This window comes from Lolium rigidum, chromosome 4, assembly GCF_022539505.1.
Source record: "Lolium rigidum isolate FL_2022 chromosome 4, APGP_CSIRO_Lrig_0.1, whole genome shotgun sequence".
NCBI lineage: Eukaryota > Viridiplantae > Streptophyta > Magnoliopsida > Poales > Poaceae > Lolium > Lolium rigidum.
Window position 1 is genome coordinate 168,433,802 of NC_061511.1, and position 71,246 is coordinate 168,505,047.

Sequence of the window (71,246 nt, forward strand, 5' to 3'; positions counted from 1 at the left end):
TGATGTCCCGAGGAGAAAGTTCTATTCCCCAAAGGGAGACACGGCCTGTAGCTTCTGGGTTATTGAGTATGTTGGATAAAGGCGCCTCATTGACCACTATTATCGGTTGCGCCGAAAAATAGTGGCGCAATTTTCTTGCGGTTGTGAATACTCCATATGCTAGCTTTTGGTACTGCGGGTACCTTTGTTTTGAAGGCGATAATACTTCGCTGATGAAATATACTGGCCTCTGCACTCCATGGAGTTTTCCTTCTTCTTCTCTTTCGACAACTAGCGCCGTGCTGACCACCTGAGGCGTAGCCGCAATATATAACAGGAGTGGTTCTTTCTCTTTTGGCGCCACTAGAATTGGTGGTGTCGAAATTTTCCGTTTGAGGTCCTCGAAGGCTCTATCTGCATCTTCGTTCCACTGGAACTTCTCTCCTTGTTTGATTAAGGCGTGGAATGGTAGCGCCTTTTCTCCCAGCCTGGCGATGAATCTGCTTAAAGCTGCGACTCGCCCAGTTAACTGCTGTATTTCCTTCAACTTTGTTGGCTTCCTCATTGTTACGATAGCTTGGATTTTTTCGGGATTTGCTTCAATCCCTCTCGCTGAAACTAGGAACCCGAGAAGTTCTCCTGCAGGGACGCCGAAAGAACATTTCGTCGGATTCAACTTGAGACAAAATTTGTCGAGGTTGTCGAAAGTTTCCTTCAAGTCCTCGATTAATGTTGCCCCCTTTTTTGATGTGATGACGACGTCGTCGATGTACACTTGTACATTTTTCCCAATCTGTGTTGCTAGGCACTTCTGCATCATCCGTTGATATGTTGCTCCCACGTTTTTCAACCCGAAGGGCATTGTTTTGTAACAAAATACGCCATACGGTGTGATGAACGCTGTTTTTGCTTCGTCGTCTTCTTTTAATATGATTTGGTTGTAACCAGAATATGCGTCCAAGAAGGAAAGACGTTCACATCCTGCCGTGGAGTCGATAATTTGATCGATCCTTGGGAGGGGAAAGTGATCCTTTCGACAATGTTTATTGAGGCACGTAAAGTCGACACACATGCGAAGGACTTTCGTGTTTTTCTTCGGCACCATCACTGGGTTAGCTACCCAAGTGGCCTCGGTAGATATCTCTTTGATGAAACCCGCTTCTCTAAGTCGATCAATTTTTGACAGCATAGCTTTGAGATTTGGTTCCAAAAAACGCCGCAAAGGTTGTTTGATTGGTCTCGCTATTGGATCCAAGTTTAGGTGGTGCTCGGCAAGTTCCCTGGGTACTCCTGGCATGTCGCTGGACACCATGCGAAGATTTTCCAGTGCTCACGGAGGAACTCGACGAGCGCGCTTTCCTATGTGAGGTCCATATTTGTTGCGATGGACGTCGTTTTCTTTGGATCTGTCGGGTGAATATGCACTTCCTTAGAATCTTTTGCGGTATTGAAAGTTGATTCCTTGTTGGGCCTCCCTACATCTGGTAGCACATCATAATCAGTCATGAGCCTTGACGCTGCGTACTCTGCCTGCATCCCGAAATTTTCTGATAGTCGATGAAAATCTTTGTCGCATTTATCGGCCAGCGCGAAGCTTCCTTTGACTGTGATTGGTCCCTTAGGTCCAGGCAACCTCCAAAGCAAGTACGTGTAATGTGGTACTGCCATAAATCTGGCGTACGCTGGTCGCCCCAACAAAGCGTGATACTACGACGGGAAATCCACAACTTCGAATTCCAACCTCTCTATCCTGTAGTTTTATCGGGTCCCAAACTGAACGTCGAGATTGATCCTTGATGTCTACGGGTGCTTCTATTCTTGTAGACAGTGTTGGGCCTCCAAGAGCAGAGGTTTGTAGAACAGCAGCAAGTTTCCCTTAAGTGGATCACCCAAGGTTTATCGTACTCAGGGAGGAAGAGGTCAAAGATATCCCTCTCATGCAACCCTGCAACCACAAAGCAAGAAGTCTCTTGTGTTCCCAACACACCAAATACACTTGTCAGATGTATAGGTGCACTAGTTCGGCGAAGAGATAGTGAAATACAAGTAGTATGGATGTATATGAGTGGTAATAGCAATCTGAATAAAATATGGCAGCGAGTAAACATGCAACAAAACAGTAAATAAGCGGTGTTTGCAGTATTGGAAACAAGGCCTAGGGATCATACTTTCACTAGTGGACACTCTCAACATTGATCGCATAATAAATAACTCTTTCTCATATGTGCTACATACACTCTTTTGTTGGATGACAAACACCAGTCGTTGTGTAGGGCTACAAGAGCACCTCAATGCCGGAGTTAACAAGCTCCACAACATTCGATGTTCATATTTAAATAACCTTAGAGCATAATAGATCATTGCAAAATAAACCAAGAACTAACATAGCGCACACACTCGTCCACATTACACTATGAAGGAGGAATAGATCACATCAATACTATCATAATGATAATTAACTCCACAATCTACAAGAGATCATGATCATAGCCTACGACAAGAACCACACGGTGCACACACTAGTCACCTTTACACCATGCAGGAGGAATAGACTACTTTAATAACATCACATGAGTAGCACACAACTAGTAGCGATACAAAGCTCATCATATGGATCTCAATCATGCAAAGCAACTCACGAGATCATTGTATTGGAGTACAGAGAGAGATTAACCACATAGCTACCGGTACAGCCCCGAGCCTCGATGGAGAACTACTCCCTCCTCATGGGAGACAGCAGCGTTGATGAAGATGGCGGTGGTGTCGATGGAGGAGCCTTCCGGGGGCACTTCCCCGTCCCGACAGCGTGCCGGAACAACGACTCCTGTCCCCCAGATCTCGGCTTCGCGATGGCGGCGGCTCTGGAAGGTTTTCTCTGGTTTCGTCCAACGTGATAGGGTTTTCGCGACGGAGGCTTTAAGTAGGCGGAAGGGCAGCCTCGGAGGGGGCCTGGTGGGCCCACACACTAGGGCGGCGCGGCCCCCCCTCTGGCCGCGCCAGGGTGTTGTGTGGGGCCCCTAGGGCTTCCCTCTGGCGGCTCTCGGGTGTTCTGGAAGCTTCGTCCAAAAATAGGATGTTGGGCATTGATTTCGTCCGATTCCGAGAATATTTCCTTACTAGGATTTCTGAAACCAAAAACAGCAGAAAACAGGAACTGGCCCTTCGGCATCTCGTCAATAGGTTAGTTCCGGAAAACGCATAAATATGACATATAATGTGTATAAAACATGTAGGTATCATCAATAAAGTAGCATGGAACATAAGAAATTATAGATACGTTTGAGACGTATCAAGCATCCCCAAGCTTAGTTCCTACTCGCCCTCGAGTAGGTAAACGATAACAATGATAATTTCTTAAGTGACATGCCATCATAACCTTGATCATACTATTGTAAGCATATGTAATGAATGCAGCGATCAAAACAATGGTAATGACATGAGTAAACAAATGAATCATAAAACAAAGACTTTTCATGAATACTACTTCAAGACAAGCATCAATAAGTCTTGCATAAGAGTTAACTCATAAAGCAATAAATCAAAGTAAAGGTATCGAAGCAACACAAAGGAAGATTAAGTTTCAGCGGTTGCTTTCAACTTATAACATGTATATCTCATGGATAGTGTCAATGTAAAGTAATATAACAAGTGCAATATGTAAGTATGTAGGAATCAATGCACAATTCACACAAGTGTTTGCTTCTTGAGGTGGAGAGAGATAGGTGAACTGACTCAACATAAAAGTAAAAGAAAGGTCCTTCAAAGAGGAAAGCATCGATTGCTATATTTGTGCTAGAGCTTTTATTTTGAAAACATGAAACAATTTTGTCAACGGTAGTAATAAAGCATATGAGTTATGTAAATTATATCTTACAAGTTGCAAGCCTCATGCATAGTGTACTAATAGTGCCCGCACCTTGTCCTAATTAGCTTGGACTATCGGGATCATCGCAATACACATGTTTTAACCAAGTGTCACAAAGGGGTACCTCCATGCCGCCTGTACAAAGGTCTAAGGAGAAAGCTCGCATTTTGGATTTCTCGCTTTTGATTATTCTCAACTTAGACATCCATACCGGGACAACATGGACAATAGATAATGGACTCCTCTTTAATGCATAAGCATGTGGCAACAATTAGTGTTCTCATATGAGATTGAGGATATATGTCCAAAACTCGAAACTTCCACCATGATTCATGGCTTTAGTTAGCGGCCCAATGTTCTTCTCTAACAATATGCATGCTCTAACCATTAAGGTGGTAGATCTCTCTTACTTCGGACAAGACGGACATGCATAGCAACTCACATGATATTCAACAAAGAGTTGATGGCGTCCCTGAAGCATGGTTATCGCACAACAAGCAACTTAATAAGAGATAAAGTGCATAAGTACATATTCAATACCACAATAGTTTTTAAGGCTATTTTGTCCCATGAGCTATATATTGCAAAGGCGAATGATGGAAATTTAAAGGTAGCACTCAAGCAATTTACTTTGGAATGGCGGAGAAATACCATGTAGTAGGTAGATATGGTGGACACAAATGGCATAGTGGTTGGCTCAAGGATTTTGGATGCATGAGAAGTATTCCCTCTCGATACAAGGTTTAGGCTAGCAAGGTTATTTTAAACAAACACAAGGATGAACCGGTGCAACAAAACTCACATAAAAGACATATTGTAAACATTATAAGACTCTACACCGTCTTCCTTGTTGTTCAAACTCTTTACTAGAAATTATCTAGACCTTAGAGAGACCAATTATGCAAACCAAATTTTAGCAAGCTCTATGTATTTCTTCATTAATGGGTGCAAAGTATATGATGCAAGAGCTTAAACATGAGCACAACAATTGCCAAGTATCAAATTATCCAAGACATTTTATCAATTACTACATGTAGCATTTCCCGTTTCCAACCATATAACAATTAACGAAGCAGTTTCAACCTTCGCCATGAACATTAAAAGCTAAGAACACATGTGTTCATACGAACCAGCGGAGCGTGTCTCTCTCCCACACAAGGATGAACTTATTCAAACAAAACAAAAATAAACAGACGCTCCAAGTAAAGTACATAAGATGTGACCGAATAAAAATATAGTTTCAAGATAAGAAACCTGATAAGTTGTCGATGAAGAAGGGGATGCCTTGGGCATCCCCAAGCTTAGATGCTTGAGTCTTCTTGAAATATGCAGGGATGAACCACGGGGGCATCTCCAAGCTTAGACTCTTCACTCTTCTTGATCATAGTATATCATCCTCCTCTCTTGACCCTTGAAAACTTCCTCCACACCAAACTTTAAGCAAACTCATTATAGGGTTAGTGCACTATCAAAAATTCACATGTTCATAGGTGACACAATCATTCTTAACACTTCTGAACATTGCAAAAAACTTCTGAAAGTTAATGGAACAAAGAAACTCATTCAACTTAACAAAAGCGGCAATGCGAAATAAAAGGCAGAATCTGTCAAAAACATAACAGTCCGTAAAGACGAACCTGGAAGGGGCACTTAACTTGCTCAAACGGAAAAACTCAAAACTAATGAAAGTTGCGTACATATCTGAGGATCACACACGTAAATTTGCAGATTTTTTTGATTTTTTTACAGAGACTTCTGCGCGAATTCGTGATAGACAGCAATGCTGTTTCTGCGCAGCAATCCAAATCTAGCATCAACTTTACCATACAGACTTAACTTGGCACAAAAACATGATAAGGAGAGGTTGCTACAGTAGTAAACAACTTCCAAGACTCAACAAAACAAAAATTGCTGTAGTAAAATAAACACATGGGTTATCTCCCAAGAAGTGCTTACTTTATAGCCATTAAGATGGGCTCAGCAGTTTCAATGATGCACTCTCAAGAAATAGTAGTTGAAGCAAAAGAGAGCATCAAGAGGCAAATTCCAAACAAATTTAAGTCTAACATGCTTCCTATGAAAAGGAATCTTGTAGATAAACAAGTTCATGAAGAGCAAAGTAACAAGCATAGGAAGATAAAACCAGTGTAACTTCAAAAATTTCAGCATATAGAGAGGTGTTTTAGTAACATGAAAATTTATACAACCATATTTTCCTCTCTCATAATAATTTTCAGATGCATCATGAACAAACTCAACAATATAAGTATCACATAAAGCATTCTTATTCACATGCATAAAAGTATCATTACTCTCCACATAAGCATAATCAATTTTATTAGTTGTAGTGGGAGCAAATTCAACAAAGTAGCTATCATTATTATTCTCATCATCAAATATAGGAGGCATATTGTAATCATAATTAAACTTATCCTCCATAGTAGGCGGTACTAAAAGACCAATATCATTATAATCATCATAAATAGGAGGCAAAGTATCATCAAAGTAAATTTTCTCCTCAATGCTTGGGGGACTAAAAATATCATGCTCATCAAAGCCAGCTTCCCCAAGCTTAGAATTTTCCATATCATTAGCAACAATGGTGTTCAAAGCGTTCATACTAATGTGTTCCATAGGTTTTTTAATTTTCGCATCAAACCATCCATGTCTTAAATCAGGAAATAGAATAAGAATCTCATTGTTGTCCATTATGCCTAACTAGTGTAAACAAGAAACAAAAAGATGCAATTGCAGGATCTAAAGGAAATAGCTTCGAGCACTTACACAATGGCGCCAGAAAAGTACTTTACCTGGGACCGAAGTATGAGAGCCTTTTACCTTTCCTCCCCGGCAACGGCGCCAGAAAATAGCTTGATGTCTACGGGTGCTTCTATTCTTGTAGACAGTGTTGGGCCTCCAAGAGCGGAGGTTTGTAGAACAGCAGCAAGTTTCCCTTAAGTGGATCACCCAAGGTTTATCGAACTCAGGGAGGAAGAGGTCAAAGATATCCCTCTCATGCAACCCTGCAACCACAAAGCAAGAAGTCTCTTGTGTCCCCAACACACCAAATACACTTGTCGGATGTATAGGTGCACTAGTTCGGCGAAGAGATAGTGAAATACAAGTAGTATGGATGTATATGAGTGATAATAGCAATCTGAATAAAATATGGCAGCGAGTAAACATGCAACAGAACAGTAAATAAGCGGTGTTTGCAGTATTGGAAACAAGGCATAGGGATCATACTTTCACTAGTGGACACTCTCAACATTGATCGCATAATAAATAACTCTTTCTCATATGTGCTACATACACTCTTTTGTTGGATGACAAACACCGCCGTTGTGTAGGGCTACAAGAGCACCTCAATGCCGGAGTTAACAAGCTCCACAACATTCGATGTTCATATTTAAATAACCTTAGAGCATAATAGATCATTGCAAAATAAACCAAGAACTAACATAGCGCACACACTCGTCCACATTACACTATGAAGGAGGAATAGATCACATCAATACTATCATAATGATAATTAACTCCACAATCTACAAGAGATCATGATCATAGCCTACGACAAGAACCACACGGTGCACACACTAGTCACCTTTACACCATGCAGGAGGAATAGACTACTTTAATAACATCACATGAGTAGCACACAACTAGTAGCGATACAAAGCTCATCATATGGATCTCAATCATGCAAAGCAACTCACGAGATCATTGTATTGGAGTACGGAGAGAGAGATTAACCACATAGCTACCGGTACAGCCCCGAGCCTCGATGGAGAACTACTCCCTCCTCATGGGAGACAAGCAGCGTTGATGAAGATGGCGGTGGTGTCGATGGAGGAGCCTTCCGGGGGCACTTCCCCGTCCCGGCGGCGTGCCGGAACAGAGACTCCTGTCCCCCAGATCTCGGCTTCGCGATGGCGGCGGCTCTGGAAGGTTTTCTCTGGTTTCGTCCAACGTGATAGGGTTTTCGCGACGGAGGCTTTAAGTAGGTGGAAGGGCAGCCTCGGAGGGGGCCTGGTGGGCCCACACACTAGGGCGGCGTGGCCCCCCTGGCCGCGCCAGGGTGTTGTGTGGGGCCCCCAGGGTTTCCCTCTGGCGGCTCTCGGGTGTTCTGGAAGCTTCGTCCAAAAATAGGATGCTGGGCATTGATTTCGTCCGATTCCGAGAATATTTCCTTACTAGGATTTCTGGAACCAAAAACAGCAGAAAATAGGAACTGGCCCTTCGGCATCTCGTCAATAGGTTAGTTCCGGAAAACGCATAAATATGACATATAATGTGTATAAAACATTTAGGTATCATCAATAAAGTAGCATGGAACATAAGAAATTATAGATACATTTGAGACGTATCAATCCTCCCCAGTGGGTAACTTGGCTTCTCTGGTGTGATGCCGTGGACACGTGTGTCGGTTGGTTTCAAATTTGCGAGGGAAATATTCATCTTCCTTAGTGTATCTGCGTACATAAGGTTTAGACTGTTGCCGCCATCTATGAATACTCGAGATACATCGAATCCCGCGATTATCGCTCGGTAAGATCGGTGATGACCGCCCTGGTCGAGGAACTTGCCGTGGATGATCAGCTATTGTGAAGCCAATATCTTGCCCCGACTCGGCTAAGGTACTCGATCGTTGGTGGTGGCATCTTCTCTGCCATAAACACCTGTCGCGAGATTACTTTCTGAGCTCTATTGGATGGCTTGCCTTTCTGAATCATCGAGACCGCTCCGTTAGAGTTAGGATCGACATAGGGCGGTGGAGCAGGTGCTGCCGCTATTCTGAGCTGATGTCGATTTTCATCTGTAACCGCGGGAGGAGGTGGCAAGTGAATCTCACTCCTAGGTCCTTGAGGGTTTCTGTGTGCTGCCTGAGCATTTGCATGTCCTGCCCATCTTAGCATTGCCTGGAAATTTCGGCAATCCTTTTGCAAGTGTCCCGACTGTCTTTTTCCATTGTTATCGAGAAAGAAATGCATCTGACACGGCCCGTTCATCATCTCTTCGGGGGACACAAAAGGTCTCTGGAACCTTGGCCCGCTATTTTGCCTATTGTCTCTATTGTCGCCTTGCTGTGCATTACTTCTCTGGTAGTCATCCCTACTGTTTCCTCCATTGTTTCCCCGAAAGCCAGCCGATATTTGGCCAGGTGCATCGTAACTTGAAAATTGACGGGGAAATCGGCGTCTATTTTGAAAATTTCAACTGCGATCTTCCTCTGGGGACATATGTCGTTTGTTATGTACCGCATCTTCACCATCTGCCCATCTGTTTGCTATCTCCATCAAAGCTGATACTGTTCTTGGGTTTGTCCTCCCTAAGTCCTCCACGAAATCCCCTCGTCGAACTCCTGCAACAAATGCATCTATCGCTCTTTCGTCAGATATATTTTCTGCCGAGTTTTTGATGATGTTCCACCTTTGGATGTACTTCCTCATTGATTCATCATGCTTTTGTCGACATGACCTCAACTCTTCTAGTGTCGCAGGTTTTTTGCAGGTTGACCGAAAATTCTTGATAAACACGTCCTCAAAACTTTCCCAGCTGTCGATGGAACCTGGGGGAAGCTTCTTTATCCATGATCCGGCGGCTCCGCTCAGATGTATCTGGATGCTTTGCATGGCTGTCGCTCTGGTCCCGCCTATCAATTTTACTGTCTCGAGGTAATCGACTAGCCAATCCTCGGGGTCTTGTAGTCCATCGAATTTCTTGAAACTGTCGGGTAGCTTGAATCCTGATGGAACTCGAGTTTTTCGGACCCGTCGTGTGAAACATGGAAGTCCACACATGTCATCTTCAGCAAGTTCTGGTGAATGCTGACGTTCCCTTCTTTCTTGTCGCGCTCTATCAACTCCGGCCTGAGTTGTTGTGTCCCTGGCTCCACTTGCTCTTGGTGGATCTTGCACTGCTGCGGTAGGTCTCGGACTATTTTGCATTGCAGTTTTTTCGGGAGGTGTAGCTGTGAACGCTGCTCCCATGGCTCCACATCCTGCCATGGCCATGTTGTATAACGCTTCTCTTGGATCTCCGGGAGGTGGCTTGGACGCTAAGATGAAAGCTTGTGTCGCCATGTATCCTGCTTCCAGTGTTTTTGGGATAATATTCCCCCTCGTGTCGATTGACATAAAGGACATGTCGAGGTTTTGGATTAGAGTCTCTCTTTCAGCTTCCGGTATATTTTGCAGCCGAGATCTTGCTCTCCTCCGAGCTTCTCTATGACTATATCCCGAAGTTCCTGATTGTCGACTTAATTCCGCTCGTCGCCTGCTTGATGCGGAAGCTGCCTCCCTTCTTCTGTTCAAAGCAGTTGTCTGTTTTTCCAACTCTCTTCCAGCTCGGGCGAGTCTATATTGATAAGCTTGCAGTTTCTTCGATCGTAGCAGTTGTCTCCATTGGTTCAGAGCCATCCAGAGCTTTCGCAGCTCTATCCCAGGCTGCTTGTGGAAGTTGAACTCTGGCACGCGGTGTGGGCCCGACATATTTAGTGCCCAAACCTCTTCTTAGATCTGAGGGATCGACATAGGGGTTTCCCAAATCGTCGAAAGCCTCTGATGTTTCCTCTTGATCGCGACTTGCTTCTCCAATGGCATAAACTTGGTGATATTTTGGAGTTTTCACTTTGCTTGGTTTGGTGACACCATCATAAAGATTGGTGAAGACCTTCCCAATAGAGATGGATTTGTCAATGAAGTCGAAGCTGTCGGTGTCGCTCGAATCATCGCTTATATAGGAGTCCGCCGATGACTCGAAGGACATGTCGCTGAAGATTTTGGTGAGCTTTTCGCTTGCCCTGCTGCCGATGAAACGTGGCGACGAAATCTCCTTGTCGCTTGACTCGATGGATGATACTGAGTTTGAGAAATCAGGACCAACCGCCGATAATTCCGATGAGATCGGAACTTCGAGACGATACGATCCTTCTTTCTCGACGCGGAAGTGGAATTTTCCGAACGTCATCTTCATGGGCTCCTCCAGATATGCATATGCATCCAAACGGGAGGGCGGGTGAGGAATAAAATCAACGAGACCAGTTTCGATCTGTTTACCTCTGTCCATGATGTTGCTTGCTACTGATGAAGTCGACGATCTTGAACGTGCCATCGAGATCAGCTCCTTGTCGCCTCTAGATCCCACAAACGGCCAATTGACAAGGTATTAACTTGTCAATGCCTACGGATTGTAGACTAGGGTTTAGTTGGATGTAGAGGGCAAGTAGATCTCGAAGGTTTCAGCCGAAAAGTACTCGACGAATATAAAACTAAGGTTGTGTTGACAGTAGATTCGATCCTTTCTGCGTCCCTCGACTCCCCCTTACATAGGAGGCGGAGCCGAGGGATTTGTATTGTACAAGTTACAGAGTCCGGGAAGGTTTCTAACTCCTCCCGCAAGATTACAAATAATGCTTCCTATTACAACTCTAGCTTTCCTTAACAATATCTTGGGCTTCCGAGTCTTCTTATTCTTCGGGTAGTGGGCCTTCAGTAAACCCCGGGTACTATCATCGGCAGGCCCATTGGGGATGCCTATGTCACCCTATGACGCTTGTTTAGAGGGAACCCATACTAAGACACATAAACTTCCAGCTAAGCCCTACCCATAATCAGGTATTGTGGGGGTACTAAAAATTGGAATGGTATCGCATACGACCACACCATCAGTTTTTATCAAGTTCATCATGTCCTTCAAGTCACATTTACCTTTAAAAACCTTTCAAATTCATTTCATTTCACATGTTCCCATCTAGAGTAGTCAAGTTTAGTGGTTAGCACTAGCAACTAGTCATGAGGGGTGCTAACTAGCTTGTAATGCTTTTTAGGCTAAGTTTGATACTCTTGTGGTACTCTATACTTAGACCAAAGTTAACTATAAAAGGAAGCTTAAATAATCAAAGTGAAAGCTTGTAAAAATAAAGCTTGGGATGGGATCATGAAGCATAAGAGAAGATGAGTGTGCCTGGCTCTAGTAGAGCTTTGCACTTTGCAAGAATATTAGCTTGCCTTGGTTGGTGTACTGGGTCAAAGTGGTCTTCCTCCTCCTGGTAGTAGACCTCCTCCTCCTCTTGGTACTCCTCGGTACTAGCGTCTAAAAATAAATACGACGTATCCAATCACCAAAAAAGCTCAAGTACTAGACTAAGCACACACATGAATCACACAAGCTATTCTAGCATCATCACATTGCCATCATGTTGGTTAAGATTGTTTTGTTCTTAGGAAAAATAATTTCCTCTCATTACAAATATTGATTAATGTTTCTATTTAATTCCTGGAGAAATAATTTCCTCTCATTGAATCTATTTAAGATTTAATTTCCTCAACTAATAAGGTATGAACCCTTGTTGATCAAGGTCAACCATTCATACCCATTATTTGAGAAATTGATTTAAATGAGGTAGAGCACCTCATGCAATTTAACAATACTAATTATGATTTAATATCACCAAGTAATTTCATGTGAGAGTATTTTAGACCAGGGTCACAACTTCATATGAAAGTACTTGGGACAAGATTTAACTGAAGCAAAACACTTCATATGATTTACATAATAGTTTTGGATAATATCTTTTGAATACACTAGCCATATAGTCCTTTATTTAAACTAGGCCATGATCACTCAAAGTAACCACACCATATTTTTGCAGAAACAATTAGTGTAAGTGAAATGTGAGCTATGAGAGGTTGAATCAACTTAATATCACTTTTGGTTGATTTTTAATAATTATTTGAAAGTGCAAAAGTCCATGCCTTATTCTTTTTGTCACATTATTTCTACAAAGAATTTCAATGTGAGACCAGTGTGATTGGATCAAGCATTTCATAGGCTTTGTAGCAATATAAAGTTGGTCCAAAATGGTGGGGTAGATTTTGTTTTATTTCAATGTTAGCAAAGCACCAGTATTTGAATTTGAACTAAAATGAATTAAACCAATTCAAATCTTTGGGCTCTGGCGGGAAAGTTAACGGGCCAGCGAGGGAGAGAGGGAAGTGGGCCGGCCCAGCTTTGCGCTTCATGCGCCACGGGCCGTCTGACGGTGGGATCCACCTGTCAGCGGGTTTTAAAACCCGAAGCGGTACGGGATGAGGTGGACCGTTGGATTAAGAGGCGATCGAGCGGTTCTGGGTCATCGTCGTCTCCGACGAGACCCTACCCTGGTCGCGGCGGTGGTGGGGGTCGACGGCCAACCTGGGCTCCGGCGAGGCTCGGTGAGGGTGCACGGCGGCGTTGTCGTGGACGAGGAAGCGAACGGTGGTCGCGGGGGAAGCTGGGGTGGCGCCAATCGTCGTCGTCGTGGAGGTACTGGCGCGGCAGTCGTTGATGCAATTGGAGCAGCTCCGACAACAATGTGGATGGGAGAGGGTTCGAGGAGGCTCAGAGGTGAGTAGGGAAGGCAATGGCGTGCTCAATTCGTCCAGGGGCGTGCCCCTTTTATAGTGGCGCGAGGTGACCGTGGGGTGCGGCAAGGTCGACGGCCGCGATGGCGTTCCAGGGCGCGAGAGGGCAAGATGACGTGCGCAACAGCGTCCTGGTCTCCAGGCGGTTCTGGGGAGCATGCTGGCGAAGCTAGGCGAGGTCTAACCGTGTCGGGCGCGTGCGAGGCCGTGGCGGAAGGGCGGCGATGATGTCCCCGGCGACAGCACGCGCGCGGGCAGGGGAGCTTGTCTGGCGGGCGGCTGTCGTCCAGTGGAGCTCGCTGGAGAAGGGAGAGGGCGAGAGGGGGCCCGGGTCGATGGCACGCGTCGTCGCTCTGTGGCGTCCAGGGCGTGCCGATGCGCACCCTGGCGCGTCCTGGACGTCGTGGGCGCGTCCCGTTCCCGGCGATGCCGTGTCGTTCACCGACCAGGGCTGAAGTAGGCCTGCTCAGTAGGGTGTGAGGGAGCAGGGGGACATGGTGGCAGGTGCTAAGGTTGAGAGAGAGGGAGAGAAGCATGTGTGCATGCAAGGTGGCCGGCATGGCATTGCCATGGCCATGTTTGGCCTCTACCTAGGGTTCCTATGCATTGGTGACGTTGAGAGGGGACCAGGGGACAGGTAGAGCACAAGTGGTGGCATAGGGTTGGTCCATACTATTTGGAATAGTGTTTTGGGGATTGATGCCTATTTGCAATTTCAAGTTTTTGCCAAATTTGTTCTATGAAATGTAGTTCCAAATCTTAAAATAGGTTGGTTGGATTGGTTGCAAATGACCAGAGACTCGCAATGGTGGTGGTGGAATTTCAAAAATAGAAAAATGCAAAATTTGCAAAGTGGGAGAATGTTGAAGTTGTTAAAAAGTCCCAACTTTGCTTGAGCGTAGTTTTTGATCCAAGATGAATTTGATATGGTGGTCTTTACCAAAGTTGTTCACCTTGATGTGTACTTGGATGAGGTGCAAATAATTGGAATTGTTTGGTTTGAAAAACTTCAAATCCAGGGCTCAAAGTAGTGACCAGACTGAAATTGGCAGATTTGACCATCATTGTATGTGATCAAAATTTGAGTTCAAATTTGATTTGATTTGAGTTTCTTTGATTCCAAAAGTTGTAATAAGTGTTTAGTAACATAATACAACTAATGGTGAAAGCCAAATTGGTCTAGGTCAAAGATTTGTAAAAATGGCATAAACCATATGTGAGGGTTTTGTGATTTTCTAACTTTGATTCTTTTCTTTTTCATTGCTTCACTTAGGCATAGGTAAGGTTTATTTAGTGTTAGATTTGTTGGAGATATTCCCAAGAGGAAATAATAAAAGTGTTTATTATATATCTTTATGTTTATGATAAATGTTTATATACCATGCTATAATTGTATTAACCGAAACATTGATACATGTGTGTTATGTAAACAACAAAGAGTCCCTAGTAAGCCTCTTAACTAGCTTGTTGATTAATAGATGATTAGTTTCATAATCATGAACATTGGATGTTATTAATAACAAGGTTATATCATTGTATGAATGATGTAATGGACACACCCAATTAAGCGTAGCATAAGATCACGTCATTAAGTTATTTGCTATAAGCTTTCGATACATAGTTACCTAGTCCTTATGACCATGAGATCATGTAAATCACTTATACCGGAAAGGTACTTTGATTACATCAAACGCCACTCGCGTAAATGGGTGGTTATAAAGGTGGGATTAAGTATCCGGAAAGTATGAGTTGAGGCATATGGATCAACAAGTGGGATTTGTCCATCCCGATGACGGATAGATATACTCGGGCCCTCTCGGTGGAATGTCGTCTAATGTCTTGCAAGCATATGAATAAGTTCATAAGAGACCACATACCACGGTACGAGTAAAGAGTACTTGTCGAGAGACGAGGTTGAACAAGGTATAGAGTGATACCGATGATCAAACCTCGGACAAGTAAAATATCGCGTGACAAAGGGAATTGGTATCGTATGTGAATGGTTCATTCGATCACTAAGTCATCGTTGAATATGTGGGAGCCATTATGGATCTCCGGATCCCGCTATTGGTTATTGGTCGGAGTGAGTACTCAACCATGTCCGCATAGTTCGCGAACCGTAGGGTGACACACTTAAAGTTGGATGTTGAAATGGTAGAACTTGAATATGGAATGGAGTTCGAATATTTGTTCGGAGTCTCGGATGGGATCTCGGACATCACGAGGAGTTCCGGAATGGTCCGGAGAATAAGATTCATATATAGGATGTCATTTTATGTGTTTGAAAATGATCCGGTGCATTTATGGAAGGTTCTAGAAAAGTCCGGAAGAAAGTCACTTTGGAAGGCGGAGTCCCGAAGGGACTCCACCACCATGGCCGGCCAACCCTAGGGGGTGGAGTCCCAGGTGGACTCCACCTAAGGTGGCCGGCCACCCCCTCCCAAGGGAAGGTGGGAATCCCACCTCTAGTGGGAGTCCTAGCTTGGGTAGGTTTCATGTGATATGGAAGGTTTTGTTTTGGGGTCTTATTCGAAAACTTGTAGACCAACTCTTGGGTGTTCCACCTATATAATGAGGGCCAAGGGGAGGGGGCCGGCCACCACAACAAGCCACAAGCTGGCCGCACCCCTTGAGGCCGGCCACCCCCTCTCCCCAAACCCTAGCCGCCCCACTCCTCCTTCTTCCCCGCACGCTTAGCGAAGCTCCGCCGGGATTCTCCACCGCCACCGACACCACGCCGTCGTGCTGTCGGATTCAAGAGGAGCTACTACTTCCACTGCCCGCTGGAACGGGGAGGTGGACGTCGTCTTCATCAACAACCGAACGTGTGACCGAGTACGGAGGTGCTGCCCGTTCGTGGCGCCGTGATCAAGATCTTCTACGCGCTTTTGCAAGCGGCAAGTGAACGTCTACCGCAGCAACAAGAGCCTCATCTTGTAGGCTTTGGAATCTCTTCAAGGGTGAGACTCGATAATCCCCTCGTTGCTACCGTCTTCTAGATTGCATCTTGGCTTGGATTGCGTGTTCGCGGTAGGAAATTTTTTGTTTTCTATGCAACGTTATCCTACAAGATTGAGTTGGGTAAAGGGTTCCAACCATTTGGGGAAAGTGTGGGTGCCTAGGTCAAGGATTGGTATTATGGCTAAGTGCCACATATGCCTCTATGCATATATTTATTTTATTTTTGTTTCTCACTTGGATTAGTTGGTAAGTACTAGGTTAAGTTTGTTGAGGTATTTCAAATCATCTACACAAGGTATAAAAGCATAGGTAAAGGTTTTACTAAAAATAGTCATAGGCACATAGGCCTTTTCTTATTTAATAACATTTCCTTTTGTATTTTGTTTTTAATGGATGGTGATAAGAGGGGTGAGGTTTAGGGTTTAGTGGGTTTTACAATGGTTCACCACCATTTAGAAAAGTAATAATGGTAGGGGTCAAGATTTACATATTAGGGCTATATGCCCACATATGTCTTTTTATTTTATTTTGTTTTTTCATATTTGATCCACTTTGTTTTGAGATGGTTAGGGTTTTAGGGTTTTGGAAGAATGTTCAATGTAACCAACAAACAATCATGGAGATACACAAGCATTTGGTGTGAGTACTATGCATAGCGCCTTATTTAATAAAAGTTTTTGTTGGTTCTCATTTTTGGAAACAAGGAAATTCATTTTCTCTTTGTTTTAAAATTTGGGATGTTACAGTTTGTTTGATTCAGAGAATTTTCAGAGGAATTTTGTAGGACTCTTACCCATAGAATTTTTTTTCTCATAGAGGCCGTTTGATTCAAATGATTGAACCCTCTACAATATTTATGGATTGCTTTCCTATACTACAATCCCATGGGATTTCTACCAAGAGATTAGATCTCTTGAAAAATTTCATATGTGTCTATGACAACTATATGACATGTACTCAATCTCTACATAATTTTTCTATGTTTTTCATATAGTGCAACCAACCGACTTGTGCAACTAATTCCTGCGTTTTTTATTCATGTAGGATTTCACATGGTACATACTTACGATACCGTTCCTGCGTTTTTCTATTCCTATATTTTTTCTGTTCCATTGGATACATGTAAGAAAAATGAGAGGTTTCTATTGATTTTTTTTCCTCGTGCCTACTTCCCAAAGAAGCATACGTGGAAACTTTCACATCTCCCACTTCTCTAATGCATGTCGAACGCCCTCCTTTGGTGACTCGGTATTCTGAGAATTATTGCGAAGAGTGACTTCACGATGCATCCCATACCCATATGGTCCGATGATGTCTAAATCATGGAGCTCATGAATCTTCTCCCTCTCTCGATACATACTATAGGTAGCAAAGTCCCGTCCTCCTCTTTACACTTAAATGTATGGTTTCTAGATATGATGTATAAACCGTGATATATATAATGTGCCTCTTGAGTTCATACCTCCGCACCAACCCAACCATCATGAAGTAGTTTGTTTGCAGACGCCGGAGGTCATCATCCTTTAAAAAAAAGTGTGGGTCCATTATTTCAACATGTTGGACACTTAGTATAGCATGGGCCCGGTCTTCTGTGGGCACTTGCTGCGTGGGCCATAGCGGTAACGAACAGGAAATGACAAGGATACTATTGTAATTACTAACTTCCCAAAGACCGTTGTGGCAGTAACATGTTTAATTCCTCACTTCTTAAACTCTACTACCACAAATTGGGAAATGTAAGAACAATAAAACCTTAAGAATTTGTACAGCGTGACTCGGAGAACCTTAATATGTTTCAACAGTTTGAGCAAATGCTCCATCCCATTTGATACAAGAAAAAGAAAGGTTCCTATTGATTTCTTTGTCCTTGTGCCTAAATCCCAAAGAACTATACATGGATTTTTTTGACAAGATAAAAAAAACTAACCGATGCATGGAGAGATGACAAGAGGACACGGGAACATCAATTTGGGAGAGATGATACAAAAATAGAAAGTTTAACTTGGTATTGATATAAAAATTGGAAAGCTATAACGTCCCATTACGACTCGGCAAATTAAAGCGTCAATGTACTTATATTGGAGCTCTACAAATTCTTCGGCTCCTACATCATCTTTCGGCGACTCTAGACGGTTGGAGAATTATGGCGCAGAGTGACTTTATGATGCATCCCATACTCATAAGGTTCGATGATGTTTCAATCATGGAGCTCCTGAATCTTCTCCCTCCCTTGAGACATACCACTAGGTAGCAAATTTTTAGCGACCTCTACAAATTCTTTATATTGGACCACCAAAAATTCTTTAGCTCCTACACTGTCTTTTAGCGACTCTAGGCATCTGGAGAATAATGGCGCAGCGTGATTTCACGATGCATCCCATACCCATAAGGTTCAATGATGTCTAAATCATGAAGCTCCTGAATCTTCTCCCTCCCTTTAGACATACTACTAGGTAGCAAATTTATGTCCTTCTCTCGTCACTTACATGTGGGGTACATGTATGGGGATTCTTACACAGTATTATATGTCTTATCTGAATAAGATGTATGAACTGTGGCATATATAATGTGCCTCTCGAGTCATCCGCCACACCAACCCAACCATCATGGAGTAGTGTGTTTGCAGACGCCGGATGCCATCATCTTTTTGAAAAAAAATGAAGAAGAGTGTGGCCCCGTTGTTCCAACGTGTTGGGCTGTTGGTAGAGGCCGAGCCCAAGCCCAAGCCCAAGCCCGAGCTTCCCTGTGCACGTGCTGCCTGGGCCGTAGCGGTCACAGGCGGGAAAAAAACGAGCGGGAAATGGCTCCCAGATCTATCGCTCGCGAAAACTCCACTCGCCAACGAAATTTTCCCGCCTCCGGCCAGGACCCATCCGAAACAAATCAGCAAATCAGAGGACCAAATCGAAAAACCACACGCCCCTATTCAGCCCGGAGAGCGCCATTTCGAAGCGAGGTTCCCCCCCAAACCCTACGGGGAAAATTCCATGCCATCCTCAATCGGACCCTAGCGCCGCAGATCCGAGCGCCCTAGCCCCGCCCCTGCGATGGATCCCGTCGGCGCCGGCGTCGGCTCGTGGGACACGGAGCTCGCGTGGCACCTCCTCACCGTGCTCCTCCGCATCGGCCGCCCCGCCGCCGCCGCCGAGCTCGCCGCCACCGTGGCGTCGGCGGCGAGCTACGTGACGCCGCAGCTCGTCGAGCGGCTGTGCCTCGCGCCGAGGTCCCCGCTCCGCTCCTCCGACGGCGTGGTGACTGTTTCGGAGATGGCCGCCGTGGCGTTCCTGAGATTCCTCGGATGTGATGTGCCGGCGCGGCCTATGGCGGGATTGGGCGGATCCGATGGGAGGAGGTGGTGCCCCGTGGTGCAGATCAGGTACGAGCGCAAGCGGAAGGCCTCAGACGCGGCGCACGTCGGTGTGAAGAGGCGCCTCCTGATGGAGACCGATGCAGGTTGGTCATGTTTGCAGCTCTGTACTGGGAGATGGGTTCTGTCGAGCTATCAGTCAGTGTCGCTGACCTCAGTTTATTGTCAATTTTGTGCAGATTCGGTAGATCGCGACCAGCAGCAGTCGCAGCAGCTGATTGTGCAAACCTGTTCTTCAGCCTCTACTGGAGAGGTATGATTTTTCCTCCTGACTGTTCGTGTTTATGTTTTTCTGGAAGAATTACTGTAGTTGCCAAAACATTAAGGGGCAGTGCCTCGATGAATGGCCAACCCATTTCACTTCGATTGCTTGTGTGTGTGTGGGGTTTGGGGTTGCTTATGACAGGCGAATCTACCTGCTATAGTTTCTTATTATGCGACACTTGACTTGCTATGTATTTAAGTTTCCATTTCCGTAGTAGCAACCAACTAAAGAGTTTTTCTCTTACTCCTGTTCGCTTCTGTCAAATCTTGCTCAGGTTCATCTGGAGGTTACGCAAGATTGGCTTTCTATCCTGGGCACGTCTGTTGCTGAACCCTCCCTGAAATTTTCAACTGGGGTTCCTCTTGTTTCCACCGTTGCTAAAATTAGCACAGCTTGTCTTGGAGTCAGGGATGGCAACTTTCTCGGGGACATGACATCTGCGCTAGGGCTGAAGGACTTGTCAACCCCTTCATCTGTTGACATTCCTTTTCCCTGTGCTGAAAAATCAGAGAACATACATGCACCAGCTGATAATGAAATTGGTAGAATCGGTGAACCTGAAGGACCACTTGCAATTTGTACCTGCCGAGTAGAGGATAGTGAGGATATAGAAAAAGAGTCTGCCCTCCTTCCTCTGACGCTGGATAAGACTGTAGTTGGAGACAAAAAAGTTTGGTTTGATGCGGATCTAAATATTTTTCTGGAAAGACCTCGCTGTCCATTTCACTCTCGTGATACACATGCAGTTGACAATATAGTAGGAACAAATTTTACGCCTGAACAAGAAGCTGTACTATCTGGCAGCCCAAATGCTGGAGACTGTGAGGAGATCCCATCTTGTGGTCAGGATGCTAACACTTCTGCAGTAATTCAGGAGAAAAAGGAAATACAACTTTTGTCCCAGTCTCCTACTCACACCAAAGCAGAACCTGTATTACATGAACTGATTCATGAAATGACAGAAAGTTCATGTCAACCATCTCTGGACAAAAAAGTTGAGCCAGCAGCATTGCCATTAGAAGTGAAGAGCTATGATGGTGTTAACAATAGGAACTTGAACATTATTGCTGAAAATGTGGAAATCGCTGATCTGAATGGCAAAGAGCAGCCACATAATGAAGTGAGTACGAATTTTCCGAAGGAGCAAGATAAAAAGATTGCGAAGCAAAAGGATGCAGTACCCAAAGAAGATAAAGATCAAGTTGCAGAAACTGCTCAAAAGGTGGCCAAAACAGTTGAGCCAGCAGCATGGCCATTAGAAGCAAGGAGCCATGATGGTATTAATAACAGGAACTTGAACATTATTGCTGAAAATCTAGAAAGCACATATCAGAATGGCAAAGAGCAGCCACATAATGAAGCGAGTAAATTTTTTCCTAAGGAGCAAGGTAAAAAGATTGTGAAGCAAAAGAAGAAGCTCAAGAAAAATGATGCACTACCCAAAGAAGATAAGGATCAAGTTGCCGAAACTGCTCAAAAGGTGGACAAAAAAGTTGAGCCGGCAGCATTGCCATTAGAAGTGAGGAGCTACGATGATATTAACAATATGAACTTGAACATTATTGCTGAAAATATAGAAAGCACATATCAGAATGGCAAAGAGCAGCCAAATAATGAAGTGAGTATGAATTCTCCTAAGGAGCAAGATAAAAAGAATGTAAAGCAAAAGGAGAAGCAGAAGAAAAATGATGCACTGCCCAAAGAAGATAAGGATCAAGTTGCAGAAACTTCTCAAAAGGTGAATTTTCTCTAAATTATGGTGATATTGTTGTTATTAATTTTCAGCCCCTTTCTATTTAGGTATAGTTAAATGCGCTGGCGTTGTCTGATAGCTATCAATATCAGTAGCCTTGTTTTAAAGAATAAAATAATAAAAGTTCTGTTGATCTACTGTGTTGCAGGGCCATTCAGAGCCAAACCCACTGCCTAGTTTCAAACATTTTGTTGTAGAAGAGGAAGAAGGGTCAGGTAAGAATCCCTATACATTTCTCTTTGAACTATGCTCTTAGTTTTGCTGAATGGTTAGTTGGTAACTAATGTGCCATATTTGATTATTTGCTCAGGAGGTTATGGTATTGTTTATAGGGCTCGAAGGAAAGAAGATGGAAGAGTAGTTGCCATAAAATGTATGGACATCATTCCACTTGTTTAGTTATTTTTCAGACATATTTGTATATGAAGTTCCATCAATGTATTATGTTTTTCCGATAATCTGTTCATTATTCTATACTTTTTCTGTAATGTTTCTTATGAGAAAAGATATAACTTGTATTTTTTCTAATGCCAGGCCCTCGAGGAAAAGCTCATGCACATCATGTTGACAATGAACGAAAGATGTTGGAAAAATTCGGGTACTAAAAAACTGCCAGTCCCCATAAATCCTTAAACAATATGACCTTTTTCCCACAGTAAATATAAGACATTAACATTGTTTTCCTTCTGCAGAGGAAAGAACTTTGTGATTAATTTTGAAGGCTGTTTTAGGAGTGGTGAACTGGATTGCTTTGTTCTACAACACGTAAAGCATGACAGACCGGAGGTTAACCATTTCTGCTTGCTATCAATGTTACTTTTGCTATCAACTATAGATATGTGTTTATTTTTTGTTAAGAATTTCTCTTATCTCTGCAGAATCTGAAAAAAGAAATAGATTTGTTTGAGTTGCGGTGGTACGGGTATTGTCTGTTCAAAGCTCTTTCAAGCTTGCATAAACAGGTTCAGTTTGACTCCATGTTAACTTAATTAACTATTGAGTTCTTATCACCAGGATTAACCCATCTAATCCTGAGTATCTGATATTTCTGCTCCCAGCGAATAGTGCATAGAGATGTGAAGCCTGGAAACTTCCTCTTCTCTCGTGATCAGGCAAAGGGATTTCTTATTGACTTCAACTTGGCAAATGTTAGTGCGTGAAGTGTTCTCCCTTTTTTTGCGAAAGTGCTATCTCCCAACTTGATGCTTGCTTTGATGATGTTTTCCTGTAGTATTAGATGCTAACTGTCTTTTTTTGCCATTGTGGTCCCCCCCCCCTGGATTGCTATGCAGGATCTTCAACATAAGTCATTGAGGAACAGTAAGTTCATCTTCTAATTTTGAATTTGTTGATGATTTGGTGCTTCCCTGGTTTATGCTTCAAAACAATAATTATATTTTCCAATATTTTCCTTCCTGCTACTATACCTTGCAATTTGTGCACCCTGGACCATTTTAATCTTGATTGTGTAAAAAAGAATTGGGCGAAACATAATATATCTAGTAGCTAGTCCAAAATTTTAAATACTGTATATTGCGTCGCCATATTTTTTGTTCAAAAAGCATTCTCCTGGCATTGATCCTTCATTTTCATTAGCTTGAATACCCAAATTATATGTGCAAGATTTATTTGCGGAAAACTGTTCCTTAGTAGTATCTGAGTGAAAGTTGTGATGAAAAGTTCTGCTCCATGCCACCTTTGCTAATCCTTGACAGAAATGACTGAACCAGTGCCAATAAATGATTGAACCGTGGGTAAAGCCCTGTAGTATGTAGTCTCCAGTCCATGATTCTTTAGAGGTTTCTGTTCCTTTAGTAGGATTACATGAATGCTTGTTTAATGAATTTGGAACACTTCAAATTGCTTTATTTCTGTTCTTCTATGTCATGCATCACTGCAAATTGAGATTTCAATTTGGTTCATCAGGTAAGTCGGAGGCAATTTCACGTGGGAAGGATATCACATCTCAATCTTCATTGAAGTCCGCTCTAGTGATTCATGACAACGAAGCAGCAGCTGGCTCGAAACAACCTGTTGGGTCCAAGAGGAAAAGATCAAATAAAATCCCTGTGTGCAGCAACCCTAGGGTTGACAAAAAGAGTATGTATGGTAGCCAAGCTGCTGACGGATCTGGTGTAACCTCTGCCAAAGATGCTACAAGCACGAAAGCATCATTGGACAGGTTAAAGCAGCCACTTTACAAAGGGCGGAAAGAGATAATGAACTTGTTGGATGAGATGCAAGGTCCCAACCAAAATACACCAGCAGCTCCAGTTTCCCAAAGGAAGAGGGTGGCTGCTCCTGTTGGTAGTGTGGATCAGAAGCTATTTGTACTCACACCAATGCCCCTGCGTTCTGGTGGTAGTGCTGTTGCCGGTTCTGGCATGTTTAACAGCAAAGGTATGTTTTTCCAGTAAACTGCATCAGACCTTATGTATTGAATCTGGCGACCTCAAAGTGTTCTCTAACTAATTGGTGCTTGCAGGGCATGGAAAACAGCGAAGAGAAGGTCCATGCGTCGGAACTAAAGGATTCCGAGCTCCAGAGGTTTGATGCTGTTTCTTTTTGTGGAAGTATTTCGTTCTGTTTCAATGTGCCAGAGGTTTGATGTCTTTCCTTCAGGTTCTTCTGAGATCTTCTCATCAGGGTTGTAAAGTCGATGTCTGGTCTGCTGGAGTGACACTCCTGTATTTAATAACTGGCAAAACACCTTTTGGTGGAGACCCGGAACAGTGAGTCAACTACTGCATTTACAAATTTTTTTTGCTTCCCTGATTAGAGAACACTCTAAACTTGTGCATATGTTGAACAAACAGGAACATGAAGGATATAGTGAAGCTCAGAGGCAGCGAAGAATTATGGGAAGTAGCGAAACTGCACAACTGTGAATCTTCATACCCGTCGGTACGCAGGCTCACTGCTGACACATGACATCACCCTTTGAACACATACCTGAGTCGTGCATCCTTAAATCGTCACCCCTTTGTTTTCCAGGAGTTATTTGAGGCCAAATTTCTACGGTCGGTGGATCTCAAGACATGGTGCTTTGCCAACGCCCGCAGGCCGGAGTTCCTCGAGCAGTTACCTAACTCGCTGTTCGATCTCGTGGACAAGTGCTTGGCAGTTAACCCGAGGTGCAGGATCACTTCAGAGGATGCTCTGTCGCACGGGTTCTTCACTCCATGCCATGAAAGCCTTAGCAAGCAGAAGAGTAAGTCCCTTAAGATTAGAGGGTTAGCAGGAGAAGCTTCTCAACTTCCTCCTTGCTCGCCTCGAGATACCATAGCTAAGGCGAGCAAGTCGTAGTGCTCCCCTCCCAACATATTGACTTGTTTGAACCTAATCTAAGCAGATGCTGACAACTGAGCGTGTGCCAATAGCATGCCTATTTACCCCCTCCTGTAAATGCTGTACTTAAAAGTCTATAATGCAGTTCTGTCATTCTGTGCTTATTATGTTCTGTTCTGCAAAGGTCACATATCTATGTTCACGAGAACCTGTATGTATCAGTGTATTTAATTTTTTTTCTCGTTTAAAAAGAACTGATAGCAGTTAAATTATTAGAAGATGTTCTTGGTAACAGAATCTGAAAAGTAAAAAAGAACTTCTCAACTGGTAGCCTCTTATTGTGGCGTACATTTCGTGTGGCGATACGTGGTGTGTACGTGGTCTATTATCTGACCAATAGAACTTCTCCTGTTAGATGATGGAGAGATACAGCTCACTGGCCAACATCGCCTACTCGGTTTATGTATGTCCAGTTGCACGGTCGTGTACCTAAAAACAATGAGCGGTCAGTTTCCTGTCTACGTGTTCAGCAACGCCTTCGCAATCCGCGTCACATAATCTTCTCATCCTCTTATCCGAGAATTGCCAAACCTACACGGGACAACTTCGTCTTAACGGTGGATACTAGTAGTATATGCCATGCCAACAAGAGTCCAAAATTGACATGGTTGTCAGTGTGAATTTTGGATCAATTTTTATGTGCAGTTCTTCTCCTAGAGTCTTACCTGAGTTGTTTTACACTATAATAAAGCAAAGGAGTTTCAGAAACTTTATGTTCTTCCTGCAGGAACAACAGATTTCAGTCAAAAATTTATGTTATAATATAAATTGCATGTTGGATAGTATAAAACACAAATTCCTCCAGGAGGATTTAGAGGATCCTAGAAGGCTCTGAACCGACTTTCTCCTCTAGCTGGAGAAGAGAAGAGCCGAACCAACAAGGCAAAGGAGGACTTGGAGAAAGAAAAAAAACGAACACCAACCAACCAAAGCAAAGCAACCGGGAGCTTCTCGGTGACGCCGCCACAAAAGGCAACGGAAAGCCCCGCCCCGCATCGATGCCTCCCCTGCTCCCCTCACCCGCCTCCCTCTCCTCCACCTCCCCTCTCCTCCTCGCCTCCCGCCTCGGCGGCGGCGGCGCCCTCCGCCCCACCACCACCTCCACCTCCTCCCGCCTCACCCGCTTCCTCGCCCCCACCCGAACCACCACCCCGAACAGCGGGTTCGCGGCGATGAGCTGGCTCGGGAAGCTGGGCCTGGGCGGCGGGGGTAGCCCGCGGGCCTCGGAGGCGTCGGCGGCGCTGGCGCAGGGGCCCGACGAGGACAAGCCGGCGCCCGGGAACGAGTTCGCGCAGTTCGGCGCCGGCTGCTTCTGGGGCGTGGAGCTGGTCTTCCAGCGCGTGCCCGGGGTCACCCGCACCGAGGTCGGGTACAGCCAGGGCGCCCTCCACGACCCCACCTACGAGGACGTCTGCACCGGCGCCACCGGCCACAACGAGGTCGTCCGCGTCCAGTACGACCCCGCCGCCTGCAAGTTTGACGATATCCTCGACGCCTTCTGGGCCAAACACGACCCAACCACGCCCAATCGCCAGGTCCGTCGTACCTCCCTCATCCACACAACCTGCGTAGTACCTCAATTTTACTTCCGATTACTTTTTGGAGGGTCAGCAATTGGGGAAAAAATACTGGAGATTAGGAGTTTGTTGGAAAATTGTTGAGAGTTTTTTATTTGGGGGTGAAATTACTGAATCGATGCACTAGAACAGAGTTAGTGTACGCAAAATTAACAAGGAAAAAAAGAACGAAAAATTCGTCGCCTGAGAGATTCGAACTCTCGCGGGGAAACCCCATGTACTTAGCAGGCACACGCCTTAACCACTCGGCCAAAGCGACGCTTGTTGTCTACCTGGCTCCTTTGTCATACAGGAATAACTGAAGTGGTGGAACAGTACACTAAACATCCTTATTTATGCCCACCGGTCATGCCTGGAGATTAGTAGGATTTGGACATATGATGCGTACAACAGGCGACTCTGTGTGCAGTACATGTCTGTGATGCACCATTGGATCTACGAAACTACAGTTTGAGCGAGGAGGCATAGCACAGGCCGTGTTCCTTTTTTTTTTGAGATCACACAGGCCGTGTTCCTAACTAGTTTTCAAAGGAAGTAACTTGCTAGACCCTGACCTTCAGCGGTTAGCAGTACAACAGTTGCTATTGACATTTGTGCAGTTTTATGTTAAGTGAACGCGTCTTATGAGAGAACTGCAGTATCGACTTATGCAGCAGCGCTGTTGAAAACTTTGATCCCACGCTGATTCCTTGCCGCCCCAATTTGACGCTACTGCCGGCACACCCTGATCAAACCTTCTTCTAAGCCTGCTGGGGAACTTTGCACGTCTGGCGCCAGTTCCTTCTCCTTTGGTGGCCTTCGACATCGCTGCTCTCCTTCCTCCTCCTTTCCCCTGCTCCTCCCACCACTTAGTTCAACGGCAGCCGATTGTTGTAGGGTCTGTTTGGTTTATGGCCCTAGCTAACCCTATCGAATTGATATGTATTCGAATCTTAGGAGCTGGTAATCACTGATATGCTCATATTGGTGACGTTATTGTTGCTGTAATCAACCAAAATATTGGTCATGCCAATTGCTCTCACACTTGTTTGGTTTGTAGCCAATTTTTGGGCTGCATATGTATACTTGGTGTCGCCTTCACAGATTGTAGCCAAATTTTTGGCGAACCATGGGCGGTGGAATCCTCCGCCAAATAATTGCCTAGCCAATTTGGTAGGGCTGGTGTGGGGCATCATCCAAACGCACCTTAGTACCTAAGGCTAAGATCTATGAGTCCTGGCAGCGAGCCAAGCATGCCAGGAGAGTAGAGCTGTGCAGCGTTATCAGTGCTATGGGAGTGGTGCTAATCTTGGCTGTTAGGCTGAGCTGCAGTATCCACTTACGCAGCAGTGATATTTAAAAGTTATGATCCCACATTGACTCCTTGAGGCCCCCTCATTTGCCCCACGGTCGCCTCCTACTCCTGCTTTAGCGACTCACCGATTTGATGCTGCTTCCCGCAAGCTCTGACCAAGCCTTCCTCTAAGCCTGATGGAGAGCTCATTAGCTCTCCGGACGCCAGTTCCCTCCTCTAGCGGTTGCTGTTGACCTCGCTGTTCTCCTTCCCCACCTCTCCTCCCACCACTCTATCCGACGGTGGCCGAGTTTTTGTAGGGCTAGGGACTGACTGTTTGCTGTTCGATATGAAGGCTTTTTTCCATGACTGTTCTGGACTATTAATTATACCTGTTGGTGCCCGCCCTGTGTTAACTAATATTCCGAACTAGCTAATAACTTTTTGAACTGCACTATAGCAGCTTCAGTCTGTTGTGCGAACTTACTAGAATCTCATTCGATTCCGAGCAATGGAACTTGCTTCTGGATATTGACATAAGTTATCTGTAAACTTGTTTCCGACAAATGACAACGCTTTAGTTCCTTGTCCTGTATGTTCATTACTTGTGTTTCTGATCAGTGATCACCTACATTTCTGAATTTTTTGCACGCAGGGGGGTGATGTTGGGACCCAGTACAGGTCAGGAATCTACTACTACACCCCGGAACAGGAGAAGGCAGCGCTGGAGTCCATGGAGAGGCAGCAGAAGGTCCTGAACCGGAAGATAGTCACTGAGATCCTCCCTGCGAAGAGGTTTTACAGGGCGGAGGAGTACCACCAGCAGTACCTGGAGAAGGGCGGTCGCTTCGGCTTCAGGCAATCCGCGCAGAAGGGCTGCAACGACCCCATCCGCTGCTACGGATGAACGAGCATGGCTACCAGCAAACAAACAGGCACAGGCAGCACATTATAGTTGAGAGCACTGCCTGAATAAGGTTGGGTCACATCTGAATTTCAGTACAGTTTTCTTAGCTTAATCCAAGGATTGTAAGAGAGAAGCTATTACCACTGTACTTAGTGTTGGGTTACCATCGTGCTTAGTGATAAATTGTGGTTTGGAGCGGTATATATTCCATTTGATTGTGTTAAACAAACGTAAGATCGCTTCACCGCCTTCGGAGATGCTCTCTACTCTTAGAACCTGTTCTGCCTTCGGAGACGCTCTCTACTCTTAGAACCTGCTCTGTCGTCCTGTCGATGACACTGCTGTCTTTATGACCTTTTTTGAAAGAAAAAAAATCTTTCTGACACCTTTGAAAGAAGATATTCAGAACCTCACCTCCATTCTTCAGAACTTCGAAGCTGTCACGAGCCTGGTCAGGGGCGCTTTCAGCTTAGCTACCGGCAAACTGTAGGTCTCACGAACCTTGTGGAAGTGCTGAACTATACAGACAAAGCTTCAGGGCAAGTTTTGTCAAGATTATTTGGTTCTGATCTGACTGGAATGGACTGACAAAACCCATTCTTTTAACTGAGTAATTTTGACTGGAATGGACCGACAAAACTAAAACCCATAGCTTTTAACTAAGTGATTTTGACTGGAATGGACTGACAAAACCAAAAGCGAAGTTCTTTTCATCGTGGCTCGAGCTAGCTGAAGCACAAAAAATTACTAGAGGAGAAAAGACTCCATATAACTTAACTTCCTATATTTAGTCCTCTAAATTTTGGGCCATAAAACGGAAACTCAAAAACTTGGACTAAATTTCTTTTTACATAATTTGCACATTTGAGCACATGAATACATGACAACATATAACATCATCTAAACCCGACAAATTGATAGTCATACAAGTTGATAGCACAATCAAACACTTGTAACCACCGAACATCTCCACCGGCGCTTGCACGAGCTCTCAGAGGTCCTTCAACCCTAAATCTGGCGAGTTGCAGCGGCGCATGAGGGAAGAAGGCATGCCGGAGGTGCGTGGCCGCGCGAATCTGGCTGTACCTCGACGAATCCCGTCTGCAGTCACTTTAATCCGTCGGCGACAGATTTGCTAGAGGTTGCACCGCCTGATTCCGACGATATAGGTTGTCGACGGCTACACGAAGAAGGTAGGAGGGTCAGGGGAGCCTATGAGGAATCGGCAGCCGATTCTGGTCAACGAGCAGCCAGAGAAGGTAGGAGGGTCAAGGGAGCCTACAAGGAATCGGCGGCGGCAAGGTCTGGTCAACCGGCGGCGATGATGCAGGGAAGGAGGGGAGGCAAAGTCGAAGGAGTAAACTTTTTATTCAGCGGCCGCTGAGGGGAATATTTAGAGGCTGCAGAGAAGAATTTTTAGAGGATGAGACTAATTTTTTCTCCTCTAAGACCATTTCCAACAGGCGCGCTAGCGCGCCCGCGTTATAATAACCGCCAGTATGCAGCGCGCTGAGACAAATTAGCTCCTTCAGCAAACACGCTATCCGCGATGGCGCTGTAATTTTTTGTGCGCGCTGCGTTTTGCCCTATCTGGGGCGCCATATGTGATGCGTCGGCTGCAGCGTGACATATTTTTGCACGCGCGCGAAGCTCCAACGGCAGGAAAATTCACCTTGCGCCTCCCTCCTCTTGTTAGCGGCGCGCTCCAGCGGCGACCACGTCATCCTCAAGCCGATTTGCTCGCAAGGTATGCGTCTCCACCGGCTGCTATCGGACGATGAGTATATGGGAAGAAGAGAACATATCCATACTATTGGCATACCGTGCCATCAAGAAGCCAAAAATAGGTGGATCGGTGTTCATGACTGTTTGTGTCATCATACCCAATTTGCCATTGTGAGGGGTCCGGTTAGATTTTGGGACCAAGAGTGCCTTTGGTATATCATGACTGCTTGTGTCATCATGCGTAACATGATTACAGGGAATGATCGTGGGAAAAATGTGGATCATACCCACTACGAGTTGATGGGCGTTCCCGTGCAAGTGAGGAGGTCCGCACATAGGATTGCCTGGTTTATTGCCCCGTATCATTCCATTCGTTCCAACGAAACACATGATGAGCTCTAAAAAAAATCTCATGGAAGAATGGTGAAATTGACATGGACAACAATAGTGCCTACTTCTGAACTTGTGAATATTTGTTGTATTATTTGAAAAACTATGTTGTATTGTTGATCCATAAACTTGTTATATTAGTTGTGAACAATTTGATGTACTTGTTGTATTCTTCTGTTGTAATAATAAATAGTGCATTTATTGGTGAATTTGAAAGCATAGTAGTGTGTGATTACTGTTTTTTTCATCACGCGTTTAGATTTCAGCAACAACAACAAAGCCTTTATTCTCAAACAAGTTTTGGTAGGCTAGAGGTGGAACCTATAAGATCTCGTAGCCAACTCATGGTTCTGACACATGGATAGCAAGCTTCCACGCGGCTCTTTCCATGGCTAGTTCTTTGGTGATACACCAGTCTTTCAGATCTCTCTTTACGGACTCCTCCCATGTCAAGTGTGGTCTATCTCGTCCTCTCTTGACATTATCATCACGTTTTAGCCGTCCACTATGCACTGGAGCTTCTGGAGGTCTGCGCTGAATATGCCCAAACCATCTTAGACGATGTTGGACAAGCTTCTCTGCAATCGGTGCTACCCCAACTATATCTCGTATATCATCATTCCGGACTCGGTCCTTCCTGGTGTGGCCACACATCCATCTCAACATCCTCACTCCACCACACCTAACTGTTGAACATGTCGTCTTTTAGTCGGCCAACACTAAGTGCCATACAACATTGCGGGTCGAACCGCCGTCCTATAGAACTTGCCTTTTATCTTTTGTGGCACTCTCTTATCGCAAAGAATGCCAGAAGCTTGGCGCCACTTCATCCATCCGGCTTTGATCCGGTGGTTCACATCTTCATCAATATTCCCATCCTTGTGCAGGATTGACCCCAAGTATCGAAAGGTGTCCTTCTGAGGCACCACCTGCCCATCCAGGCTAACCTCCTCCTCCTCCTGCCTAGTAGTACTAAAACCGCACATCATATACTCAGTTTTAGTTCTACTAAGTCTAAAACCTTTCGATTTCAAGGTTTGTCTCCATAGTTCTAACTTCCTATTGACCCCCGTTCGACTATCATCGATTAGGACCACATCATCCGCGAAGAGCATACACCATGGGATATCTCCTTGCATATCCCTTGTGACCTCATCCATCACCAAATCAAATAGATAAGGGCTCAAAGCCGACCCCTGGTGTAGTCCTATTTTAATCGGGAAGTCATCGGTATCACCATATCTTGTTCGAACACTTGTCACAATATTACCGTACATGTCCTTGATGAGGGTAATGTACTTTGCTTGGACTTTATGATTCTCCGAGTCCCACCACATGACGTGCCGCGGTATCTAATCGTAGGCCTTCTCCAAGTCAATGAGCACCATATGCAAGTCCTTCTTTTGCTCCTTGTATCTCTCCATGAGTTGTCGTACCAAGAAGATGGCTTCCATGGTCGACCTCCCAGGCATGAAACCAAACCGATTTCCGGTCACGCTTGTCATTCGTCTTAAACGATGCTCAATGACTCTTCCATATCTTCATTGTATGGCTCATAAGCTTAATTCCACGCTAGTTAGTACAACTCTGTACATCCCCTTTGTTCTTGAAGATTGGTACTAATATACTGCGTCTCCATTCTTCTGGCATCTTGTTTGCGCGAAAAATGGAGTTGAAGAGCTTAGTTAACCATACTATCGCTATGTCTCCGAGGCCTCTCCACACCTCAATGGGGATACCATCAGGGCCCATTGCCTTGCCTCCCTTCATCCTTCTCAACGCCTCCTTGACCTCAGATTCCTGGATTCGTCGCACAAAACGCCTACTGGTATCATCAAAGGAGTTGTCAAGTTCAATGGTAGAGCTCTCAGTCTCGCCATTGAACAACCCGTCGAAGTACTCCCGCCATCTATGCTTAATCTCCTTGTCCTTCACCAGGAGTTGGTCTGCTCCGTCCTTGATGCATTTGACTTGGTCAACATCCGTCGTCTTCCTCTCATGGATCTTGGCCATCCTATAGATGTCCTCTTCGCCTTCCTTCGTGCCTAACCGCTAGTAGAGGTCCTCATACGCCTGACCCCTTGCTTCACTCACAGCTCGCTTTGCGGCCTTCTTTGCCATCTTGTACTTCTCCATGTTGTCTACACACCTATCCAGGTACAGGCGTCTGAAACAATCTTTCTTCTCCTTAATAGCCTTCTGGACATCAGTGTTCCACCACGAGGTATCCCTAACTTCGCTTCTACTTCCCCTGGACACTCCAAACTCCTCTGAGACCACCTTACGAATACAGGTCCCCATCTTCATCCACATATTGTCCGCATCACCTCCTTCCTCCCAAGGGCCCTCCTTAGTGACCCTCTCCTTGAACGTCTGAGCTACCTCCCCCTTGAGCTTCCACCACTTCGTTCTAGCGACTTTCGTCCGCTTATCCCGCTGGACACGAAGTCGAAAGCGGAAGTCAGTCACCACAATCTTATGCTGATGGACAACACTCTCTCTGGGTATCACCTTACAATCTAGGCACGCACTCTTGTCTTCTCTCCTTTAGAGGATGAAGTCAATCTGGCTGCTGTGTGGCCACTACTAAAAGTCACTAAATGTGATTCTCTCTTTTTAAAGAGGGTGTTAGCTACGATCATGTCGTATGCTAAAGCAAAGCTTAAGACATCTTCCCCTTCTTAATTCCTGATGCCATAGCCACCCCTTTAAAACCTATGTTAGATTACACGTGGCCATTAAGGTCTCCTCCTATGAAGAGCTTTTCGTCACTGACCAAGTCCTCTAGGCCTTCCCAAAACTCCCTGTTGTTGTTCTCATTGTGGCCTATTTACGGGGCATAAGCGCTAATAATATTGAGAACTAAGTCCCCAACTACCAGCTTGACCAGCATAATCCGATCCCCACATCTCTTGACATCTACCACTCCAGATTTGAGACTCTTGTTGATCAAGATGCCTACTCCATTTCTGTTTGGAGTCGTTCCTGTATACCACAGCTTGAAGCCAGTATCCTCTACTTCCTTCGTCTTCTGTCCCCTCTACTTGGTCTCATGGACGCAAAGGATATCAACGCCTCACCTCACCGTTGTATCAACCAGCTCCCGAAGCTTACCTGTCAGGCTCGGCTAGCTTTCTTACCCGATGTAACGCGCCACTAAGGATGCGACGACCCGATCCTTGTTCACTTGCCACCGTATCCGGATCAAGATACGGCGCACCACCTAGGGGTGACGACCCGGTCCTTGCCCATTTGACACCACACCCGGGTTCTGATATGGCACGTCGGTAAAAGGGTTACGCCCCAACGAAAATCTTAAGTTTCATCTCCATAGAGTGGCTGGGTTTTTTTTACGTTGGCTCGCTTAGCCTATCACAGCCCTCCTTCTTCACCTGGGTTTAGATTTCAGCAGTTAGCAGCATATATTTACTGTCTTTTGCTTCGGTTAGAAATGCTGTAAGTACATTACCCCAAGCTTTCCGAAGACTGAACATCCCAGGCTGACAACAGGGCTAATCAATGCAGTAAGCCTGAAATGGCTGCCAGAATTAACACCATTTTTATTCAAAATTATTTTGAACCAATGAAATGGTTAACAAACTCATTTTTTGAAGCACCAATCTCAATATTCCAAACCGTATTTAGCAGGCTTTAGCTACTACCATCGAAAAGATAAACCGTTTAACATTTGGCAACTCGACCTTCCCAGCAAAATTAATGGCAAAGTACAACAAAAGCATGACACACATTTCATATCAAAGCAATACCATATCAAATATAGAGAGCGCAGGAGATAACTTCGGTTCACACAAAGGTTCCTGAGATACAGATCTCAATACTCAAAACTGTAAAATGCGAAGACCATTCCGGTAGACAAACCAACTCTCAAAGCATCGTTTGAGATCTAGGCCTCGTAGATCCAGTTGTGCTGGCTGCTGGTCCACCCAGCGAGACCCTCAGGGAACCAGAGGGCAATCTCCTTCCTGGCATTCTCAACTGAGTCGCTTCCATGGATGACGTTCCTGTATGGTGCAGATAACACGTTTCAGAATGTATCCATGTAGCACAGTTATATGAACTCAAGTGAGACATGCTGAGTTTAAGGACAAGCGTTTCGCTACTCCAAAACATAATCAAGTGACTACAGGTGCAAATATCCATCGACTGTATACCATATATAAGTGCTGTCGAACAATGGACCCTGAGTCTGAATAATGGAGGAAATAATGCAAAGTGCTGCATGATTACAATTATGATAATGAACTGGACGATTCATGTAAAGTGCACAAAGCAAAGCATATGCCCTTTCAGATGCTTGTTATGTGCCAATGCTAAGTGATATAAAAACTAACACATGCCCACCAAACTTTTCAACAGGCTAATGTTACAGGTCATTATGACCATCACTTAATATTTAGTTTTTTACACAAAACAAATAGCATGTGCCTCATAATCTCCATCTTTCTTGTTAAGATAATTGGAATTTTTCTCAAGGTTTTGCTACAAGCATGCTACTGAAACAACTAAGAAAGATGCACTTACATGCTAGTGTCAGATTTCACAAAAAGATTGTATAGCCCAAGTAACATATAACGAAGATAATTCAGGATTCCACTAGATACCACTAACAGACCGGAGTGAAATCTTACCTGCCGATGTCAACGGCGAAGTCACCACGGATGGTGCCAGGCTCAGAGGCCAGGGGGTTGGTGGCGCCAATGATCTTGCGTCCGGTGGCGACGACGCTCTTGCCCTCCCAGACCATGGCGACGACGGGGCCGGAGACGATGTACTCCACAAGCCCGCCGAAGAAGGGCTTGGAGGACAGATCGGCGTAGTGCTGCTCAGCGAACGACTTCTCGACGTTCTGGAGCTTGAGGCCTGCACACCAAGTTCACAGATCAGCAAGCAAATCATTACCCGAGCCAGGGTTTGTGCACAGATAGCTACTTCAAAACCTAATTCAAACAGAGTTGGGAGATATGTGCTACTTACCCTTGAGGTAGAAGCCCTTCTTCTCGAAGCGGCTGATGATCTCGCCGATCTGAGCAGAACAGGCGAACAGATCGATGTAAGCACAAGCTAGCAAATGGGCAAGCGAGCTTACGGGAGAGAAGAGGAGGTGGTGCTTACAAGGCCCCTCTGGACGCCGTCGGGCTTGATCATGATGAAGGTCTGCTCCGCCATTGCTGCTGAGAGGTGCTGCTGCTGCTGAAAGCTTGAGATTAGTTGGGAGGTCGGCGCGGTGGGGAGGAAACCCTAGAGAAGGACTCGTGAGAATATATAGGATGCCGAGGCCGCCGGGCATGTGTCTCTCGCTTGTGTCGTGCTGTGGGCTGTGACGGTTTTGGGGCCTCCTGGGCTTCCAGTGGGCTGTAATAAGCCTGTAAGCTCTGAGTGGGCTAGAATATAGGGCATGCTCAGCGGACGGGGGAACTGCTATACGCCGACCTGGTCGGCTCGTGCGGGGCGCCGCACACCCCAGCGACCAGGTCGGGTAAGCTGGGCCTCGGCCCATTAGTCTCAGGTACGGTTTTTTTCTTTTTTCTTCTTCTTTTTTCTGTTTCTTTTCTGTACTAATATTTTCTTTTTCATAATCTAACATTTTTTACAAAAATAAAAATTCGAGATTTTTTGAAATATGAACAGTTTTAAAACTTGAACAATTTTTAGATCTGAACAGTTTTAAAATTTGAACGGATTTTCAAAATCTGAATAATTCAAAAAATCATAAATTGAATAGTTTTTAAAGTTGTATATTTTTATTGAACAAACCAAATTTGAAAATTTAACCTTTTTAGATATGAACAATTTTCAAATTTTAACAGTTTTTAGATATGAATTTTTTTCAAATTTGAACAATTTTTAGATATGAACAATTTTTAAATTTGAATAGTTTTTAGATATGAACAATTTTCAGATTTGAACAATTTTCAATTTTTTTAGTTACAAAAATTTAATATTATAATTTTTATCATTTGTTTGAATTTTAATATTTTAAATCCTACAAGAAAAAAATATAAAAGAAAACGAAACAGAAATGAAAAAAACAGAACAGAAAAATGACAAAAAAAAAGAAACAACCAATTGGACCAACACCCGAACTGGGCCGGCCCGTACCACACGCAGGGGTGTGCGGCGCGCGGTACGCGCCAACCTGGTCGGTGTATAGAAAATTCTAGCGGACGACCTCCGGTGGAAGCTTAATAAGTTCAGGAAATCGGCCCAATTCTTGAGCGGTTAAATCAATTCCACCGAACAACGCCTTAAGCATCTCTAGCGCATTCCCTAAATCGCGGCTTGTGAACACATGAATACATGGCTGAAAAAAGCAAAATTCATAATCGCCGAGCAGCCACCGATCAGATCCCATAAAACCTGACTTTAAACCAAAAAGGCTTTTCTATTTTTTTCACTCTCATATTTCCTCTATTCTTCCCAATCAAGCTCCGACAGTCGACCCGCCCGCCCCGACGAGCTCCTCCGCCCCCGCCCTGTGAGCTTGGCCACGCTGCTCGCGTGTGGTGGCCGCGCCTGTCCGTGTCTACATAGTGGCCCTACGCGCGCATGGTGGCCTCACTGAAACTTGATAGAATAGGTCGGTATCGAGGCAACAACCGAAAATTAGCAAATACTTGGCTAGAAATCTCAGTGGTGGGATCTTTGAATAGGGGTATACGATCTTTATAAGTTCACTAACATGAAAAATAGGGCCTCTCATCGTCCCAATTGCACGAAACTTTATTAGCAACATTATCTCTAGCAACCTGTCAAAAAAAAAAAAAAACATTATCTCTAGCAAGCTCATGAGCTATCTGGTTTGGCTTTTCTGAGACAAAATTTGGAACTCACACTACCAGTATTGGAACTCAAATCCACACAATCATCAAACTCCATCGATTTATTCCACCAATAATGTTCTCCTGGACAATCTTGGATTGTTTCATAGAGCCTGGCTCAGAGATAATATTGTTGCACCCAAAACTATGGGCCAACATCAAACCATTGCGAAGGGCAGATGCTTTCCTCATCCCCAATGGCAAAATATGTGGGAAGTAGACGGAAATTCAATTCGGCACATGGGAGCATATGCTCCTGCTACCGGAAAAACATTTTGAAATATTCAAAAAAATCGAACAAAAAATTTCACGCTTACGTATCAACATGTTACGTGTGCACATCAAATCTTGCGAAAAACCGACATTTTTTGTAACTTGTGTGAAAAAGATAAACAAAACGTCTCGTACACAACTTTTTCTTACAGAAAAATTTGTCTTTTTTACAAATGACACTCAAAATGTCGGTTTTCTGTGGAACCACTTTGTGAACGTGTAGAATTTCGAGATGTATCCACTAAATTTTATGCTCAAATTTTTCAACATTTTAAAAGTGCATTTAAAATTAAGTTTAAAAACCGGGAGCATATGCTCCCGGGTGCCAAAACACCACTCCCGTAAGTAGAGAGTTAATGCAACAATAAAGTTACTAAGATAAGACTAATCATAGCGGAAAGTATATAAAATAGTAACATGCACATGTTACTACTATGTGTTACTATCTTTATAGTGGTTAATAATATCGAAGTAGTATTATAGACAACTTTATAGTAGACTCATTGTACCTTGGAAGTGTGATGTTAAAATAACTAGTTATGTTACTCCACCGCTCCTCTCATTAGTTCGCTGCCACATAAGCAAATTTGCTAAGTTTGATAAGAAGTTATTCCTAGAGTTACTTGCACTATGAGTAGTCTAATCAAGTAGCACACCTATAGTCGCTCTAGCATGAGAATCTGCATAGAAGGAGGCATCAACATTTAATTTTACGTGTTGTGGTTCAAGGTGGCACCACTTGGTGACGGTATGGATCTGGAGACTAGTTGTCACTTTAGTTGTGTTTCCCATTATTGTTAAAATCAACATTTTGTATCGGTGCATAGGTGGCATATCATCCTTTCGTGTTCGACGCTTTTGAATCCACCAGAGTTACCAGCTTGCAATAGGAATAACTTTTTTCCAACCAATACCATCAAGACGTCTGGTGGCGTGGCGGCCAGGGTCACCTTGATTTGCCGGTATTTTTTGGTGCGTCGGGTGGCCGGGATGGCCGGTTGCATGGGAGAGGGGGTGAATAAAGGCGGTGATCCTAGGGCTCCTCTTGCGACAAGACAAAGATATGCCTAATGCATGTCATCCTTGATCTTGGCCGAAATGTCTTGTTTCGAAAGGCTCCGTCGGTGAACTTACATGGTTGTGTTATGCGTAGACTTGATAGATCGGGTGACATTCGGTCGTGTGCCCATGTTTCTCCGACCGTTTGGTTCAGGAGGGAGCAACGCGAAGCTTTGCTATTTGTTGCTTTTATGGGACATGTTTGATTTTATGGTGAAGTCAAATGCGGAGAATGTCACGAAGTTGAGATTGGAGGACTAGTAATGGTGATTTGAGCCTTTGCGTCGGTGAGGAACTTGCTTGGAGTTTTAGGATTCGTAGCAGCGGTGCGTAAGTGAGGGTGGGAACACATGTTAAGTTCAGAATCTTATCTTTCAGGGTGAAAATCAAAGACATGACCTTTCTTGGTTAAGTGCTTGGAAAAGGTCTTGTTGAAGGAATTGCTTTGAGAATGGGGATTATCTTTAGGGTGAAAACCCAAGATATAAGATTAGGCGACGATTACGCTTGTGCAATGTTTTTTTATTGGAGATGTCGCTTTTGGAGAATTTAGATTTTAGATGTTGTCTTCGTGGTGGTTGTGTTGTTGCTAGGACTGCACAACTGTAGCGAAACTTTTCCTCTTATTTTTAGCTTTTACTGGTTGTGTGCATCCGTGATGCTATTAGGGTATTGTGTTGTTGCAGATCCTATGTATAATTCATATCTTCGCGATATTAATATATTTTTTTTATAAAAAAATCAAGACTAGGAGTATAACAAACGGTTCATTTCTTTCGGAAAGAGAGAGAAAAGGTTTCTAACGGGACAAGGTGTTTCTCCACCGGGGGCATACACACCCTTTATTTGAAATGCATTTCAAACATTTTTAAAGATATCAAACAAAAAGAAAAAATGTCTTCGTGTAACTCTTGACATGTTACATACTTACAAAGTAGTTTCAGCAAAAACCGACATATTTTGTGTCTTGTACAAAAAAACATAAATTTTTGTGCTAAAATAATCCATTTTCCGAGACAACATTTGTTTGTCTTTTTTACACAGGGCATACAAAGTGACGATTTTATATGAAACTTTACGTGCGCACATAAAACATGCCTCTCATGCGAAGTTATTTTCCTAAATGTTTTAACTGTTTGAAATATGTCACCAGTTTTGAGTTTCGCTTTCAAACGGGGCTTGTTAGTGACAGGTTCGCTAATACAACTATACAAGCGGGTGCACGGTCGCAATCACTTGGTGGTGGGAACAGTCAGTCAAGAGAGCAAGTTAGGCGAATGCGCATCCCAGAATAGAGGATCTTCCTCTTGAAGCCATCCCATTCAGCAAGAATAAGGGAAAGTTATCGGGGATCCCTATGTAGATTAGATTATTTTACTGATATATTAGTTGTTTACTCCTACATTGCAGGACTTGCGGAGCGAACAGTGCCGTTCATCCGGCGATGCGGTCGAGATGATGAACGCAAATGCAAGTCTGCGATTCATTACTTCCATTGTTACAGATTCGATGCCGTTGATGAAATGTTCAAAGAGTAATAATGTCACTGCAAATGCGACTGCTAATCATGCATTTTGTACTTCAGTTCTTACATGTAAATGTATATTTCATCAAAGATTTTTCATACTAGGGAAATGGATGCATTGACATAGTTTGCTTGATCCTCAATCTTCATCAAGTAGTTGTTATATAGTAACTGTTGGAAACTTCATCAAAAGAATACGCCCAGATCAGACTGGATCGTCGCCGAGAAGCAGTCATGAGAGGGAGGCAGTTCTGACCAAGGCCTCTGAATGTTCAAAGAGTAATGCTGTCACTGCAAATTGCGACAAGAAATCATGCATTTTGTATTTCAGTTCTTTCCGGTAAATGTATATTTCATCAAAGATTTGTCATAGCATTAAAATAGAGTTGATTAATCCTCACTCTTCGTCTATAGTTGTTATATATAGCTCGATTGGAAACTTCACCAAAAAACTATATGCCCAGATGATTGAATTATCATCAAGAATCAGTCAAGGGTGTGAGACAATTTTGACCAAGGCCTCTGAATTTTCTGATCGATTAGCCAGCTAGATCGCGGTATTCTGTCACTTTGGCGATCTCGGGGTCACCGCCGTGGACCGCCGCGTGGGGCCAGCCTCGACGTCGCCGTCCTCCTTCTTCTCCACGACCGCCGCCTCCTCCTCCTCCCCGTTCTCCGGAGAGGGCCCCTCGAGGTCGTCGCGGACGCGGAAGGACGCGTGGAGCACGATGACCGGGACGCCGACGGCCAGCGCGGCCATCAGGTTGGCGACGGCGCCGGCCGCGACGATGTCGGCGAGCACGAGCGCGACGAACGCCGCGGCGACGAGCCGGCGGAGCAGCGCCAAGCGCGGGAACGCCCCGAGGAAGCCCACGCAGACGATCAGGACCTTGGAAGCCGCCATGAGGAAGAGCACCGACGCCCGGTGCCCCGCCGCGGCCAGCGACGCCAGGAGGAGCGCCCACTGCAGCGCCGCGTAGTGGTACCGGAACGTGCGCGCGTTGCGGACCCCGCGCACCGCCGCGGCCTCCGCGTCCGCCGCCGCGCCGAACGCCGACGGCCGCGGCGCGAACCGGGTCAGCGCGCGCCGAGCCGCCCTCGCGCCAGCGCACGCCCTGTCCACCGCCCGCCTTACCGCGCCCGCGCCGCCGGCAGTCATCGATCTCGCCGCCGGAGACTGCTTGCTGGGCGACGATGGCTGCCTGGATTCGCCGATCCGGTTGCCGGATTTGGAATCTGGAGTGCCGGACACCATGGGAGAGGACGCGTGGTCGAGCGAGTCAAAGGCGCGGGTTTTAAGAGACGGACGGCGCCCGGGGGATAAAGGCTGGGTCTCCGCCCTGGCCGTGACGGCGAAAAACCGGGCCTTTTCCACTCGTTCCCGCGTCGGTTCTGTTGCCGCGGCAGGGACCCGGCCGTGGTTGCTTCTTCCACCAACGTTCGGCCGCGCGGCACCATCCAACCATGATGATCCTCCCCTACTTTTCAGTTTTCACATGTTTTTTTTTTTTTTTTGCTTTTTCTTTAGATTAGAGTCGCCTAGGACATATTCTAATGGTTTAACAATAATCTTCTTTAACATATACTCTTAGGATATTCATGCACATCATGCAGCAATGCCTTCTTCTCCTCCCCATTTCTTGCCATGCATATCGAGCAGCAATGTCTTCTTTTTTCTCCTTCAATCGTCTTTCATAATCGGTCTTAATTAGTACTCAAATAATGATAGGGAGAGACCTAAAACATAGCTCGTGACACTTGCACAATTAAACATTGGAATATCCTAAAGTACACAAACTTCAGTGTAGCTGCTCTCGTACTATGACGTTAGATGCCCTGTTCTCTCTGTCTTTTCCAAGATTGTTTACATTCATTTACTCCTGGGATGATGACTAAAGAGAAATCTTGAACACCGACGAAAGGAAGCTTGGCGTCGTCGAGGTACCCCCTGAGCAGTTGCTACCATTCCGGCTCAGCAGAAGAAACTTTACTCCCAAGAGACATATCCTTAGCTTGGAGTCCTTTTTTCAGAAATTCCAACAAATACTCATTGTCACTGAAGCGGAAGCACATGGTTTAAAATTTGCAATGTTAGCCATGCCTATGTGTTCAATTTTGTTGGTATATATAAAGATCGAGTTGCAAAAGTAATATGTAGACAACACATACTCCTAAGATAAATGTTTGTAAAGGAAGAATGTTACAATACACTCCCCATCATCCATCATACTCCTAAGATTTGCAAATGCAACTTATCTAGTTGGCTTTCCTAAACATATTTTGTAGTATTTATTTAATAAGATGATTAATTGCCAATTTCCCATGGATATGTCATCAATAAGTAATTATGTATTCTCCTCCAAAGAATCTTAAGCTAAGAATCGTTAAGTCACTATGTTTGATTCTACACTTCCACTTTAGAAGACTCGTGCTTAAAGTTACAATGATGGTGGAACCTTGATCACCTACAAATAATCATGTTAACTGAAGAGGGTAGCCACACTAGAATGTTAAATAACGATGATTAAAGATAATAATCATATATAATATTCATCTCTCACGTCAAGGGATACAATCCATTGCATGCTCTAGGCAGCTGGTATGACACTCCGAAACACGAATTACAGAAAATAAACATGCAACTAAAGGGAGACGACAAGTGCATAAAAAAGGAAATATGCAATGCAAGATACAACGCTAACCCTACATAAGCTTGGAAAAATATAGGTAGGTACCAAATATAATTATTTAGGCCTAATCCTTGGATGGTGGTCGTGCAGGCTTGTGGAGAGAGTCATTTAGATCTGAGATCTTCTTTGCTAGAGCTTCAACTTTTTCGTCAGTTGTCCTCACAGCTGAGCATAGCATTCCTAAATTTTGTGAAAATTGCGACAAAGCTTTCATAATATCTTCGTTCGATACTGTAACCTCTTTGTTGCCGCGGATAGATGGGGCATAATCGGGCACATGCTTGATAGCAGATATGCCAATGGGAGTAGAGCTTCCGACTACTTCCTTCCCTTTGTAACTTAGGGAGCATTTATTGGGTATCAGGGATAGGCCAGAATGGTTTTTGGTGATTTGCTTTGTCTTCCCCTTTTTCCGTAACCTAGGGGTACTTCTCACAGAAGGCGTCTCCCTTAAACTGGATTCAATCTCTTCGCTCATGGACTGATGGCTTTCATTGTCTTGATCATCCTCCGAACTAGTCTCGTCATCACGAGCTCTCCCCCCTTTCGGCCTAGAGGATGGGCTATAACCCTGCGCTTCCCATTTATCATCTTCCTGGGAGGAAGTCTGAAATGAATCCCATGATGGCATCTTCTCACGTTAGCTAGTTTTTTTGCAACACCGAAGAACAAAAACTAGAGAACATGACAAAGTTTTACAATACAAGATCGCTGAAATCAAGGGAAATATATAGGTGGAATACTTGCAAAGTGGGATGTCTAGACGGAGTGGAGACAAAAAGTAGGATATTGTTCTACCTATTTCTCAGACTAGGATGTTTTATCAAAGTACGGCTCGCGTTTTATACACCGTAGGATCTCTTTTATTTGAGGGTAGGTGACTATGTAGAAAAGGATATGCATCTAGAATTTTCTAAACTATACTGTGATATTCGAGCGAATCAAAAGATACATGATAAATATTGTAGCATCAATTAGATTTAGTTCGTAAAAGCTCCTTCGCACGATATTAAATCTTATAATTTTGTCTACCATTAAAGACCATATTATTTTCTAGAGTATATAGTAAGGATATTTGATATGATTCACATATCGATTTACCTTGTTGTATATAAAGTTCACCGGTAATATATTTGCTACAATCAATGTTACTATTAATGGTGGTCAAAATGTTGGATCAAAATCAAAATCGACGCAATCTTTGTAGCATCGTTTTACTCGGTTCTAAATATAGTGATTTTTTAAGATCCTATAATAAAACATGTCTAACTTTGTCAATTATCATCTATGAGCATCTCAAGCATGACCCTTAAAGCATTTTAAGGGTTGTATCTAAAGTCAAGGTCCGTGCTGTGCAAACGAGTCCCTAAAATAAAGAGGACATTAATTTTTTCCCTCTACCAACATTATCTTCACTGTCTTTGGCATGTTAGGGCATCTCTAACTGTGATCCACATTTGGGACGTTGAAACTGTCAGTTTTGGTCCGTTTGCGGGTGGTAGTGCACCCATGGGCGCCCATTTTGGTCCGCGGATGATTTTTGTGTGTGGCAATTTCACATAGTTTTAGGATATTTTGCACACATAAAATATTGTGAATACTATAGCATACTAGTTCATAAAACAAAGACAAATTCATTGGTACCACATAGTTTATTACAATCATTTGAAATTGGATAGAATAAATAGGAAAGGACTATTGGTTTCCTGCATGGTTGCACATATGTTGGAGTAAATCTTCTGGAATGTACTGTGAGTTACATGGTCTCGTAGTTCATGATGCACTTGAAGAAATTCAACCAAGTCTGTCGATGGTCTGGGCTCAGGCGCAACCAACTCATTCTGAAAGTCCCACCCTTGGGCATACATATCCATCGCACTCCTCTTCAACGATCATGTTGTGCATGATCGCACAAGCAGTCATGATGTCCCACATTGTCCCGTAGCTCCATGTTCTAGAAGGATGCCGAACAATAGCCCAATGAGATTGCAACACACCAAATGCCCGCTCCACGTGCTTCCTACCAGGTTCTTGCTCCTTAGTAAGCCTAGTCTCTTTCTCGTCTTTAGGGTTGTGTATTTTCTTCATAAATGTGGTCCAGGGATTGATACCATCGGCTAGATGGTACCATTTTCATAATGGTTGAAAGAGCATACTCTAAATCCCTAGTGTTTTGTGTGTTTGATCACAATACTCGAATGGGAATTTTATCATATATGCTCAAGTGTGTAGGAATTAATTTTAGCACTATGGATGATGACACACCTTTTTGTTATCTAGTTCTTTTGAGCTAGGTTTGTGGTCTTTACATTCGGTGGAAATGAACATGTTGAGGAGAGTATGTTTGATCTAGACGATTTGAAGATGGAGCTGGAAATCTCTCCAGGCCAGATCATCCGACCCCTACGCGGACGGATCATCCGACCCCTGAAGGCTGAAGCGGCTAAGGACACAAAGGGGGATGGTTTTTCCACATGGCCCCCGAATGAAGAAAATGTTTGGCCCCCACCAGGGGATTTCGCACGCGTGGACACAAGAGAGGCGGATGGTTTTTCCATCCGGCCCCCGGATGAAGAAAACTTCCGGCCTTCAATAGGGGACTTCGCGAGTTGCGCAGTTGGAGAGCTGAAGGGAATATTCCCTCACAATAAAAAGAATATTCCGATGATAGGGCCGGATTATCCAGCCTGGGCACTGAAGAAGTTAACCCGAAAGATCCGAGGTGGGCGGGCCAACTTAAGCCGGATAATCGACCCCCCCTCCCCGATGCAACAATGCAAGCGTACATGAACTAAAGATCATACATTCGTTGAATGTTGCTTGACTGCCGTGCACCTGCACCATCAACTTATAGCATATATCTTGTGTTGGGAGGTAGGCATGACCATATGGGGAGTACGGTTTAAAGTATTGAGCTATTCATCCCCCATTATGCATATAGTTAACCAAAACATTCTCTATTGGTCATTCAAGTGGCAAACGAGTTTCAATGTTGAGTCTTAGTTGTGAGTCCAAGATTCATATTTGCAACCTCACGCTATCATACTCAAGCACGGTGGCCTCGGACACCAACCTCCTCCTTGTGGAGTCTTTGTTGTTCTTTTTTGCTTTCTCTTTCATTCCCTTTTGGTTCTCTTTTATTCGCTTTCATTTGCTTCTTCATTTTTCGTGTTTTTTTTATTGGGGGAAACTTATTCAAGATTGGGCTCTCTCTTTTGATTCTTGCAATCTTAGATAATTAGTACCTCTCACCAGTGACCACCTCTAACCTAAGCCAATCTCCCAAAATCTGAAAACACTCTACTCCAAATATACCCATCATTTGAAGGATTTTTCCTCTGTCAAGGGCCCGAAAGTCCAGTCCAAAAGGGCCAGATATTCAGGTAGGGCGGCTAAGTGGGGGGTATACAAACCGGCTCAGCTGGGGTAGGGAGAAGATTCAATCTTCTTCCCCAACCAGAGCCAAGTCTCCATCCTCTCTCCTCCCTCACGCCCTTGCCGGAAGAAAGCTCCCCTTGGGGATCCCCGTCGACCCCCAAGGTCTCCTCCACCGTTCTTCGACCCGCACGTCGGCTCCTCCGCCCTGAATATTCTCCACGAAGCAGCTTTTGCCATGGATGATGGTATTTTGTTCTCTCCCACTTTTTAGGGTTTCACCCTAGCTTGTTGTGTAGAGACCACAATACTTGTTTTTCCTTGGTAGAAATACAATTCAAGTGGCATACTAGTGCTCCCTAGGATCGATCTACGGAAACATGGGTGAAAAAGAGAAATCTCATTGAGACATTGGGGATCTGAGATTTTAAACAGTGGGGTTGGATCATCCGGCCTGGGAAAAATCACTGCATCCACCTCTGTTCTTCACCATTGTTTTGCATATTGGTCTTAGGAATCCTCTCTGGGTATATTTCCTCGTCACATTTCTACCTATCTATTGCTTTTCACAGGTGGAAGCTTGCATAGAGGAGGAAGTGTGCGTCGTGGGGTTGCCAAGCAACCATCTTCTCGTCCTCACAAGGATCGCATCATACAGCGTGAGGATGGAATTTTCACCAAAAGGGACACTAAGAGGATTGAGGATCAAGCAGCGATATGTGCCAAGGCTATAGAGCGGGATAGTCTCGCAAAGAGGCAGAGGAGGAAGCGCAACTCTATGTACACCATGCCCATTGCTGGTTATCACCATCTCCGCAAGCGAAACGTTTAAAAGCATGCAAGGACAACCACTAATGACTGCTTCTGGACCAAGGAGCAAGAACATATCATGACTGATGTATACAAAGCTCATCACACCAAGGTTTGGCCAATGAAAGCTTTGAACATCTCCAAGTTAGGAACCAAGGCCTACTTCAGTGAGATGTTGTGGCTCACTGAGAATCTTGGGCTTCATGAGTTGATGGGGCTCCGCCAAGACTACAAATGTGAAGCTTGTGCACCAATTATTCACCACCGTCTTCTTCGGCAAGTCAAATGAAGGAGATATCTATTGGATGACTAAAATCAGAAATACAAGTCCACCTTCAGGGAGTTTGCCTCCATCCTTGGATATCCATTGAGTGGCAGGAATTCAAAGAAGAGTGTGTTGCGGATGCATGATGGATCCCAAGTGCAGGAGGTCAATTGTAGTACTTTTCAATAAGAAAGATTTTTGAACCCACGAGGAGCTGAAGGTATTGGTTAGCAGAATCGACAAGAAAGCTGTAATAATAAAGTGAAGGTTGGTGTTTTTGGGTGAAGTGCAGAAAGTAAATAGCAAATAAGTAAATGCTCTCGATGAGAGAAAAGCTCAATCCTCTATGCAGCAAGAGCACAAGCTCAAATGCGTGTGATTATATGAGACTAAAGTTCCCGAGGGCGGCATGGATTTACTAGAATCTGAGTTCTAAACAACATGGTAAATATTTTGTCGAGCTTTATTCAATTAGGGGCGGAGCCTAAGTTAGGGGCAGCCATAGATATGTGCAAACACACCCCTTATGATGGGTCCTAGAACTGTTTTCATGAGCAAGTATAGGAATCATTAAGACATAAATGTCCCACCATAGCCATAAGATCATTGGTCCCCAACATAAACGCCTCTAATGCAACCCATAGTATTGGAAGACGGTTTCTATCATTCCGACCCTTCCAACACTAATGCATTACATTAAAGTGCAGCCCTATGAGCCCATATAGGTGAAGTAATATGCAGTCGACGTTCGCTTAAACCCATTATAGAATAACATAAAAGATAGAAACTTGACCAAATACTCATTGCACATCATATAGAATCATAGCTAGATCATTCTATGCCCTCAGGAACGTGGGGAACTACTCACAAGTGTCAAACATGATATGTACCATAGGAATAATGATTACACCACAATCTTAATATATAATCTCCAAGCCAAACAATGACAAAGTACCAATAACGAACATGCAATAGCACTAAAAACAATATCCGGGGTTCAATTCAACACAAACTATGAGGGGGATGACGTCGATCTCGTAGATGGAGATGATGGTGATGATGGTGTTGATGGAGATGCCTCCTACCAAGCCAAGGAGGAGTGGGGATGTCGATGTCGTCGATTTCACCTATAGCGGAGGCACCAGTGCAAGAGGATCTGCCCTCTCCTAAAGTAGGAGATTACTTTCGCCTCCGGCGCCGCCTCAATAAATCTCGGGAAAAGTATGGCTTAGGTTTTTAGGAGAAATAGAGCTTCTAGAATAAAAGGGGGACGACACAATGCCCGAGGTGTGAACAACCTCGGGTGGCGTGCACTACATGTTTGGGCTCGCCACCTGGGTCCGTTCGACCCTCGTGGCTCCCCTCGCATGATTATTTCGCCCACTGTCCTTCTCCGGGTGAAAAATAGATCAGGTATTTTTCCCTCGATTTTTAGCGATCTAGAAAGTCCTGAAACAAATAAAAACAAAAAGGAGGTTTTCTGCCTCCCAACAATTAAATACCAATGAAGGGGACTTTGTAGAAAAGTCCCGGAAATCGAGTAAAATGCACAAACAACAATGTATGATGGCAAATAACAATGAAAACTAAACATATATCTAGCAATGATGATGATGCAAAATGCACGTATCAACTCCCCCAAGCTTAATCCTTTGCTCGTCCTCGAGCAAATAAACGAATAGATCATATCATATATCAATGATCTTACGGTTGATAAAATAAATACGAGCATTGTATCATAAACTTATGTATATTCAATTGTAAAGAAAGATCTATGAACCAACAATCATACAAACATGAACTCCATAATGGAAACTCTAGCAATTACCTCTGATTGTTTGAGCAAGATCAACCATTGTATGTTAGACAATTGAACAATGTTTCATGTGTGTTGATGTCTACGCACGCTTCTATTCTTGTAAACAGTGTTGGGCCTCCAAGAGCAGAGGTTTGTAGAACAGCAGCAAGTTTCCCTTAAATGAATCACCCAAGGTTTATCGAACTCAGGGAGGTAGAGGTCAAAGATATCCCTCTCAAGCAACCCTGCAATTACGATACAAGAAGTCTCTTTTGTCCCCAACACACCTAATACACTTGTCAGATGTATAGGTGCACTAGTTCGGCGAAGAGATAGTGAAATACAAGTAATATGGATGATTGTAAGTAGTAATTGCAATCTTAAATAAAGATGGCAGCAAGCGAACATGTAACGAACTTGTTGGAAACGGTGTTTCAATGCTTAGAAACAAGGCCTAGGGATCATACTTTCACTAGTGGACACTCTCAACATTGATCACATAACTGAATAAATAAATGCTACTTTCTACACTCTCTTGTTGGATAACAAACACCATTCATTGTGTAGGGCTACAAAAGCACACCTCAAGCCGGAATAAACAAGCTCCACAACATCTGGAGTTCATATTAAGTAACCTCTAGAGTGCATAATAGACCATTGCAATTTTGACCGAGTACTAACATAACATACACACTGTCAACAATAGCTATGAAAGGGGGAATAGATCGCATCAATATTATCATAGTAATAGTTAACTTCATAATCTACAAGAGATTACAATCATAACCTACTCCAAGTACTACATGATGCACACACTGTCAACATTACATCATGGAGGAGGAATAGACCACTTTAATAACATCACTAGAGTAGCACATAGATTAATAGTGATACAAAGCTCATGATCACATAAAGATCACATGGGAGAGAGAGATGAACCACATAGCTACCGGTAGAGCCCTCAGCCTCGGGGGAGAACTACTCCCTCCTCATCATGGGAGACAGCGATGGCGATGAAGATGGCGGTGGTGTCGATGGAGATGACTCCGGGGGCAATTCCCCGTCCCGGCGGCGTGCCGGAACAGAGATTCTATCCTCCGAAATGGAGTTTCGCGATGGCGGCGGCGCCCCTGGAGTCTTTCTGGAGTTTCGTCGATTCGTGTAGGGTTTTTAGGTTCCGAGGGATAATATAGGCGAAGAGGCGGCGCGAGGGGGTGCCTGGGGGCCCACCCCATAGGGCGGCGCGCCCCCCTCTTGGCCGCGCCAGCCTATGGTGTGGGGGCCCTGGGCCTCCACTCCGTCTCCCCTTCGGTGTTCTGGTCCGTCTCGGTGAAATAAGATGTTTGGTTTTTGTTTCGTTGAATTATGAGAATATTGCCCGAACAGCCTTTCTGGAACCAAAAACAGAAGAAAACAGGAACTGGCACTTCGGCATCTTATTAATAGGTTAGTTCAACAAAATGCATAAAATCATTATAAAGTGTGAGCAAAACATGTAGGTATTGTCATAAAACTAGCATGGAACATCAGAAATTATAGATACGTTGGAGACGTATCAAGCATCCCCAAGCTTAGTTCCTACTCGCCCTCGAGTAGGTAAACGATAAAAAGAATAATTTCTGAAGTGACATGCTACCAACATAATCTTGATCAATTCTATTGTAAAGCATATGAGATGAATGAAGTGATTCAAAGAAATGGTAAAGATAATGACTAAACAACTGAATCATATAGCAAAGACTTTTCATGAATAGTACTTTCAAGACAAGCATCAATAAGTATTGCATAAGAGTTAACTCATAAAGCAATAAATTCTTAATAGAAGGTTTTGAAGCAATACAAAGGAGGATATAAGTTTCAGCAGTTGCTTTCAACTTTCAACATGCATATCTCATGGATAATTGTCAACACAAAGTAATATGATGAGTGCAAATAAACAAGTATGTAAAAATCAATTCACACAGTTGACACAAGTGTTTGCTTCTAAGATGGAAAGAAGTAGGTAAACTGACTCAACATAAAGTAAAAGAAAGACCCTTCGTAGAGGGAAGCATGGATTACTATTTTTGTGCTAGAGCTTTTATTTTGAAATCATAGAAACAATTTTGTCAACGGTAGTAATAATTCATATATGTTATGCATAAGACATCCTATAAGTTGCAAGCCTCATGCATCGAATACCAATAGTGCTCGCATCTTGTCCTATTTAGCTCGGATTTCCATGGATTATCATTGCATTACATATTTTTCAACCAAGTGTCACAAAGGGGTACCTCTATGCCGCTTGTACAAAGGTCCAAGGAGATAGATCGCATTTGATTTCTCGTTTTTGATAGATCTCAACAAAGGACATCCATACCGGGACAACATAGAAAACAAATAATGGACTCCTCTTTAATGCATAAGCATTCAACAACAGATAATATTCTCATAAGAGATTGAGGATTAATGTCCAAACTGAAACTTCCACCATGATTCATGGCTTTGGTTAGCGGCCCAATGTTCTTCTCTAACAATATGCATACTCAAACCATTTGATCATGATAAATCACCCTTACTTCGGACAAGACGAACATGCATAGCAACTCACATGATATTCAACAAAGGTGTAATAGTTGATGGCGTCCCCGTAAACATGGTTACCGCTCAACAAGCAACTTATAAGAAATAAGATACATAAGCTACATATTCTTTACCACAATAGTTTTTAAGCTATTTTCCCATGAGCTATATATTGCAAAGACAAGGAATGAAATTTTAAAGGTAGCACTCAAGCAATTTACTTTGGAATGGCAGAGAAATACCACATAGTAGGTAGGTATGGTGGACACAAATGGCATGGGTTTTGGCTCAAGGTTTTGGATGCACGAGAAGAATTCCCTCTCAGTACAAGGCTTTGGCTAGCAAGGTTGTTTGAAGCAAACACAAGTATGAACCGGTACAACAAAATTTACATAAGAACATATTGCAAGCATTATAATACTCTACACTGTCTTCCTTGTTGTTCAAACACCCCACCAGAAAATATCTAGACTTTTAGAGAGACCAATCATGCAAACCAAATTTCAACAAGCTCTACAGTAGTTCTCCACTAATAGGTGCAATGTACATGATGCAAGAGCTTAAACATGATCTATTTGAGCAAAATAATTGCCAAGTATCAAATTATTCAAGACAATATACCAATTACCACATGAATCATTTTCTGTTTCCAACCAAATAGCAATGAACGAAGCAGTTTTCAACCTTCACCATGAACATTAAAAGTAAAGCTAAGAACACCAGTGTTCATATGAAACAGCGGAGCGTGTCTCTCTCCCACACAAAGAATGCTAGGATCAAATTTTATTCAAACAAAAACAAAAATAAAACATACATACGCTCCAAGTAAAGCACAAAAGATGTGACGGAATAAAAATATAGTTTCACTAGAGGTGACCTGATAAGTTGTCGATGAAGAAGAGGATGCCTTGGGCATCCCCAAGCTTAGATGCTTGAGTCTTCTTGAAATATGCAGGGATGAACCACAGGGGCATCCCCAAGCTTAGACTTTTCACTCTTGTTGATCATATTGTATCATCCTCCTCTCTCGACCCTTGAAAACTTCCTCCACACCAAACTCAAAACAAACTCATTAGAGGGTTAGTGCATAATAAAAAAATTCACATGTTCAGAGGTAACACAATCATTCCTAACACTTCTGGACATATCCCAAAGCTACTGAAAGTTAATGGAACAAAGAAATCCATTCAACATAGCAAAAGAGGCAATGTGAAATAAAAGGCAGAATCTGTCAAAACAGAACAGTCCGTAAAGACGAATTTTTTAGAGGCACTTAACATGCTCAGATGAAGAAGCTCAAATTGAATGAAAGTTGCGTACATATCTGAGGATCACTCATGAATTTTCGCTGATTTTTCTGAGTTACCTACAGAGATACCTACTCAAATTCGTGACAGCAAGAAATCTGTTTCTACGCAGAAATCCAAATCTAGTATCAACCTTACTGTCAAAGACTTTACTTGGCACAACAATGCAATAAAATAAATATAAGGAGAGGTTGCTACAGTAGTAACAACTTCCAAGACACAACAAAACAGTAGCAAAATAAAAACATGGGTTATCTCCCAAGAAGTGCTTTCTTTATAGCCATTAAGATGGGCTCAGTAATTTTAATGATGCTCACATAAGGATGAGAGTTGAAGCAAAGAGAGCATCAAAAAGCAAGTATGAAACAAATTTAAGCCTAACCCACTTCCTATGAAAAGTAATCTTGTAAATAAACATATCATGTAAGCATAATGCAACAAGCATAGAAAGGCAACACACGCGCAACTTCAAGATTCTCAACATAAAGAGGGGAAACTTAATATTATTAAGATGCATATAACCATGTTTCCCTCTCTCATAATAACTTTCAGTAGCATCATGAACAAACTCAACAATATAACCATCACTTAAAACATTCTTATCATGGTTCATATGCATAAAAGTATCATTAATTTTGGTATAAGAAGAATTCTTCTCATTAATAGTAATTGGAGCAGGATCATTATCAAGAATTTGAACATGATAAACAAGTTGCATACTAAGGGAATTGTTTTTGGCAATCCCATCATAACTATGAAAAGTTTCATAAGGGTAATTATAACCTATGTCATAGCATTCTTTATAATAATTGTCAAAGATTGGAGGCATAGTGTCATCATAAGAAATAGAATAGTTATCTTCCACAGTATGTTTATCTGTAACCTTACCATCATTTTTACTAGAAGGAGATGTATCAAACATATAATCATCAGTAGCAAAAGGATTTTCAAACACCTCATTCCCAAGCTTAGAGCTTTCTATATGATTATGGGAAGAAGCATGGATAGTACTTATACTATGGCCATTATTAACATCATCATTTTCAGAATTAGTTTCCCGGAGATTTTCAATATCAAAAGTAGTGTGCTCTTTCAAATCATGATCACTAATGTAGGTAAAGGGCATAGGAAGACCATTGTACTCAGATTCATTATCATAATAATCATTAGGAGCAACATACTTACGGTTACCTATTGTTATGTCATACATGCGGGGATATGCTGTTACCTCTTTCTTTTTATTTCCCATCTTCTTCTTCTTCTTCGTTCCCTTCTTCTTCTTCTTCTTCTTCTTCTTCTTCTTTTCCTTCTCCTCGTTCCCTTCTTTAGGAGGAAGAGGCTTGAAGGGATGCTTCTCCACATATCCTGATTTATGTCCAGAAACAATAGAAGAAACTTGGGAGGATTCCTCCTTTTCATTAATAAGTTTAAAACACACAGCGGTCCTATCGTATTTTGGCAAAGTGTCATCTTCTAAAATATTTTGTATGTAAGTATCTGTATGGCAATTATCAATGCAATAAGAAAGACACCCATGCAGGACACTATTAATATCAAGACCACTCATATTTAACAAAGAAATTTTTCTTGATAACTCTTCACACCACAAAAATAAAGTAAGTTCATCATGCTGATTAGGAGTAATTTCATCATCACAATACAAATTTGCAGCACTCATGAGGTTCGAATTATCATTGGAGGAGCATTGAAAATTAAAATGACCCACTCTATGGCAAAGTTCACAAATAAAAGGATAGAGGGCACAAACTTTTTCACCAAGATCATCTAGAGCCCTAGACCACTTTCTAGTTTTTCATTCCTATGATGGATACAATATTCATCTTCGATTTGATTAATTCCACAAGGTCTATACATTCCACAAAAATTAACATGCTTATAAGAAATAGTATTTTCAGAAGTTTGGGCATGTTTATTGCAATCATTATCAACAATTTCATTTTCCATGCAAGTGTCTTTAAAAGGTTCATGATACATGTACCAATTTTCTTTAGGAACATTAATATGAGAAGTAAAGGCCCTATAGCAATCGATCATAATTTGAGGATCAAGACCATATTTAGCACTAAGCTCTTGAAAATCAACAGTTTCAATGAAAGACTTAATGCATTCATATTCATAGTTTATACCTGATTCTTTACCTTTGTCGTTCTCCCAATCTTCAAGAAGGTCCCATTTAAACTCTTCTTTACTGCGCGTGAATGATCCAGAACAAGTAGTATCCGGCAAGGTTTTATCTTGAAAAGAAAGTCTTGCATAGAAATTATCAATGATGATATTACCAGGAAACTCATGAATGGGGCATTTGAGCATTAAAGACTTCAATCTCCCCCATGCTTGGGTAATACTCTCTCCATCATGAGACCAGAAATTATATATGCGGTTTCGATCTTTGTGAATTTCACTTGGAGGATAGAATTTAGAATAAAATAGAGGCATAATATCCTCCCAATCAAGAGAATGCCTATTCTTCAGCAATTTATACCAATGCGCCGCTTTACCAGACAGCGACATAGAGAATAGTTTCTTACTCACTTCATCCATAGAGATACCTGCACACTTGAATAACCGACATAATTCATGCAAAAACAGTAAATGATCTCCAGGATGGACAGTTCCATCCCCTTCATAGCGGTTATCCATAACACGTTCAATAATTTTCATGAGTATCTTGAAAGGAATACTTTCAGTAGGTGTATTTAAAATATCACAAGCATCATTAGAGTTATCGCATATTGGAGATAAAGTATTATCAGAGCAAATTTTCTCCCCTAAAGATGGGAAGCTAAAAAGATCATAAAAACTAGCTTCCCCAAGCTTAGACTTCTCCATAGCATTAGCAGTAATTGCGTTCATACTAATAACATTGCTACTAGCATGCAAATAAGGTTCCATATGTTTTTTAATTTTCGCATCAAACAATTCATGTCTTAACTCAGGAAATAGATTAAAAAGCTCACTGTTATTTTCCATTATGCCTAACTAGTGAAAAATAAAAACAAGAAACAAAAAGATGCAATTGCAGGATCTAAAGGAAATAGCTTCGAACACTCACACACCGGCAACAGTGCTAGGAAATAGCTTAATAGTCGGAGGATGTGAATACCTTTTACCTTACCTCCCCGGCAACGGCGCCAGAAAATAGCTTGATGTCTATGCACGCTTCTATTCCTGTAAACAGTGTTGGGCCTCCAAGAGCAGAGGTTTATAGAACAGCAGCAAGTTTCCCTTAAGTGAATCACCCAAGGTTTATCGAACTCAGTGTCACATCCCGAAATTTTCTATATTTTGGAATGTGAAATAAAAATAAATTTGATGCTTGATTGTTTGAAATGGATTGAAAATTCACAAAGAATTAAAACTTTTTATAGGTTATTTACAAGTTAATTCCAAAATAGTATTTTTAAAGACTTTTGATTTTAAAGTATTTTCAAAATCAAACATATCCTTGCTTTCAAAGTTTTCAAATCCTTAATGGATTTCTATTTAAGAAAATCAAACTATTGAAAACTATATTTGGAAAATATTGCCAAAGTAGCAATTAGGCCAAGTGCATGTAATTATTATTTATTTTCACAAATGGATTTTAAATAGGTTCTTTGTTGTCCTAAAACACTATTTTGATTTTTACAAATTTTTATAAACTTATTTGGTATGCGAATGTTACAACTATTCACACATAATCATAATGGCATAATAGTAATAAAATAATATAAAATAAAAATTTATAAAATCTGAATCCTTTTATTGTCCTACGCTGAGCAAAATAGTTTTACAAACTCGTAGAATTTCGTTTCACTCAAATCAGAATTACGAAACTCATTTTATAAAAAAAAACAAGTAATAGAGAAAAAAAAAACGGACCGGCCCAGCAGGCGGCCGAGCCAGGCCCACTCAGCCGACCAGCTCAGGCGGACCGAACAACCGACTCGGTGGATCTGAAATTCGTTTTGACAAAACTTATCTCCACTTAAATCAACTTTTCTTGAGCTACGCAACTCCGATTTCAGATCCGTTTGTTTCTACGCGTTCCTAACTTCGAGCCCCACCTTTTCCACCGACCTATGGGCTATATAAAACCACCACCACGTCGCAGTTTCGTTTTCCCTTTCCTCCTCTCTAAATCCTAGATCAACGAATCTTAACTCGTTGCTTTGACCACCTAAACCACTTCAAATCGTTTCGGGCTCTACACGAAAGTTGTAGATCTCGTCGAGATCTTTCAATCCCGACCAATCTCATCTCTTTTCATCCACCATACACGGATAATTTCGCATCTCAAGGTGTCAGACATGATAAAGAGAATCTTCAATTAGTTCGTGCTCGTTTTCACGAAATCCAAATTCCTTTGGTGAGTATGTAGATCTGATCATCCTCTACAACTTTCATGTTGAAAGTTTTTCAATTTGAAGTACCAATTTGTCACTCATCTACAGATCTATTTCGAGTCAACCGGAGCCAAATCGAGTTTCAAAACGATCTCGAATCGTCACGACTTCAACACGGAAGTTGGTCCTCTCGTCAAGATCTTTTCATTGCCGCAAGTTTCACCTTGTTTCGTTCACCGAGCAAGGAGAAAATCATGTTACAAGATTCAGATCTTATAAGGTATAAACCAGATCTTGTCAAACACATTAATCCGTTGTGAAAAGTAATTTGTGCGTTAGATAGATCTATTAATTCTATACAACTTTGATGTAGAAAGTTTTTTCATCTGAGCAAATTTTTCTGTCAACTTTATGACATCAGCATAGTCAACTTAGTTAGGTCAAAGTCAAACTGCAGTCAGCGGTACGGTCAGCAGTACGGTCAGCGGTACGGTCAGCGGTACGGTCAGCGGTACGATCAGCAGTACAGTCAGCAGTACAGTCAGCAGTCAACTGTACAGTCAGCAGTCAACTCAGTCAGCGTCTCAGTCAAACTCGGTCAAACTCATTTTAATGTAAATTTTAAATATCAGATTATGTGTCTAACTTAGAAATTTATTATAAAATCATCCAGAGGTCCAAAATTTACAAACTTTATATCGTTGGAAAGCTTATAACATGTAGAATCCAAATGTGCAAGAATACTGTATATGTTATGTATTAGTTTTCGAATCATAATTCAAATGATTTAATTAATCCTTTTTCACTATAAAAATCATATCAAATAATCTACTGGGCCAAATCTTATGTTTTTGTACTTTCTGGAATCCTCAGATCATGTGCTTCAACTTAGTATAGGAGTTGTACAACTTTGATACGTGCACAAACTTGCTTTAGTAAAATCTGTACAAATCAGTAATTTGACGATAATTTAAATTCTATAAATCATTTTTGAATAATTCCAATTGTTCTAATCTTGTACTATTGTAAATTATCCAGGGAACTCAAGTTTATATTTTTACTAAACATAAATCTTGCGGTAGCTAATTAATAAGGTTGTGTATGTTAAGTAGATACTCAATTAATGTTTTCTAAACCAAATTAAATATCCAGGAAACTTTATTATTACTAGTTGAATACCCGTGCGTTGCTACGGTCCATCATTTTTTCTTTACACATGCAAAATAATGCATATAAGAATTCAAGTGTATAAAACAAGCTCTGTATAAAACAAGCTCGGGTCGCTACGAGATAAAAAAAACAATTGAATATGTTTCACACTATGCACCTTTGTTCCAGAAAAACATGTCTACAACAGAGAGAGAAACCTTTCCAAAAGCATCTTCATGTTCATGATGATGAATTATCTTTAGTTCTTGTAGTTACCATCATGGTTAGAAAAATTGTGGTGATGCATGACTGGTCAGGTAAATTTAGTGATCTTACATTTTTCATCTAGTTCGCCTATCAGGTAATTTTTTTTTTGAAGATTATCATGTACTTCTATGCAATGACCTATAACCAGAACTTGTCGTTGTAATGTATATATGCTGCCATCCTTGTGTAGGTGTTGCAATGCAACACACATATGGCACCCCCCTTAACTTTTTAGGTGTAGAGTGGCAGCTATGAACCCTCCCTAATCATAATCTATGGTGCTACGGTTGCAAATATCAGTCTGAAGAATCAAGTCAATGAAAAATGTTTCACCACACATTTGGCAAAAACACTTGCAACGAAAATAAGTATTGCAATCATTCAGGTCTTCCTTTTTGGAAATAATCACTTCTCAAACAGAGAAATAAAGTGTGTTCTGCGTGTGTGGGGGTGGGGGGATGAAGCCACCCTTTTACCATAAATGCAAGACTTGGGAACATAACTATTTTTACTTGATCTGAATGGTATTTTCCATTACATGAATAGACTACCGACTATTGAATTAGATCGAAGATGAAATATAACTGAAACCAGTGCTGATTCTCAATGTCATCTTCATCAGCCACGACAGGGCCACCATGTCCAGCGGCTTGTCTGGTACCTTGCCGCTCAGCTGTATCCACCGTTTGCCTGCCCAAATGAGTGTTTTCAGAAAGGAAATATCCAGGAGACAGATTAAAAATATAGCATGTCGGGCATCACCTGCTAGAAGTCTCCAATATCCCATGCTCTATTTCTATATTCCAAAGAATGTTATGTTGCTATAATTCATAAATGGACATATGTGGACCGTGGAGCCTTAAGAAGCAAACATGTGTGGCTAGAGCAGGATGTATATCAATATACCATGACAACATCGTTGTTTTCTTCTCAAGTCTCTTCTCATACACAACGGCACGGGAAAGAAACAATCACCAGTTAGGTCATGAAAATAATTTCTTCTTTGTATTCCACCAGTCTCCAATATCCCATGCTATGTTTTTGTATTCGAAATATCCTGGGATGTAGTAGCAAGTTGAAGAGCATCTCTTGCATTTCGTCGCGTCTAAAATTATTTAATTTGGAATGTTAAGGAAGACAGTGTATACAAAAATAAAGAAGCAGACAACATAAGCCCCTCCTTTGCAACATGGAGAAAGAAAAGACTCCGTTGAATAAACATGAAATCTAGAACTGATATTTGACTTGTAAATAACTGCTTGAATATGTACCTACAGTTTAATCATGTAAATGATCATATAGTACTACTATTTACACCTAGTAGCTATTTTCTTAGCAAAGTGATACTACCTCAAAAACTGAATTCAGCTCAACTAAAAGGGTGGGGGGATGAAGCCACATTTTAACCATGAGTGCAAGACCTGGAAACATAACTATTTTAACTTCAGCTGAATTTGCTTTGCAATTACATGAATAGAGTACTGACTATTGAATTAGATTGCAGATGAAATATATGGCCACTGAAACCAGTGCTCACTCTCAATGTCATCTTCTTCAGCCGCGACAGAGCCGCCAAGTCCAGCAGCTTGTCTCGTACCTTGCCGCTCAGCTGCAGCCATGGTTGGCCTGCCCAAATGACTGTTTTCACACAGGAAATATCCATGAGGCGATTGAAAATATAGCATGTCGATCGGGCATCACCTGCTAGATGTCTCAAATATCCCATGCTCTGATTCTATATTCCAAAGAATGTTATGTTGGCACTTCAAAACCAGACATATGTGGACCGTGGAGCCTTAAGAAGCAAACATGTGTGTCTAGTATTTATATAACTGCCCAAAACTGAGACGCGTCATAGAGCAGGATGTATATCAATATACCATGACAACAGCGTTGTTTGCTTCTCAAGTCTCTTCTCATACACGTCTGCAGGGAAAGAAACGATCACCGGTTAGTTAATGAAAATAATTTCTTATTATGGTACTATATTCCACCAGTCTCCAATATCTCATGCTCTGTTTCTGTATTCAAAATATCCCCGGATGTAGTAGAAAGTTGAAGAGCATCTCTTGCATTTCATCGTGTCTACTATTATTTCATTTGGAAAGTTAAGGAAGACAGTGTGCAAAGATTACGAAGCAGACAACGTAAGTCCCTCCTTTGCAACATGGAGAAAGAAAAGACTCTGTTCAATAAACATTAATTTTTTTTATAAATAAACATGAAATCAGGAACTGATTTTTGTCCAGTTTATAACTGCTTGAATATATACTTACATTTTAATCATGTAAATGATCATATAGCACTACTATTTACAGCTAGGAACTTTTTTCTTAGCAAAGTGATACTCAAAAACTGTTTATAGGGCGGAGAAACTGGGAATGATAGAGAACATAATTCAGTTTGATCACGTTTTGAGTAACCAGATCCTGAGAAAAACACTGCTGCCAAGATAACATGGTACCAACGCGAACACATTTGTATACTACCTACGAACAGAACTGTAGAATGTTTTCCAAGTAACTAAATAGCAACACATGCATTGTCTCGAACTAAGACTGACAATAACACAAAAGAAAGACCTCACCAAGGTATGTCAACAGTATATATGCTCTTTGTGCCACACAATTCTTTGAGCAAAAAATTCAACTAACATGTATATTAGTTGTGACTATTCCTCTGTCTGCCAATAACTTAATCGACATGCATAGATCCCTTCCAATGAAGATTAATTAATTATCATTGCAATGTTCACTTAGATTAATGATTTGATATTTCCACTATTCACGATCTTAGCTGAAAATCTTCTTGATGGGTCTTTGCTCCCTCCAGTGTGCGCGACACAGGCGACACCGGGGGCTCCCCGCCGCCGACCCCCACCCTCTCCACCGGCCTCCTCCCTTGCCGCCGCTGCCACCGGCCCTTGCCGCGGCGGCGGGGCCTGCTACCAAAGGTGGCAGGAGTTCTTTCTCCTTCGGTTGGGGCGTAGGCAGAAGGCCGACGCGACTGGGACGGCGTCGTCCGGCTCGCCGGCGCTTGGACGCCGGGGCGGCGGCCCCGGGAGGCTGCGGTGGCTGGTTCGTCGCTGCTGCATCGGCAGCGGTCGGGCGGCGGCCGGCTGTGCGCGAGGTGGTGTTTCGGCTCCAAGATCTGGGCCTGCCCAGATCCGTTCGGTGGCGGTCCCCTCAATCTCCCGCGGCGGCCGTCCAGGGCGTCTGCCTCGCGGTCTCCTGGTAGTGGCGGTGGCTTGGCCTGGGCTCGTGCGGTGGGGCTGGCGGGCTGGCGGCTCGTGGCTTCTCTCCCATGGCCGCTTGGGTGGCACGACAGGAGGCTGCGGGCGCTACGTTGAGGACGCAAGGGCGGCGGCCCCGGGATGGTGGATGGGGCGGTGCGCACCACGGTAGGAGGCTCCGTGGTGGGCTATGCTCTGCAGGGCGGCGGATGGGAAGGTCGGGATGGCGGTCCCGGGGATGCAGTGGTGTTTGGATGGTTGGAAGCCGGGTGGTGCCTCGATGCATCGGTTGCATGGAGGTTGATGGATCTCGGGGGTGCCTCGGCACGGTGGTCGTGTGGCGGCCGCCCCCAGTTTCATCCGCGACCCAGCGGCTGTGGTGGGCCACTGTGTGTGGCAGGCTGCCAGCGGTGGCACCTGCAGCCCATGGTAGAGGTGTGCCATGGCGCATGGACGCGGCGTGGCGGCGCCGCTCTTCTGGTGGTCAGGGTGCTGTTTGGCGCCCCACGGCGAGCGGAAGCCGGAGCGGCGGCTCCTGTTTTTGCTGCTCTGCCCTGGTCGTGCGGGCGGCAGGGCACGACCGCTTGGGCGGCCGGGGGCCGCGTCGTGAAGGTTGGCTTCGTGCGGCGGCGATGGTGTGCTGCGACGCGGGCCTGTCTTCTTCGCCTTCGTGGATGGGCTTCAACGACTTGGGTTTTGGTGAACTCCGCACGAAAGGACTGCATCCACTTCGGTTGGTGCCGGCGATGCCGGCGTCCTTGAACGTCGCTCCCCTCGTTGGAGGCATTGTCGAGGAGCTCCTTCACCTCCCTTGTCGTGTGAAGCCTCAGACTCTCCGGGTGAAAACTTGAGCTTTGGCTTTCTCTAGAGCGGGCATCGGCGGCGCCATCGTCGTCTCCTCCTTGGGGGCGATGCCTTGGAGGTCTGGTACTCCGCTAGCCAAGTTTCAGCATGCTTTGTGTGGCCTCTGCTTCGCCGGCCAGGTTGGTGCGCGGTCTCGGGACCGGTGTGGACGTCGGAGCGGCGGCTCCGGAACTCTCCTATCTTTGAGTGGCGTCCCTTCTTGCTTGGGCTGAAGTGTCGCCGGCTCGTAGAGTACGCGGCCTCGGGGCCGGTGTGTTGTGTTTGGGTGTTTTCTAGTGTGCGCGGTCTCTGGACCGGTGTGGACGTAGGAGCGGCGGCTCCGGGAGCTTTCTGTTTTGAGTGCTGCCACTTCTTGCTAGGGCGGGAGTGTCGTCGGCTCGTGTGGTGCGCGACCTCGGTGCCGGTGTGTGGCGTTTGGGTTGTACGGTTTTCGGTCAGTCTCCTTATAAACTGACCAAATTTCACTCTTCTTAATGAAAAGGCAGTGCTCCTGCCGGTTGCTCCAAAAAATTAATGATTTGATAGCTTATGGTTCTCTACAGTGAACTTAAAATTAGAATAAACACCTGCTGACAACAATAGATTGAAGAGCTCCAGATATTCATATTAATGTAGGGTAAGAAAACATTCTCTTGTATTTCAGCATTAACTACAGAGTATTTAACATTTTGCATCCTTACCATTACGAATTTTATCTCCTGCATAACAATTTTCAAAGCCAATTTTGCAACCAATCAGGCTGAATCTATGTGAATAGAAAATAAAGAAACTTAAACTGAGAGGACATCAAGTCTCATAATTCACTCCTTTTGCTTGGTTCAGAACATCTCTGATTCACTACTCAAGTGTTCACTTCGGATTCAGAAACTAAGTTTGAACAAAGCTGAACAAGAACCATCAACTGTTGGCTCCGCTTATTTATCTAACAATTAACAAACGCTGTAGCGCCTAGAGGGTTATCAAGCAGCATGGTTTATTTTTTGTTTCAAGAATCAAGCAGCATGATTTTTTTGCGAATGATCAAGCAGCATGACTTTGATTGATTGACCTATACTTACAGTGTCGATATGCTATCCCTATTCTGGGACATAGCCTTCCATCTCCACGCGGAGCTACATGACCCATCGTGCTATGGGAGAGGCGTGAGGTAGACTCCCAGTGCCGGCGCACGGTGAACTGCTGGTCTTGCGGTGGACTCCCGGTAAAGGCGCGAGATGACTGCGGGTGGTGGGCTTCCTGATGGACGGCGAGCCTTGGCAGTCAGTCGTCTCCACCAGGCGGTTGACGCCGGCGCGCTTCCAGCGAGATAGTCCTTGAGCGGCTGGAGATCTGGGATCCGATTCCAGCCAAGCCAATAACCTGATTAATCTCCAAAACGGCAGAGAAACATTGAACAAATAAACCTTCAGATTTATTAAGATTTTCCAAGAAATCCAAAGAAGAATTGGCAAGATCCGGCCCTCGCTCGGATACCGGCTCATCAAGATCTGATCGCCTCCACGGCCGGATCGAGGTTCTCCTCGACACCGCCTGTCAAAGGGACGCATCGGCTTCGCTCCCCGCGCGCTGCATCTTTTTCTTCCTGGGTTCACAAAGGAGCATCGAGGAGAGGAGCTGGCCGGTTGGGTCGTGAACAGAAGAACGAGGCGGTGCGCTCAAGAAGTAGCAGGCGTGGGCGGCGTGTGGGAGGAACGTGGTGTGCATGCGGTTGCTACGATGCCGGATATGGAGATGTGGATGATTTCTTCACGAGCGAGGAGAGTAGCGGACGTACCAACCATCTCACCACCTCTAGACATTTAATATAGTAGAGATTGCACATATCAGAGAACACGCCAATACCACTAGACACTTTACCTTGAACTAATATCGTGTCTATCCAAATGCATTTTCATTCACTCCTTTGACTAGTTTAAAACTATTCAACTTACAAATGAGTAATTTGAGTAATGTCATGTATCATTTGTTTATACCCAAGCCTATGTGTAACTCATACTAACTTAGTAAGTGTTGTCACACTTTACTAAATAATATTTTGAGTTGCGTCATTTGAGACTCATGTGATTTTATCACATGGATCATATCATTTTCCCATCCTTGAGTAGCAAACAACAATTGACCATAGGTTCTTATCAACCATTTTTCTTCTAAGCACTTGACTTAGATAATCATTTCATTTTTCAAGTATTTGATCCATCCAATTAATATCTCCAATTCATATCTTGCAAGCCAAACCTCATGACATATCTTATTTAACCGATGATTAAAACACATTGATTAACTACATGATTGTTTGCTTGGTTTGGTTTTATTGTTGTTGAATGGTGTGTTTATGTTGTGCTATATTTTATATTATAGTTCGTACGGAGAGGCACGTATTTTGATTAAGAGAAGTGAACACGCTTCGACTACCAAAAAGGCAAGTGACACTCAAATCCTACTTATTTTAATTGTGCATTAGTGTTTTGAAACTAGCATGCATGGTAGGATTTTGTTTTCAAAGTAAAGTATTATGCTATGCTTAGCAAACCCTAGTAGTGTGTAGCTACTCCTGAACTTGTTGATAGGATACTTTATTTTTGCTCTGCAACATCAAATGCCAAATGTTATTTCATTTTTTCGATTGTGATGGTTTGAAAAGTGAAAATTAACAACCTTAATGAATCACCTGGGTGGATTGTTTGAGTGGTGGGCGGCTGCTCAGGGCTCCGACCCTGGAGTAACCAGTGGCAGGTGGGTGCCTGAGAGTGCGCAGTTGAATAGTGGTTGCTCTAGACTGCACCTCTGGTTTTCACCAGGGGATCGTGCGGGGGTTTATTATCTGTAATGGTTCTAAGCCTGTGAGTTTCACTTGTGGATGGCCACCCAGGATTAAAGAGATTACTATGTCTTCCATGTTTTAGTTAGCTTCTAGTGCAGCCTTATGGTATTATGGGCTCTGCCGGGATTAAGTAAGTTGTGAGGTCCAACTTGTCGGCTAGACAGCGGGTGGAGGCGACGGCCAAGGGAACGGGTCTAGCCAGTATGGTTGAAACCTTCTTCTGAAAGATCTTGTCTCATTTCTTCTCTTGGGAAGGGTGGGTCGTAAGGTGAAAGTGCACAACCTCTCGAGAGTTAAACCTAAGATCTTAGCCGTGTCCCTGGTTACTGGACAATTTGAGCTTTCTAGGCAGGGAATGCACGGAAGAATCTCATCATTGTTTTATGAATGTATTTAAAATTTTGTATCAACCTTTGAAAACTCATGGGAGATGTAACCATGTGATTATTCTAAAACCCATGGAGGATTTAACCATGGTGTGATTTCATAATGTCACTCAAAGATTTTCAAAAATGTTTTGTTTTGAAATAAAATGTAGGATAAAATTGGCTTTATGCAAATTTGCCTAAACTCCACTTGCCAAATATCATGTAGATAGTCATGCCCAAAACAGCCACCATATAAGTGTCATTTGCCAGTACATCATTGTTGTCGTCGTGGCGAACGAGCAGATGCCATGGGATGGCTTAAGTTGGGGCCGAATGGGCGCTAGAGGATTCGGGGGAGGGTTTGCGACTAGATGGGATGAACTTCCAGATGCTTTCCTCAAGAACACAACCAAAGGCCGGTATGCAAGAAGAGAGACAAGAGGAAGAACTCTTTACTAGATCGCTTGCTTCATTGATCTCAACATGATTATAGGTGCTTGGATATAAGTTCTATCGTCTAATCTCCTCTGTGGACACGCGCGTATGAGGCAGTGCCCCCTCTCCTTATATAGGGGAGAGGGTGGCTTCCAGAACAAGAAACCCTAATGGCATCTTTGACTAGACAAACTACTTTACAAAGCTACTTTAATCATAGATGATGCCGGAGTCTTCTTTAATCAGGGACGCTGACGTCCTCCGGCTTCTTTCAGCGTCACCTCTCTCTTTGGCGCCAGGGCTCTGATTAAAGCCGCTTTGCTTAGCTCATCCTTGTCTTCTTGCTCTGAAGAGAATCTTTGACCAGTCCTGCCGACAGGCCCTTCTCTCCGGTATCTTCTTTACCAGGTTCCGGTATACCCCTCTTGGGGATACCGGCTTAGCTTCACTTAGCCTAAACTCTTACCTTTGTGTTCCGATTAGAATATTAAACCGGTATCTCGATGGCTCAAACCATCCGGTTTGGCATGCCTTTGGCGTACCGGGGGTCATCCCCCCAACATTAGTCCCCGAAGCTGGTATAGTCTGGCGGATTCTATCCTACAGACCATGCCAGGTTTTTATCTTTTTAGGATACCGGTTTAATCTCTCCGGCTTTGAAATTGGATCCGGCATCTTTGCCCTTATTTGTATTTTCTCTCTTTGCAAGGCATCCCCCGGCATCTCTTTTCTCCGGTATCATTCGCATTTACTCTTTCCTCGGCGAAGTCGAGAATATCTCGGGCCCCGCGCCTGTCAGTGACATGCGCACTGTTAACTGGCGCGCCAGTGTCAGTTGTCACTTCGCTTCGACTCCCGCGCGTTCATTAAATGCACCACTGCGGTTCCCACTAGCCACTTCGGATCTTGTGTGTGCCTCCGTGTGGCTTCTTATTTTTTCGCGTGTACTTCCTCGCCACGTGGCGGCCCGTGGTGCAAACCGTCGCGGCCCGCGAGGCGAACCGCCGCGGCCCGGCGGTTTTCGGCCCACCTTCTCTCTTCTTTATAAGGAGAACTGCCCCTTCTTCTTCCTCTTCTTGCATTCCCCAACCTTCGCGCATAGTACTCCTCGCCTTCTGCGCCTTCGCCGCTCTTCGTCCGCCGTCGTTCGCTTGAGCTCCGTCGCCCGGCGAACTCACGCCGCGTTTCCGCCGGACCTCGCCGTGCGGAAATCTTCCGCAGCACCTCCGTCGCGACCGCAGCATTCTTGCTTCTCCGCGCCCGTTCCCGCTTCGCCGTCGACGGTGTACGTCGGCGACCGTAGGCCCGCTCCTTCGCCGGTGAAAGTCCTTTCCAGCGACCGCACCGCCTCAGGTTAGTACCAATCTCACTTTGCTTGCGCTCTGCTCGTTTTCTAGATCTTGGGTCGACAGTGTTGTTATTTCCCCTTTTTCTTTGATTTTCTTCTTACTCGTAGATCTTCGCGCGGGGTTCAACTGTGGGATTTCTGTTTTTTCACCCCTAGAACAATGTCCAGTGAGGAATCTTCCTCTGCCTCTTCTTCTGCTTCCTCTTCCGGTAGCCGGAGTAGGCAAGCTTCCAGTAGATCTACGGCCTCAGATCCGATGGATACCGATTCTGGCAGCCAGCAGGAGTCCGGTAGCCATCAAGAATCCGGTAGCTCTAGCCAAGCTTCCGGCGCCGAGCCTTCCCCTATCACCCGTGGAGCCTGGATGGGCTCCAATGTTACCGAATTCGAGATCGACTGGCTTTACCGGTCTCGGAGGATTCCGGAAGGAGTATCTTGCCGGCTTCCCGGTGACGAGATCGTACCGGTGCTCCAGCCCGGTGAACACGTTGTTTTTCTTGCTCATTTTGAGCGTGGCTTCGGCCTTCCTGCCTCGCCTTTTTTTCGGGAGTTCTTAGATTTCTATGAACTCCAACCTCATCACCTTCCTGGCAATGCCACCTTTTACCTTTCCTGCTATGCCACCTTCATGGAGGCCTACATCGGCATTCGTCCCACTCATGAGACGTTTGCCCGCTTCTTTTCTCTGCGGATTAATTCCGTTCAGGGCAAGGAAATTCCTAAGCCCAAGCCGCCTGTGGAGTGCGGGTCCTGCATCGTTGGCTCCCGCCAGGGGAGCTCTTTCTTTAAGTTCACCGGCCTCGAGTCCTGTCGCGCCTGGCAAGGAACTTTCTTCTACGTGAAGAACAACGGCCGCGCGAATCTCATTGATCTTCCGCCGTTCAAAGTGGGGCCTCCCAGTAGAGCCAACTGGAGCTATAACCCGAAGACGGATCACACCGAAACCAACCGGGTGGTACGCTTCATGGCCACTTTGAAGAAGGAGACCAACATCTGCTCGGATGATATCATCCGCACTTTTATTTCGCGCCGGGTGCTTCCTCTCAAGCGCCGGGTGCATAGGATGAGCGAGATGTACGGTCCTGGCGATCCCACCAAGATCACAGGCCGTCCCCTTAGCAAGAAGGACGTCGTCCGCAAGGCTAGGCAGATCTGCCAAACTGCCATGCCGTTTGACTGGGAATGGGGCCTCCTTCCCCTCAGCACTACTAACCCTCCGACCCAAGAAGTAAGAGATTACGCAATTAGGGTCGGTTTTGCCGGTAACTTTTTGCTCTTGTTAACCCTCTTTTTTCTTGTTTCAGGCCAAGGACCGCTTCCCCACCATTCACGCAGAGCGACGTGGGATCTGCGTGAAGCGCGCGCTTGATTCCTTCGACCCGGATCCTTACATTCGTTGGAAGGATCTGAAGATGGGCAAGACTCCGGCTGCGCGCCTTGGCCGGTCTCCACCGAAGCCAACCGGGTCCTCCGATGACCTGTCCATGCTTGAGGTACCATTCTTTTCCGGTTTCTTATACTTCTCCGTTATTGCTTTCTTGCGAATTTTTTCTTAGCTATGTTTAACTTATAGATCCACGAGCACGCGCCGCCGTTGCGCGCCGAGGCCGGTCATGAGTTTGTGGACAAGCTCATGGCCCAGGGCCAGAAGCACAAGGCACCGGCATCTGACGCCGGTTCCAGCCAGGCCCCTCCCTCTAAACGCTTCCGGACGGAGCCTTTGGGGGAGAAGGAAGTAGGCATGCGGCGCTACGGGCGCAAGCAGATGCCGACTGCTTCCGGGTAAGTTTCTTGTTTTCTTGCTTGCCTCTTTTTGCAAAGTTCTTTTTCCGGTTTCTTTTTTCCAACTGTTTTTCTTTCTTTTCCTCAGCCCTGCGCTCAAGCTTGGCTCAAGGCCAGCGGGCTCTGAAGGTTCCGCAAGGACCTCAAACCCTCCTCCTCGCTCAAGCCCGGCACCATCTGGTGCCGGCAACACCTCTGCCTCCCCTCTGGGGGCACAACAAGTTTGGGGCGTGCGGCCCCTACACCGCCAGAACACCGCACGGAGGAGGATCTTTCCTTCCCTCCAGAGAACCAGGATACCGGCGCCAGCAACATCGGCGCCGAGGAAGAAGCTGCCGGGCGGGCGGAGCCTTCGGCTCCTCCCGTCCTTGAAAAGAAGACGACTTCCGCGCCGGAAACTTCCGTGCCGGAAAGTTCCAACTTGGGTGGTGCCCCTAGCGCACCCCCTTCTCCAAGAACTACTCCAACGCCGCCACTGGATGCGCCTCGCCCCAAACCTACCGGGGCTGCTCCAACTGCGCCGCCGCCCAAGCTCTCCAAGCTAGTCAAGGGGAAGGCGACGGCCTCCAAGGCCCCTTCCGGTGGACAGCAGCCCTTGGTGCTGCATGTCTCCAAGGCCGCCGGTGCTGCCAGCGAGAAGGCCACCTGCCTGCTCGGCCGCATCACTGAGTTCCGGCGCGGGGGCCGGGAGCTGGGGCATCTGCTGCCCTATGCCCAGCAATGGAACGCCGCGGATGTGACCCGGGCGACCCACGAAGTGGGCAAGGACAGGCAGCCGTTGCTAGACCCTCGTCGGGGACCGATGCTCCGAGGAGCATTTCATGCGGCTCCGCCGAGCCGTGAAAGAGCTTGACAACGCGTGGTTTGATTCCACGAACAATCTGAGGGTAAGTTTCCAGCACTCTTTTCATCTTTCGCTGGTTCCCTTACTTCCGTATTTTTTCTATCTTTTCTTCAGTTTCATGCCGGTTTCTCTCTTGTCTATCTTCCCAGTCCCCGAGTTTTGTGGTGAGAGCGCAGCTTTTAGCACAAAATTTTAACTTAAAAACTTAGCGTGAAACCGGCATTGCCAGTCCCCGAGCTTCGGGTTAAGAACCTTGTTCTTAGCGCGAAACTTAGCTTAAAAACGCGCAAAACTAGCACTGCCAGTCCCCGAGTTTTGGGTTAAGAACCTTGTTCTTAGCGCAAAACTTAGCTTAAAACGCGCGAAACTAGCACTGCCAGTCCCCGAGTTTTGGGTTAAGAACCTTGTTCTTAGCGCAAAACTTAGCTTAAAAACGCGCAAAACTAGCACTGCCAGTCCCCGAGTTTCGGGTT

The 71,246-nt window shown here is 44.1% G+C and overlaps 4 protein-coding genes, 1 long non-coding RNA gene and 1 other non-coding gene across 11 annotated transcripts; 2 read left to right on the plus strand and 4 right to left on the minus strand.

Moving 5' to 3' along the window:
* Positions 1-19,256: 19,256 nt before the first annotated feature.
* On the plus strand, positions 19,257-24,982 carry LOC124647770. The gene is made up of 15 exons (XM_047187650.1): positions 19,257-19,662; positions 19,756-19,829; positions 20,116-21,579; positions 21,743-21,809; positions 21,905-21,967; positions 22,129-22,192; positions 22,287-22,380; positions 22,473-22,556; positions 22,653-22,742; positions 22,887-22,914; positions 23,521-23,994; positions 24,080-24,141; positions 24,217-24,326; positions 24,411-24,498; positions 24,589-24,982. Exons 1-15 carry the CDS (start codon positions 19,257-19,259, stop codon positions 24,898-24,900), a joined length of 3,480 nt encoding a protein of 1,159 aa, XP_047043606.1. The 3' UTR covers positions 24,901-24,982.
* A 791-nt stretch (positions 24,983-25,773) lies between these two features.
* Positions 25,774-28,928, plus strand: LOC124706273 (peptide methionine sulfoxide reductase A4, chloroplastic-like). Its single transcript, XM_047237927.1, has 2 exons — positions 25,774-26,477; positions 28,448-28,928. Exons 1-2 carry the CDS (start codon positions 25,941-25,943, stop codon positions 28,697-28,699), a joined length of 789 nt encoding a protein of 262 aa, XP_047093883.1. The 5' UTR covers positions 25,774-25,940; the 3' UTR covers positions 28,700-28,928.
* On the minus strand, positions 26,697-26,778 carry TRNAS-GCU. Its single transcript has one exon. It is a non-coding gene; the product is annotated as a tRNA-Ser (tRNA).
* Positions 28,929-34,562: 5,634 nt separating the features above from the next.
* Positions 34,563-36,079, minus strand: LOC124708896 (nucleoside diphosphate kinase 1). The gene is made up of 4 exons (XM_047240535.1): positions 35,948-36,079; positions 35,810-35,858; positions 35,464-35,695; positions 34,563-34,836 (listed from the first exon to the last, which is right to left on the minus strand). Exons 1-4 carry the CDS (start codon positions 35,999-36,001, stop codon positions 34,719-34,721), a joined length of 453 nt encoding a protein of 150 aa, XP_047096491.1. The 5' UTR covers positions 36,002-36,079; the 3' UTR covers positions 34,563-34,718.
* A 4,729-nt stretch (positions 36,080-40,808) lies between these two features.
* Positions 40,809-41,831, minus strand: LOC124649261. The gene has a single exon (XM_047188914.1). The coding sequence runs from the start codon at positions 41,763-41,765 to the stop codon at positions 41,076-41,078; it is 690 nt and encodes a 229-aa protein (XP_047044870.1). The 5' UTR covers positions 41,766-41,831; the 3' UTR covers positions 40,809-41,075.
* A 17,617-nt stretch (positions 41,832-59,448) lies between these two features.
* Positions 59,449-64,914, minus strand: LOC124706274. 6 transcript variants are annotated; one of them, XR_007004374.1, is made up of 4 exons: positions 64,649-64,914; positions 64,234-64,534; positions 59,842-61,005; positions 59,449-59,769 (listed from the first exon to the last, which is right to left on the minus strand). It is a non-coding gene; the product is annotated as an uncharacterized LOC124706274 (long non-coding RNA). The 6 variants fall into 6 exon arrangements; XR_007004377.1 differs by having other exon boundaries at positions 59,842-60,688; positions 60,781-61,005; positions 64,234-64,914; XR_007004375.1 differs by having other exon boundaries at positions 59,842-60,705; positions 60,781-61,005; positions 64,234-64,914.
* Between the last annotated feature and the right edge of the window lie 6,332 nt (positions 64,915-71,246).

Coding starts and splice junctions, on each gene's coding strand:
- LOC124647770 (XM_047187650.1), top strand. CDS start 19,257: ATGGATCCCGTCGGCGCCGGCGTCGGCTCGTGGGACACGGAGCTCGCG. Junction 21,580..21,742: donor TTGCAGAAACTTCTCAAAAG/GTGAATTTTCTC, acceptor ACTGTGTTGCAG/GGCCATTCAGAGCCAAACCC. Junction 24,499..24,588: donor GTGAATCTTCATACCCGTCG/GTACGCAGGCTC, acceptor TTTGTTTTCCAG/GAGTTATTTGAGGCCAAATT.
- LOC124706273 (XM_047237927.1), top strand. CDS start 25,941: ATGCCTCCCCTGCTCCCCTCACCCGCCTCCCTCTCCTCCACCTCCCCT. Junction 26,478..28,447: donor CAACCACGCCCAATCGCCAG/GTCCGTCGTACC, acceptor TTTTGCACGCAG/GGGGGTGATGTTGGGACCCA.
- LOC124708896 (XM_047240535.1), bottom strand. CDS start 36,001: ATGGCGGAGCAGACCTTCATCATGATCAAGCCCGACGGCGTCCAGAGG. Junction 35,859..35,947: donor ACGGCGTCCAGAGGGGCCTT/GTAAGCACCACC, acceptor TGTTCTGCTCAG/ATCGGCGAGATCATCAGCCG. Junction 34,837..35,463: donor TTCGCCGTTGACATCGGCAG/GTAAGATTTCAC, acceptor TGCACCATACAG/GAACGTCATCCATGGAAGCG.
- LOC124649261 (XM_047188914.1), bottom strand. CDS start 41,765: ATGGTGTCCGGCACTCCAGATTCCAAATCCGGCAACCGGATCGGCGAA.